The sequence below is a fragment of a genome, unplaced genomic scaffold, assembly GCF_019419815.1.
Source record: "Pyrus x bretschneideri cultivar Hongxiangsu unplaced genomic scaffold, Pyrus_bretschneideri_v1 Contig49, whole genome shotgun sequence".
NCBI lineage: Eukaryota > Viridiplantae > Streptophyta > Magnoliopsida > Rosales > Rosaceae > Pyrus > Pyrus x bretschneideri.
The window spans coordinates 1,798,043-1,869,778 of record NW_025999786.1 but is presented as its reverse complement, the minus strand read 5'-3'; the positions used below and the strand labels follow the sequence as shown (position 1 = coordinate 1,869,778).

At 37.8% G+C, this 71,736-nt stretch overlaps 5 protein-coding genes across 5 annotated transcripts; 2 read left to right on the top strand and 3 right to left on the bottom strand.

Annotated features, from left to right (window-relative positions):
- Positions 1 to 1,919: 1,919 nt before the first annotated feature.
- On the bottom strand, positions 1,920 to 2,867 carry LOC125470166. The gene is made up of 2 exons (XM_048568765.1): positions 2,473 to 2,867; positions 1,920 to 2,374 (listed from the first exon to the last, which is right to left on the bottom strand). The coding sequence occupies exons 1-2, from the start codon at positions 2,839 to 2,841 to the stop codon at positions 2,297 to 2,299; spliced, it is 447 nt and encodes a 148-aa protein (XP_048424722.1). The 5' UTR covers positions 2,842 to 2,867; the 3' UTR covers positions 1,920 to 2,296.
- Positions 2,868 to 36,336: 33,469 nt separating this feature from the next.
- LOC103931946 (somatic embryogenesis receptor kinase 2) lies at positions 36,337 to 42,126 on the top strand. Its single transcript, XM_048568792.1, has 8 exons — positions 36,337 to 36,483; positions 37,306 to 37,438; positions 37,537 to 37,608; positions 39,731 to 39,874; positions 40,603 to 40,674; positions 40,776 to 40,847; positions 40,933 to 41,045; positions 41,574 to 42,126. The coding sequence occupies exons 1-8, from the start codon at positions 36,393 to 36,395 to the stop codon at positions 41,705 to 41,707; spliced, it is 831 nt and encodes a 276-aa protein (XP_048424749.1). The 5' UTR covers positions 36,337 to 36,392; the 3' UTR covers positions 41,708 to 42,126.
- A 928-nt stretch (positions 42,127 to 43,054) lies between these two features.
- On the top strand, positions 43,055 to 50,917 carry LOC103931945 (somatic embryogenesis receptor kinase 2). Its single transcript, XM_048568790.1, has 11 exons — positions 43,055 to 43,561; positions 44,365 to 44,497; positions 44,596 to 44,667; positions 46,797 to 46,940; positions 47,667 to 47,738; positions 47,840 to 47,911; positions 47,997 to 48,109; positions 48,642 to 48,773; positions 48,850 to 49,191; positions 49,409 to 49,803; positions 50,346 to 50,917. The coding sequence occupies exons 1-11, from the start codon at positions 43,471 to 43,473 to the stop codon at positions 50,658 to 50,660; spliced, it is 1,881 nt and encodes a 626-aa protein (XP_048424747.1). The 5' UTR covers positions 43,055 to 43,470; the 3' UTR covers positions 50,661 to 50,917.
- A 661-nt stretch (positions 50,918 to 51,578) lies between these two features.
- Positions 51,579 to 52,610, bottom strand: LOC103931335 (ATP synthase delta chain, chloroplastic-like). The gene has a single exon (XM_009340785.3). It carries the CDS (start codon positions 52,579 to 52,581, stop codon positions 51,820 to 51,822), a length of 762 nt encoding a protein of 253 aa, XP_009339060.3. The 5' UTR covers positions 52,582 to 52,610; the 3' UTR covers positions 51,579 to 51,819.
- Positions 52,611 to 59,142: 6,532 nt separating this feature from the next.
- On the bottom strand, positions 59,143 to 64,675 carry LOC103931943 (IST1-like protein). Its single transcript, XM_009341474.3, has 7 exons — positions 64,522 to 64,675; positions 64,346 to 64,416; positions 63,919 to 64,051; positions 63,656 to 63,759; positions 60,850 to 61,021; positions 60,577 to 60,717; positions 59,143 to 60,476 (listed from the first exon to the last, which is right to left on the bottom strand). Exons 2-7 carry the CDS (start codon positions 64,393 to 64,395, stop codon positions 59,460 to 59,462), a joined length of 1,617 nt encoding a protein of 538 aa, XP_009339749.2. The 5' UTR covers positions 64,396 to 64,416; positions 64,522 to 64,675; the 3' UTR covers positions 59,143 to 59,459.
- Between the last annotated feature and the right edge of the window lie 7,061 nt (positions 64,676 to 71,736).

The window sequence follows — 71,736 nt, the reverse complement described above, 5'->3', positions numbered from 1 at the left end:
TGAAGAGTGGAGGATGGTCTACGAATTCGCATTTGGGGGGATAGTTGGCTGCCACAGGAGCATTTCTATCAAGTCCTTAGCCCCCTACCGATGGAGGTGCACCCACTTCTTACGGTGAGATCCTTGATGGCGGAGGATGATGGAGTCCGGTGGAACTCGAATTTAGTGCGTAGACGGTTTTTGAAGGAGGAAGTGGATTTGATTTTGAGCATCCCTTTGACCTTATTCCATCCAGCTGATTCTTTGATTTGGGCAAAAGAACCAAAGGGGTTGTTCACAACTAAGAGTGCGTATTTTGTGGCAAGATCATGCCAGGAAATGGGTGATGATGATCCCACGGGATCAATGGTTAACGAGAACACAAAGTTCATTATGGCGAGCCAAAGTTCCGGGAAAAGTGAAAATTTGTGTATGGCATGGGTATATGAATGTGTTGCCTTCCAAAGTAAATATGAAGAATAGACGAGTACTTATAGAGGTTACTTGCGGATTTTGAGATCAAGAAGAGGAGAATGTAGAACATGCATTATTAAAGTGTCCTAGAGCAGCAGCTGTGTGGTTTGGAAGTCCGTTGGGAATTCGGTCGTTTATTGGAAGTGAGGACGGGTTTGGCGGGTGGCTGGAGCATATGGTGCAAAAAGTATCTAAGGAAAGTTTTGAGCTGCTCCTTATTCTAGTTTGGAGTATTTGGAAGGTACATAATGACTTTATTTGGAATGGTATTGATGTTTCTCCGTTGGATACCCAAATCAAAGCACAAGCGTGGTTGGCCGAATTTAAAAAATGGAATGATGCTGTACCGCAACACTCCTCGGTACGAATACTTCATTGGCAGACTCCAGCTTCTGGGTGGATAAAGTGCAATTTTGATGTAGCATGGGATGAAAAGGGGTCAATTGGAGGCTTTGGATTGGTAGTTAGAGACTCAGATGGAGGTTTTATGGTGGCTCAAGTGAGTAGGGAGGAAGGTGTGCACTCTGCACTACACGCTGAGGCTGCTGCTGCACGGGCAGCAACGTTGTTCTTGCATAGATGGATCACGTAACAGGTCCAGGTGGAAGGGGATGCGTTGTTGGTGACTTCAGCAATTCAAAATGCAGGTACATCGTAGTGTGGTCATTACGGGGCACTTGCTTGAGGATACAAATGGTCGAAGAGAGACGAATAAGGTGGCTAATTGCCTTGCAAGGATTAGTCTAACTATTGATCATCCGGTCTCTTGGTTCGAAGAGCCTCCGTATGTAATTTCTGAATTATTATTGCAGGATAGTACTAGTAGTTAATTTGGTGTGGGACACTCTTTTTCCTTTCGATTGGATTGAAAGCCCTGACAAGGTTTTTATTGAGGCCCAATGTAAGCACCCTATTATCGATTTGTACGTATTTCAATTTTCAATGATATCGTACTTCCTCTCAAAAAAAAAAGAAAAGAAAAGAAAAAAGGGATGAAGAGCCTAGTCTGTTTCTCCCTCTTCCTCCCCTCCTTCATCTGTCTTCCTACCCCAACCTTAATTCTCTCCTTCCCCTTCTTTCTCGTTCTCTCCCATTTATCTCTCCTCCGTCCCCCTCTGTCTTCCCCATACTCTCTCCATCCTTTTTCTCTTTCTAATTTTCAATTGCTACAAGAAGCGTGGTAAGAAAATTCAGTTTTGATGTTTATTGTGTTAAATATAGATTTAGTGCGGGGAGATAGATAGAGAGATAGGAAGACAGAGGGGAAATAAAAGAGAAGAAGAAAACAAGGGCACCATATAAAAGAAAAGGAGATGCCTCCAGCAGGGATTGTGCCTGATTTATTGTCGCCGGCTGGGGTAGGTGGTGTTGTGGCTGTTGGTTTGTATTTTTAGTTTTTCAGTCTTTTTGTTTTTACATTTTACAACTTAAGCTAGTAGGGATAATGGTGGAAAGATAGTTTCAGATTTTTCGTAATTTTATGGTGGGTGAAATTATAACGTAAATAGAAAAATAAGACAATAAGATGAGTCTAGAGTTCTAGTAGCACTCTAAGTTAATCTCAAACCTCCCTTAATTTCTGTTATTCTGTAACTAAACAAATCAACACGTTACATTACATATGCACTACATCGCATGATGATGCCTTGTACAAACTTATTATTGTACTCCTTATTGGAGTACAGGAAAAGAAGCACTACATAATCCAGAAAACCAAATGCAGAAAAAAAAAAAAATTATACTCGGTAAATATAAGATAAATAATGTCTAATGTCGACATAATTTCTCCAGTATTCCCATACTTGCGCAGACGATTAATTTGTACGTGGCAGGCTGCAGCTCATCAATTCTGGGAAGTCGAGTTAATCTTACCACCAGACCCGTCACTTAGGCCTCGACTACTTGTAAGGATAGGAGCTTTCTGTGTAATACATAATTAATTAATTAATTAATTGGAATATTATTTCAACAGCACAGAGAGAGAGAGAGAGAGAGAGAGAGAGAAAGATAAAAACGTACCGAGCTCTCCGGATTTGTTTCAACAGGAGGAGAAGGAGCAGCTTCAGGATTTGCTGGTGGATCATCGGAGACTGGCGTATCTGCTACTGGGGTTTCTGTAGTTGTGGCTGGGCACTCTGCAACTTGTTCTATCTTCTCAGCGCCGAAACAGTTGAAAAGTGCTCTTATTGCTGCTTCAAGGAATGAGCTACAAGGCTTGGGCTTGTAAGCATCGAATACAAGTACTTTCACATCATCAGTAGTGGTGCTCATCATCCCCTCCTGTGTTGACACTATCGTTGATGATTTTTCCATTTTTGTGTTTATGATCTTTTCCTTGATTTCCTTTAGTTTCTTCTTCCCTCTCCTCCCATTAAATAGATCGTTCATCCATGGTCTTTGTCTCTTCCTTCACAATAAATTAATCTGTTATTCTAATTGGCCCAAAATAAAGAATAAATAATTAGGTTTTATATTATACAATGTGATAAATAATTAGTTAGCAATAATTAAATACCAAACTTGCAATTCATAAGAGTTGAATCTGACGTATTTGTATTTGGTAGTCCAACCTACCTAGTAGTTTTTTACCGTTCAATTTTATAAAGTAATTCTTAAAGTTAATCTTCACCGTTCATTTCTCGGACGACTCAATCAATAATCTTAAACTTTAAAGAAACATTAAAGTCCGTCACTAATGTAGAACAAATGGCTAAGAAGATTGAAGAACATGTCAAAAGGTGCAAAACTAGAAGCAAGATCCAAGGGATGCAAGCACGATCGTTGACATCAAAATCAAGCGTAAAATATGTCGTTTTGAATGAGAATGAACGAGGAACAGTACTCAACATTAAAAGTTCTCGGATACTTTTAGTACTTTGTTAACTGTTCATTTAATTTCTTGTTTGAACGTTAAGTCCTTTTGCAGTTTGGATTTATGTTTTGGAGGTATAATATTTCAACCTCTTATCTTTCATCTATTATTCAATAAACGAGAGTTTTCTCCTCTTCTTCTTCTTCTTCTTCTTCTTTTTTTTATTTTTTTTATTTTTTTTATTTTTGTTGAACTCTTGGGTTTGCTAGTGGATTGTAGCGCTAGAATTTCTTTCGATTTTCCTTGTCATATATCCCACTATGTCAACACCTTCTCCTTATAAGTGGAGAGAAAACCACAAAATCTCAATATTATGGGAAAGAATCAGCATGCATGGCACTCATGTTCGAATCCTCTCCCTATGAAATATATTTTAAAATTTTGTTTTTTTAAGAAAATAAATAAAAGAAATTTCATCTTTAAAATATGTAATTCAGTTTATTTAAAATATTCACGTTTGAACTCGAGGTCTTTAGTTCAGTTCCTTATCAATTAGTTTAAATATATAAAGAGCCCTCATTGATATATAAAAGATTAGAAAAAAACTGAAGTGTGTGTTTGCTGTTTGGTCTTTCTGTGGGAACGGTCTTGTTCACAATTCACAAACAATGTGGGGGAAGGAGGGTTCATGTTGTTATTCTAATTAGACACGGGAGTCGGGAATTGACCAGTCCACATGTGGTTCAATTTTTTATCTAAACACCAGTCCACATGTGGTTCAATTTTTTATCTAAACAAAGCAATAGTATGACCAGTGGGAACTCAAATCGGGCCAACATGTAACAGATTTTATTTAATAGCTATATGTCAACCTACCCTATGGAAGTAAGAATATGAATGTCGGATGAATAGTATTCAACTCATTGACCCCAGCTCAGGTCATACTACTGTCACCACCTAACCCATATTATTTTTTCTCTAATCCATCATCTAACCTCATATTATATTTTCTCTAATCTTTCATCTGAGCTAATTAAATCACCATAACTCTATTAATTAATGTTTTAACTACTATATGGGATTCCTTGCTGTTAATAATATAATACTCCCACACATCCAAAGATAGGGAGAGTGAGAGACTCAATCGCCAAATTAGAAGCGTAAATTAAGAGACCATTGTTAGGCCAAATTGAATGCTTTGAGAGGATATAGGAACAAGGCATTTGTTATAGAGTAATGTTAAGGAAATTGTAATTTTAAATCACATTAATTGGTGTACTATCTCATATGCCAAGTGATGCATACAATCTGATAACATAACAATGGAGATGAACAAATGAACTAAGGAAGAAGAATATGAAATGTGAGAAGAAGAGAGAGAATCTGAGAAATGTAAAGCTTGTACATTTCACGCCATGTAAAAGAGTATTACACACAAGGTTTTATAGAGACTCTTCTTACATCAACAAGTGCTACACTACTCTCTAACTAACTTGTGTTCTTCTAACAGACTTAACTAACTAGTGACAAGTGTCACCACAATTTTAAATCACATTAATTAGTGTATTATGTCATGTGCCAAGTGATGCATACAATCTGATAATAGTACAATGGAGATGAACAAATGAACTAATGAAAAAGAAGATGAAATGCGAGAGGAAGGGAGAGAATCTGAGAAACGTAAAGATTGTACATTTCACACTATGTAAAAGAGTATTGCACACAAGGTTATATAGAAACTCTTCTTACATCAACAATTACTACAATACCCTCTAACTAACTTTTGTTCTTCTAACAAACTTAACTAACTAGTGACAAGTGTCACCACAATTTTAAATCACATTAATTAGTGTACTATGTCATGTGTCAAGTGATGCATACAATCTGATAACAATACAATGGAGATGAACAAATGAACTAAGGAAAAAAAAGATGAAATGCGAGAGGAAGAGAGAGAATCTGAGAAACGTAAAGCTTGTATATTTCACACTATGTAAAAGAGTATTACACACAAGGTTTTATAGAAACTCTTCTTACATCAACAATTATTATAACACCCTCTAACTAACTTTTGTTCTTCTAACAAACTTAACTAACTAGTGACAAGTGTCACCATCTTCAGACACTATACTCTCCCCCCATTCTCAACAAACCCCCTCACGTGTGACGAATTTTCAAGCCTAACACGTGGACAACACAATAAGGTGACGTGGAGCCCATGTGACCATTTGGCTTCACACATGAGACAACCTGCTCCACTACCATGATAACAGTACAATGGAGATGAACAAATGAACTAAGGAAGAAGAAGATGAAATGCGAGCGGAAGAGAGAGAATTTGATAAATGTAAAGCTTGTATATTTCACACCATGTAAAAGAGTATTACACACAATGTTTTATATAGACTCTTCTTACATCAACAATTACTCCAGTACCCTCTAACTAACTTTTGTTCTTCTAACAGACTTAACTAATGACAAGTGTCACCATCTTATGACACTATAGCTATTACAATCAACATCCAATCAAATAAGTTCATTAATCAAAAGCTTCGTTCCTCGTGAAATCATGATTTTCCAATCATATGTATTTAAGAAGTTTGATCTTACTTAAGTCGAACTTCGATTAATGGCTCTAATATGGATCATTCCATGAGCCGCCATGATCTATTCTCCAAAACTATATATAGCCGCATAGTTTTCTCTTTCTTTTTCTCAACGGCCCCAACAACTACATATAACCAACTCCTCCTCCTGCTACCCCCATAGTGTAGGAGACAAATGTATGTATTTTGATTACGGTCGTATTGTATAGTTACAATTCTCCATATATGTTCTCTCTCTCTCTCTCTCTCTCTCTATATATATATATATATATATATCTTTGTCTCTCTCTCTCTCTCTCTCTCTCTCTCTCTCTAGATCTCTCTCCACGTTGAAAACATGTTAAGTTCTTGACTACATATTCCGGCTAACCCGAACAAAAACCAACGAATCTCCAACGAAGACAAACCCCTATTTCCATCATCTCGTCCTCATATACAACCCAACACCTGAAAGCCCTGGCACGAGGTGAATCGAGCCTCCACAGTTTTTTCAAGTCGAATGGTTTTTTTTTTCTTTTTCAAAACTTCGGACACCCTTGGATGCAAGGTTAAGTGTATTATCTCTCTCTCCAAGATCTTCAACACCCCCTTCTTAAATGAGCTTAATAGCTTTTTCAAAATGAAAGTGCCATTAGAATTAAGAGAACGGAGGTAGTAGTTTCCGGTGTAAAAAGATTGGTTGCAGCGTAAAAAGCATTTACTCTTATGCCTTCATAGGTTGGTGAAATGTTAATTGACATAGGATTATAGGTTCTAACGTGTCGGTTTTGACTGGCCAACAACTTGATTGCTTCTTGAAGGAAAGGGAATAGAAGATACCCTGTTGGAGTCTTCTAGCTTTTGGCAACTTTAAAGCTAGTAGCGTGAAGTTATATTATGAGAAATGTTTCTTCTAGCCTGAAAAAGGTTTCTTTTTTTGTCTATACACTCTATAATACACGTTAGAGCAACTTCACCGTTGCTAAGGCCCCCCCCCCCCGCATAGCTATTCACTATTTAATCCACCCATTGAACAGTAATTGCCCTTAATAAATATGTAGACATCAAAATTTCGGTGAAATAAATGTTGACCAATAATTAAAATTTCAACGTTCACGTGTCACATAAATTTTACATGTAGCGTGTGATTCAACGAAAAATCGAAATAAATTGGAAAAGTCATCAAATATGACACGTGTCAATACCTGGCAGAAATGATTTATTTCATCTGATTATTTAAATCCAAAAATCAAGTTTTGGAATTCTATAAATAGGAGGCCAAGGCATTCATTTTAGGGGGAAAAAAAAAAGAAGGAAGAAAGAAGGGAAGGAGAAGGAGAAAGGAAAAGAAGAAAAGAAGGAAGGAAGAAAGAAAGAAGCCTTGAAACTCTAAAGCTCTCAAGCAAATCCCGAAGGATCAAGAAAGCAATCTTCGTTCTTCGTCAAAATCCACCTTCAAGATCAAGCCCCGACGGCCCTTGAAGAACTTCCACCAACTCAAGATCAAGCCCCGACGGCCCTTGAGGAAAGTGTTCATCATCCACACATCCGTTCATCCTTCAAGATTAAGCCCAGAAGCCCTTGAAGATCCGTTCATCCTAAGATCAAGCCCCAACGGCCCCTTTGGATCAACAAATCCACACATCCGTTCATCGTTCATCATCCATCAACCTTCAAGATCAAGCCCCAACGGCCCTTGAAGATTCATTCATCATCCGTTCATCCTTCAAGATCAAGCCCCAACGCCCTTGAAGAACTCCCACCAACTCAAGATCAAGCCCCGACGGCCCTTGAGGAAAGTGTTCATCATCCACACATCCGTTCATCCTTCAAGATTAAGCCCAGAAGCCCTTGAAGATCCGTTCATCCTAAGATCAAGCCCCAACGGCCCCTTTGGATCAACAAATCCACACATCCGTTCATCGTTCATCATCCATCAACCTTCAAGATCAAGCCCCAACGGCCCTTGAAGATTCATTCATCATCCGTTCATCCTTCAAGATCAAGCCCCAACGGCCTTTGAAGAACTTCCACCAACTCAAGATCAAGCCCCGACGGCCCCTTGAAGAAAGTGTTCATCGTTCATCATCCATCCTCCTTCAAGATTAAGCCCCAACGGCCCTTGAAGAACTCCCACCAACTCAAGATCAAGCCCCGACGGCCCCTTGAAGAAAGTGTTCATCATTCATCAACTGTTCATCCTAAGATCAAGCCTCGACGGCCCTTTGGATCAACAATTCATCCACAAACGTACACCCTTCGAAGATAGAATCAGATGACCAAATTACAAAGAGATTGTAACCCCAAAATCATTAATACAAAATATATATTTTGTACACGTATTCTTGTCTCTCTGGTTTCAGGAATTTCTCGTGTTTACAAATTTGGCACGCCCAGTGGGACCATCTCTACCTCTCATCTCTATCCTCAAATCATCAAAAAACGCAAATGGCATCAAGAAAGGATCAAGTTGTTCCTGCAATCAAAGCAAAGAACAAGAACATTATCGCCGCAACTGGTGATATTTCGGGCATCACAACCCGAAGTGAAGCAAGAGCTCTTTTCGCCGCGGCTTCCGCCCCTGCATTAACTCTGTCAAAGGAACAAGAGCACCTGAGGCACGAGCCTGTGATCACCCTAGCCTCGCTAAGGGCATCAAGAGGGGAAAGCTTGAGGAAATACTCAGAGTCCCTACCCTCCGACGCTGATTCGAGCGGCAGTACAACCATGCAAGTCATGACCACTGGAGCAACTTCAATCGAGGAGCAACTAGCTCAGATGAATGAAGCAATCACAAAGCTCACACGGACTGCAGAGGAGAAAAACTTGCAAACCGCCGGACTCATCAACCGTCTGGAGGCACAGCATGGCGTCAAAATGAAACCAAGCTCTCTTCCAACTAAGAAGACCGAAGAAGGCTTTAACCCAAATGCCTACGAACCCATGTCAAAGGCTAGGCATGACTTTGCTTCCTCTTCAAATCTTGGAAAGAAGGTTTCAAACACCGTCGATGACAAAGAACTTAACCTCACCAAAACTCAAAAGAAGTTGAAGGAGCATGGTTACGGAGTTGACAACAACAAAGCCGGACTTGGCTTCACACCAAATGCACCCGTGAAGATTTCAAGCAAAGTGAAGAAAGCTAGCGCTCAACACATCAGCGTGAGCATTGAACAAGACCAAAAGGAGCCTAAACCCGCCCTTCGGCCGTCGGTCTTCGATAGGATGAGCCATTCAAGCTCCAGAATTTCAGCGCTTAATCGCATTGGTAGTCAAGGCCGAACCTCTGTCTTCAAGAGGCTTAGCGTGCCAACATCCCAAAGCTCTGTTTTTGAAAGGTTGTTAAAGCCTAAGAAACAAAGCAACACAGCTATCTCTCCTCTGCGACCATCAGCTTCGGAAAGATTTGAAGATAATGAGAAGCCTTTTGGAAAGAGGAAGACAACACCAAAGGAAGAAAAGTTCGATGGGTTAGCAGAAAAAGGCGACGTTCAAAGCTTGATTCCTTCAAGGATGAAGCGCCAAGCAATCCTAGAGGTCGACACAAAAGGACCACTGAAGGTAAGGAGGCGCATCGTCGTCCACACTGGCAAATCTTCATGCCAACAAACCCAAGAGGACGGCACTGAAGATGAAATCCCTAAGAAAGATGTCACTTCTGGCTCTTTCGACTCAAAGTCTTCACCTCGACTGTTGGGGGCATGCTCCAAGTCAAGTGAAATTGAAGGATGGACTCATGTCGCTTCGAAGAAACTGCACGAGAAACATATGTCTTCTCCACAAGTGCACCAATCAGAAAGGGGGGAAAGCAGCTTTCACCAACCTCCAAAGCAATGTGAAAATGTTGAAGATAAGAAAATTTCAACACAAAGATCGTTCATGCGGGATCTTTTCTTCCTCGAAGACTTATTCAATTTCTCGATCAAGACTCCTTGCTATGAAGATTGTGAGGAATGCCTTTCGAAGATCGCTGCGAAGAAATTGGACAAGCAGCAACCATCTTGTCCACAAGTTTATCAGTCGAAAAGGGGGCAAAACAGCTCTTGTCAACCTCCAGAACAATGTGAAAGTGTTGGAGATAATGAAATTTCGACACAAAGATCGTCCATCCCCATCACAATGTGCGACCTCTTCCCAGAAGACTTCTTCAATTACTCGGTCAAGGCTCCTTCCTATGAAGATTGCGAGGAACGCCTCTCCCAGATCGCTTGACAAATCCACAACAACAACCAAAGCTCCTCGTTCGCACGAGCCTAAAAGGCGACAACCAAAGCTCCTCGTTCGCACGAGCCTAAAAGGCGACGACCAAAGCTCCTTGTCCGCACGAGCATAAAAGGCGACAACAAAACGCTCCTGGCCCGCAAGAGCATAAACTGTGTACGGCAAAATCATCATCAAAACCATCACTCGTTTGAACTACGTTATGACTTGATCTCTTCTTTGGAAGAGTACGTAGGCAACTTGAAACTTCAAAACTTGAAGTACAGTCACATCAAAATAAATAAATATATGTTTCATTAAAGAAAGTCAATTTTATTACAAAAGAAAAGAAAAAAAAAAAATACATATGTTACTATGTATTAAAAAAAGAAATATATATATATATATATATATATTCTCTATTCAAAAAAAAAAAAAAAAAAAAAAAGTACATACGTTGTTATGTGTTAAAAAAAAAAAAAAAAATATGTGTATATGTGTTATGTGTGTGTCCCTCGCGTGAAGCCCATCCGCACACAAGCCCCAGCTAAGGAACACAACCCAATAGCTAGGCCCACATGTTGCACACCAAATTCCAAATCCCTCCTCAATAGCAATGGGGCGTCATTGAGCATCTTTCATGGTGGGTTGCAGATGAATAGGCGTGTGGCAGCCATTGAAGTGATTACATAAGAACAGAGCCAAGAAATCCTTCTTGCGAGTTGAGACAGAGGAATCCGGATCTGGGTCAGATTCCAACCCGGCGAACCCAACTCCGTGCACCACTGCAAACCCATCGACTTCTCCCACCTCGCCTCCGACGCCGTCCTCTACAAACCCCTCCGACCTCGCCATCTGGGGCGACTCGCCCGACCCGCCCGAGTCAACCAAGTCCCTCGTCGTCTGCAACCCTCTGACTCGTCAGTTCCGGGTCCTCCCTCAGCTCGGCTCGGCCTGGTCGCGCCACGGCTCGGTCCTCGTTGACTCCCAAACTCGAGTCATGGTCCTCACCGAGCTCGCCGCGCTCTACTTCTCCGTTTCTAACCAGTGGTTCAAGTTCTCATCGAACCTCCCATCAAAACCCAGAAGCCCAATCTTGGTGTTCGACTCGGTTTATGCCCTCTGCGATGTGGGTTCGCCGTGGAGGAGTGAATGGAAGCTGTTCCACTGCACAATTTCGAAGCTCAAGACCTCGCAGACTTGGACTCGGCTCGAAAAGCACGAGTGGGGGGACGTCTTCGACATCCTGAAAAGACCCCGTTTGGTTCGCGGAAATGGGAACAAGGTGCTGATGGTTGGTGGGTTGAAGTCGTCTTTCTCACTGAACGCTTCGTGTTCAACGATTCTGATTCTGAAGCTGGACTTAGATAGCTTGGAGTGGGACGAGGCAGGCACACCAGATCCGGATGCAGAAGTGGTGTCTCGGTCTCCCAAGACCCTACTCGAATCGGACCGGTACGTGTGCGAGATCTGCAACCAGGGATTTCAGAGAGACCAGAATCTGCAGATGCACAGGCGTCGTCATAAGGTGCCGTGGAAACTACTGAGGCGAGAGATGGAGGACGCCGTCGCTGTGATTCCGAATTTCATGTCTCGCACGTGCGATCACGTGGGCGGTTGTACGGCGCCTGGTTCCAGATCCTCCGCCGAGATCTCACCCGTTCATTTCTTCGGCGTTTACGACGGCCATGGCGGCAATCAGGTGGCTAAATTTTGCGCTGAGAGGACGCATGAAGTGATTGCACAGGAGTGGGATCGAGAAACGATTGACGGCTACGAATGGCGAAGGAAGTGGGAAGCGGCATTCTCGATTGGTTTTGAGATAGCTGACAATGAGCTCATGGCAGAGTCAGTTGCGCCGGAGATGGTTGGATCAACTGCAGTTGTTGCGGTTCTATCTGGTTGCCAGATTATCATATCTAATTGTGGTGACTCTAGGGCTCTTCTTTGCCGAGGGACCGAAACAATCCCCTTAACTGTTGATCAGAGACCGGATTATACTTCGCCAAGCTCGGGATCGGCTCGCCGTCGAAGGACTATTTTGTCCAGGTGGATACAGGGAGTGACATCATGTGGGTCAATTGCATCGACTGCACTAACTGTCCAACGAAAAGTGATATTGGCGTGAAGCTCACTTTGTATGATCCGAAAGGCTCTTCGAGTTCGAATGCTGTTACTTGTAATCAGGAGTTTTGCACGTCGAAATACAACGGTCAGCTTTCGGGCTGCCGGCCGGACTTGCTCTGCCAATACGACGTGACTTATGGCGACGGAAGTGCGACGGCGGGATACTTTGTGAAGGACACTATTCAATTTGACAAGGGGACTAATGGCAGTGTTGTGTTTGGTTGCGGAGCTAAGCAATCAGGGCAGCTGGGCAAGTCATCCGAGGCGCTTGATGGGATTCTAGGATTCGGGCAGGCGAATTCGTCTGTGTTTTCCCAGCTGGCTGCTTTCCGTTCCAAAAGAGCTATCAGCCTTCCGTGAAGGTGGAGGAGCACAACTTCTTTAGCAGTGAGGAGGCTTGTAGCTTCTTCTCCGATGAGCAAGCACCTTCACTTCAGTGGTACTGTCCTGATCAATGGTCTAAACCACCCTGTGAATTTCCAATCAAATCCAAGAGCTCTGCTCCCCTTTTTCTGCAACAAAAGTACATGAAGTCAGTAAGAGAGGTTAAAGAGAAAGTAACAGAACACGACAAGGCACTTCTTCCTCTCCATCCATGCAGCTCCTCGCCTGCAAGACCCTCAGCTTCACTCTGGCCACCTTGATCAAAATCAACGAAGAGCTTCAGTGACCGCCGTCAAACGACTAGCCGGTCGTGAAGCTCGACGCTTTGCACTACCCTCAAGCTCTGGCTGTTTCTGCACCTCCACCATGGCTGCTGCCTTTGAATGTGATCAACAAAATCAAAGTTTGTTAACTCACATTCAAAGATCTCGTCCGTCTGCTTGCCTCTGCTGCTGCCTTTGAATGTGATTGACAAAATCAAAGTTTGTCAACTCACACCCAAAGATCTCCTCCGTCTTCTCTCGGACTCGCCTGGGTTTTCACCCACGAACTCAACCTTGCAGATGGCCTTATAAAGAAAAAAAAAAAAAAAAAAAAAAAAAAAAAAAAGTAGCAATGATTATGCCGGGAAGCATATTTCAAAAGAATAATAAATAAAAAAAAGCAGCAATGATGATGCTGGAAGCATCTTTCAAAAGAATAAAAAAAAAAATAAAAAAATAAAAAATAAAAAATAAAAAAAAAATTTAAAAAAAGAAAAAAATATATATATATGTATAATAAAAACAACGGTGGTGCTTCTGGCACCATCTGAAATATATATATAAATGAATGGTGGATCAGCGCCACCGAAAGCAAAGAAAAGAATAAAAAAATGGTGATGGACGGTGATGTACATGTTTTATCTGTATTTAACATAATACACTAAATAAAACGAAGCATGTTCATTGATTCTCGAGAAATTACAAGTGCGAAAAAAAAAAAAAAAAAAAAAAAAAAAAAAAAAATGTATCTAACAAAGAAAGAGGAAGATGGAGCCTTCACAAAGGTTGTTCACGAGAAGCCCCACTACTTGGCCAAACTCCAGGAGCGGGAAGCACCGAAGATAGATCATTCGAGGCCCCAATACTCGGTGGAACGCTTGATGACGCCGGAAAAATGTGTCTCTGGAAGAAAGACGCAAGCCTTTGACGGTCACTTTGAATGCGACCTTGAGATTCTTGCATCTCATCAAGCTTCCTCTTCATGCCCGACGAATAGTTATTTGCAAGCACATGCAAACTTCTATTCTCGTACTTAAGCTGTTTAATCTCCTGCTTAAGATCTTCCTCCTCTGCCATCAATGATTCCACTTGACGGGACCGAGCAAGCAGGCGTTGGCCCATGTTGGACACAGAGCCCGCACACTGAACACTAAGAGCGAGGGACTCTTGAACGGCCAACTCATCGGACCGTCCTGACAGCAGCCTATTATCTTTTGGAGTAAGGAGGTTCCTAGCTACTATTGTAGCTGTTGTGGCGTCCTGCATCACGGAGTCTTCACCTGTAAGAAGACCGTTAGAAGATAAGAAAGAAGGACACCATACATTACCTTGAAGCGGCGCAACCGGATCACTGCTGAGACTCAATTCTAAGCTAAGGTTCGATGGGTTAGCCATTTTTCAAAGGTGTTAAAAGAGATGGGTGGATGAAGTTAAAACTCAAAAGGCCGGAGATGATTTTCAGGAATGAGCAACCTTCGAAGTGTGCATGTTAGAGGTGATCAATACCTCTATAAAAAGGAAGAGGCGCTTGCTCAGAAATCAAAGAGGCGTTGATTCAGAAATCGAAGGGCCGCTTATTCAAAAGTGAAGAGACATCGCTCTGGAAATCTCAAAAGTTGGATTTTCCGGCGTAAGTTAGGCGACGCTTTCTCGGCTTTCCAAAAAACGCGTTCAACTTTGTCAAAAGATCTCCGACAAAGTTGAAAACACGTGGAGGCTGGCGACGCTTTCGCGGCTTTTCAGAGCACGGGTGCCAATTTGTCAAAAGATCACGTGGAGGTCATCATCGCAGCTACACATCTTTAGCTGACAAGCGCAAAAGTTCGACGACGCTTTCTCTGCTTTTCAGAAAACGCGTGCCACTTTGTCAAAAGAGACGCTCGTTCAGAAATCGAAGAGGCGTCGTTCAGAAATCAAAGAGGCGTATTCAAAGATCGAAGAGTCGTCACTATTCCAAAAAGCCGGATTTGCGGGATCAAAACGTTTGTCGACAAGGGTAAAAGAACAGTACCACCACTTGCTATTGGGAAATCCCTATATATGTCGACCTTCATCTTTTATGGCAAGGCAAACCTGCAAACAAGAAAAAAAAAATGCCCAACTCTTCCTCACCTCCGAGAGTACACTCCCAGCAAAGCATCTCAAAATGCTCAGTTTTCTTCCTCTCCGAGAATACCCTTGCAAACAAATGACACCAAGGCAAAAGTATCTCATATCATCAAGGGCGAAAGCAAAGGTATCTCATATCATGCTTTTCCCCTATCTTTTCCTTTGCCCTTGTTCTCACCTGCCAGGACAAGGACAGAGAAAGCAATATGTCGGAACCTCCACTCAAACTTGCGCTGCCACCAAGAAGTGATGGTCCATTCAAATGCAAGGTTTGCATTCAACTCCTGCATCAGGAACAAATAGTACAAGAGAAGATGCTAAACCTGCATAAGGAAATACCACTTCTGCAAAGGGGAGCAAGTAAGGCAAGTGAAAATGATGCATTGAAGCATGTGGAGACAAGCTACGACTGCATATGCTGAGCTATCCTCTAACCCTCTTCAATACGAATTGGAGAGATTGAACAAAGAAACAGAAAAAAAGGAGTAAGCTCAGACCTTCGGGGAAGACCAAAAGAATCCTGTTGCCCAGTTCAAGAGTAGCACAAAGGAAAATCAACGATAGGGGGAGACCAAAAGAATCCTCCAGCCCAGTTCAAGATCAAGCCTCGATGGCCCTTGAAGAAATCACAAGTCCGATTCAAAATCAAGTGTTCACCACCCTTGAATCAAATTCAACTCCAGATCAAAGGAGTAAGTTCAAACCTTCGGAGGAGACCAAAAGAATCCTCCAGCCCAGTTCAAGATTAAGCCTGCGGAAAATCAACGATTGGAGGAAACCAGAAAATCTTCCAGTCGAACTCAAGATCAAGCCTCGATGGCCCTTGAAGAAATTTCCAGCCCAATTCAAGATCAAGCCTCGACGGCCCTTGGGTTGACATCTACATTAAGGGACTTCAAAACACATCTTCTACACGTGACAAGCACATGTCTACGACGCGCCTTGAAGTGGGGGCATTTGTAGACATCAAAATTTCGGTGAAATAAATGTTGACCAATAATTAAAATTTCAACGTTCACGTGTCACATAAATTTTACATGTAGCGTGTGATTCAACGAAAAATCGAAATAAATTGGAAAAGTCATCAAATATGACACGTGTCAATACCTGGCAGAAATGATTTATTTCATCTGATTATTTAAATCCAAAAATCAAGTTTTGGAATTCTATAAATAGGAGGCCAAGGCATTCATTTTAGGGGGAAAAAAAAAAGAAGGAAGAAAGAAGGGAAGGAGAAGGAGAAAGGAAAAGAAGAAAAGAAGGAAGGAAGAAAGAAAGAAGCCTTGAAACTCTAAAGCTCTCAAGCAAATCCTGAAGGATCAAGAAAGCAATCTTCGTTCTTCGTCAAAATCCACCTTCAAGATCAAGCCCCGACGGCCCTTGAAGAACTTCCACCAACTCAAGATCAAGCCCCGACGGCCCTTGAGGAAAGTGTTCATCATCCACACATCCGTTCATCCTTCAAGATTAAGCCCAGAAGCCCTTGAAGATCCGTTCATCCTAAGATCAAGCCCCAACGGCCCCTTTGGATCAACAAATCCACACATCCGTTCATCGTTCATCATCCATCAACCTTCAAGATCAAGCCCCAACGGCCCTTGAAGATTCATTCATCATCCGTTCATCCTTCAAGATCAAGCCCCAACGCCCTTGAAGAACTCCCACCAACTCAAGATCAAGCCCCGACGGCCCTTGAGGAAAGTGTTCATCATCCACACATCCGTTCATCCTTCAAGATTAAGCCCAGAAGCCCTTGAAGATCCGTTCATCCTAAGATCAAGCCCCAACGGCCCCTTTGGATCAACAAATCCACACATCCGTTCATCGTTCATCATCCATCAACCTTCAAGATCAAGCCCCAACGGCCCTTGAAGATTCATTCATCATCCGTTCATCCTTCAAGATCAAGCCCCAACGGCCTTTGAAGAACTTTCACCAACTCAAGATCAAGCCCCGACGGCCCCTTGAAGAAAGTGTTCATCGTTCATCATCCATCCTCCTTCAAGATTAAGCCCCAACGGCCCTTGAAGAACTCCCACCAACTCAAGATCAAGCCCCGACGGCCCCTTGAAGAAAGTGTTCATCATTCATCAACTGTTCATCCTAAGATCAAGCCTCGACGGCCCTTTGGATCAACAATTCATCCACAAACGTACACCCTTCGAAGATAGAATCAGAGGACCAAATTACAAAGAGATTGTAACCCCAAAATCATTAATACAAAATATATATTTTGTACACGTATTCTTGTCTCTCTGGTTTCAGGAATTTCTCGTGTTTACAAAATAATAACTGCCTTTTGAGAAACTTATACGCAAGCTTGAGGAACTTAAACCGCCGTAGAAGCAGGAGAACGAAGTCGCAGTCTTGGTGGTCACGTGATTCACTCTCCAAGGCAGCGGTGGTCACGAGGTGGAGATCTAGGAGCTCGGCCTGCAGCGCCTTATGGAAGCAGACGAGCAGGAGGATCAGCGTGTTGGCGAGCGGGACGCGTGTTGTGGATGCGGAAGACTCCGGCTGGGCATCGTTTTGCGAAGGGAGGAGGAGGCATTGGGAAGAGGAGTCGTCGTTGCTGGCGTTAGACCTAGCAATTTCTTACACGATCAGTTAACACGACATGTAAACGACACAAAAATAACGGGTTTCGGGTCAACATGATAATAACCCATTAATAATGGGTCCTTAGCAGGTTTACACGAGAGTAACACGTGGGTAACCTGTTTCAACACGATAAGAAAAAAGTTATTTTGATGATTTTAATTTTTTAAACTACTAAAAAAAAATTACTATAAAATACAATAGATATAATGAATATGTATATATTGTTTATTAATTATTATTCTATATAATTTTAAATTTTAAGTTTTATTTTTTCATTTTTTTATAGTATATTATAGGCAAAAATTGAGATTAAAAATCATAAAACACATTAAAAATAAAAATATCAAGTAATTTAAAAATACCAAACATATTAAAAAAATTATAATAATTAATTTACATGTGCGAAAAATATGAAAAAAAATATGCAAACGCTCATAGTCGTAGTCGCATCCTCTGCGCTTTAAGGATGGATATATGATTCTTTGAATTTTAAAACCATACAAATTCTCATGAATAGTATTTGTAAGGGTGTTCAAAATAAACAAAATTCATAATCATTAATGTATAAGTTTGAAAGATGTGCAAGCATAATAAACGTTCATAATTGCATCCTCAACGCTTAGACGATGGTTACATAGTCGTTTAGATTTTTAAAACCCTCCAAATCTCATGAATAGTGTTTTTTATTTGAGTGCAAAATTAATAATAATTATTGTAGAAGTGTGAAAAATGTAATCACTCATAATGAAAAGTTTTACAACTTTCATGAAGGGGGTCAACTCCGAAATTTAGTATGTATATACTAATTTAGTATTATTTTTACATTTTTTTGGGTCAAATTATGTTTTTCATTTTCATTTTTATTGATTTAAAATATATTTTTCTTAACAGATAACGGGTCGGGTCATATTACCTAATAATATTAAAACGTTGATTTCAAGTCTGGTCATATTACCCGTTTACTTTAACGGATATTACACGACACTACCCGTTAAGCTATCGGGTATGACATGAAAATGACACGAGCATGAGAAACACGACACGAATGCCAGGTCTAACCAGCGTCGAGATCTACCTCTGCGTAGAGCTGTCCAAGCTCATCCACCACCACATCAGGGTGTTGCTGCTTTTCGACTCTGTCCAGGCTCGTCCACCACGTGGTTGACGTCACGCAGACGTCAGCCTTGCGTCACATGCCCTTTGGGCTCTTTGGCTGGCAACTCCTGCTAGGCCTTTCCCTCAAGCCTGCTCGGGCTCCATCGCTAGCACACACTGGACCAAGTTGCTTGGGCTTTCTGGCCCTATTTGAGAGCCAGTCCACCAAGCTATTGCCCACGGTGGAACTGCTCTTAAGGAGAGCGTTTTCTATGATTAGTGATGTGTAATAGCTTGAGATTAATGTTTAAGAGATTTGGCTTTGGTGGTTCAAAAAAAGAGATCTGCAGAGGATTGCTTGAGGTAATGTAAGACTTGTTTTTGGGAGCTTGATGATGGCTTGCTCTCTGGTTCCAAAATAGTTATGCTAGAGCGACAATGATCTTTTGCTCTTCAAGCTCCACAAGGTGTTTCTTCTTGGATTGTTCTTATTTAGCAAATCATTCTTTTTGCTTTTCACCTTACTTTTTCCCATTAAACCTATATTGGTGATAGGTGCTAACAAAATGACAGCACTCTGCCCTAAAATTTCATGCAACTGGCATTTGGATAGGCTTATTTCTTTGGCAACGTTCATCCTTTCCTTCTCCCATTTTTCTCCTTATAAGCATGCGTGGGTAATATTTTTATGCAGGAAACATTAAATGCTTAGTGGCTTTCTTTTGAATTTATCGCATGGCTTGTTTGTTGGGTTTGGGGAATATCATTGGGATAAATTAATTTGAATAATTAAATACGCAATGGAAAATAATAAATAACATACAATATGTTATCTTAATTATATATAAGTTGATTATAATTGATAAAGCAATAAAAAAGGGGAATTATTATTAGCACTCTAAAAATCTCATTATACACTCCTCACAAGTGTATTTTTCTTTCTAATTATAGAAAGTGTGGAGTGCACAATGAGATTTTTAGAGTGCCAATAACAATTCCCTAAAAAAAGATGATAAAGAGAATTACTTATAAGATTCCTTAGCCATGCGTGTGCCGTTTTTGTAGGATCATCTATGTGCTTTGGTTCTTCTTTTACATGGTCGATCGCATAAAGATCACATGAAGTTGCTTAAGTGTTATGACTCTAGGATTATCCACACTACTACACCAACGACGAATGATGGAGTAAAAGATTCGATTGTGCTAGCAATATCACTCTCTTGGAAAAATTTTGTGTGGCACACTAGGGTGCTTTCAGCTAGGGTTTTTCTCATTTGCCTTGTTGGAAGAGATCATCTCATTAGCCTCTCGATGAGTTGAGGTGTTATCAAGTTCCGTTGTTTGGCACGTTGAAAGCCAAACCCATTTTATGATTGAATATTCACAGGTGCATTTTAAAGTTCAGCAGTTCGACGGTTGAACCACATTTATAGTCAAGACGCTCATCTTCTTTGAGTATTTGTGTCCATACAATTTGATACCTTTTCGGCAAACTTATATTTTCACAAATATAATTGAAGCAGCCGAGCCCGGTGCAGACAATCCTTGAACATCGCAGTCACTAGCAGTCTTGTCTTCAGGCTCTAGAACCATATGCCGAGACGAGTTCCTTCCTCGGTCATAATTGTTCGAATACGAGAAGTCAACAACGCCTTCGACACCACCACTATGTTCATTCACTCACCGACCAAGCTTGGTTGATGAGTTGGCACATCCCACATTCAACTTAAGGATGTAGTTAGCTCACTAGCTATTCGGCATGCGCGCTGTGTAGACTTGGTAGTTTTTAGAGCCAACACATATATAACACAAATTTAAAAACACAGGTTCTCACATACAATCGATTAAGACTTTGATCAATTCCTGTTTACCGAACAGTGGGCGGTCATATGAGGAACGGGATACTTTCTGTCTATACTCAAGGAGCTTCCTCGTCAGTATAGTTAGACGCTTACTGAAGCATCGTAACAAAAAGCAACGCTAATGTCATCCTTGTATACCTAAACAACCCTAACATCATTAGGCACCCAAATTGGAAGCAAGTAATGAAGTTAATATAATCCAAAAATTGATTTGAAAACTTAACATTTTATGCATCAGAATTTAGCTAAAATTGTTTATAGGCCATTGAAAAGAAGTGGGCTGTACTTGTCTTCGATGCATCATATAATGGGACTGATTCCGAGCAAGGAGCCGGAATATACATAAGATTTCTCTGTTTTGGCACCTGTTGAGCTGCTCTTCAGTCAGCATAGTGATTTGTTCTACATATGTACTTGGAAGTCTTTCGTTGTAGAGGGACCTCTTGTATGAATCATCTTACATGAAGATGAACTCTGTTTTTGGTATGGAATGTCCAGTTTATGTGACATCCCACATCGCCCAGGGGACTGATCCTTAAATGTATATTCCCATCCTACCTAGCACGAGGCCTTTTGGGAGCTCACTGGCTTCGGGTTCCGTAGGAACTCCGAAGTTAAGCGAGTAGCGCACGAGAGCACTCCCAGGATGGGTGACCCATCGGGAAGTTCTCGTGTGAGTTCCCAGAAACAAAACCGTGAGGGCGTGGTCGGGGCCCAAAGCGGACAATATCGTGCTACGGTGGTGGATCGGGCCCGGGTTGTGGTGGGGGCCCGGGCCGGGATGTGACAGTTTAGTCTTACCATCATATATCTGGCTCAAGCATATATGTTAACAGACGGCCTAGTCCTTCATGTATCGTTTGGGTTGTTGGACCTCGGTCAATTTTGATGTGGTTAAATTTAGAGGTTTTTGATCTTTAATCCTTGAAGAAGATTAAAATTCAATAAAAATCTGGTGTTAGATTATATATTGATTTTAGTCCTATAATGTTTACTTAATTCAAATTTATATTATATTTTTGTTTTAATATTTAATAGATATCTTATTTAATGTCATTACATTAAAATTAAAGTTATTTATTATCACATTTTAATTCATTATATTTATTTTACTTCCTATAAACGTTCGTATTATAATATATTTTACTAAATTAGTGTACCAAAATGTCCGTACATAAATATATTTTAGTGAATTAGTAGCACATAAGAAAATATGTAAAAACATAAGTGTACCAAAAAATTCCATACCTAAATATATGATACCAAACTAGTGTACTGAAATGTCGGTACCTAACTATATTATAATAAACTAGTGTACTGAAATGTTCGTATCTAAACATATTATACTAACTTAGTGAACCGAAATGTTCGTACCTAAATATATTGTAATGAATTAGTGGCACATAAGAAAATATGCAAAAACATGTGTACCGAATCTCTATGAAAATATTTTCTTATATAAGATACTAACCGACTGAGAATTAAAAATTATAATATTTTCATAAAATCTAATTTATGAACATCATAAAATTATAAATAAAAAAAGAGAGACATTTAATATGCTGGCATTAAATAGAGTCTAGTGTCACATCCGGCCCGGGTGGGACGACTTCCTGAGCCCGCTTCACTACCGTAGCACGATATTATCCGCTTTGGGCTTACCATTCCCTCACGGTTTTGTTTTTGGGAACTTACGAGCAACTTCCCAGTGGGTCACCCATCATGGGATTGCTCTAGCCCTCTTCTCGCTTAACTTCGGAGTTCCTACGGAACCCGAAGCCAGTGAGCTCCCAAAAGGCCTTGTGCTAGGTAGAGATGGGAATATACATTTAAGGATCACTTCCCTGGGCGATGTGTGATGTCCCAATCCACCCCCCTTAGGGGCCCGACGTCCTCGTCGGCATATTTCCGGCCAGGGATAGGCTCTGATACCAATGTCACATCCCGGCCCGGGTGGGACGACTTCCCGGGCCCGCTTCACTACCGTAGCACGATATTATCCACTTTGGGCTTACCATTCCCTCACGGTTTTGTTTTTGGGAACTCACGAGCAACTTCCCAGTGGGTCACCCATCATGGGATTGCTCTAGCCCTCTTCTCGCTTAACTTCAGAGTTCCTACGGAACCCGAAGCCAGTGAGCTCCCAAAAGGCCTCATGCTAGGTAGAGATGGGAATATACATTTAAGGATCACTTCCCTGGGCGATGTGGGATGTCACATCTAGGGACTAAAATCAATTTTTAATCTTGTATATGACATTTTTCTAAACTTCATCTTATTTAAGAATTAAAATCTAGTTTTCTATTAAATTTATTCATTAAGAGGAAAGACTAGCCTCCTCAAGGATTGTGGAGGAACTCCTGCTTAAAATATTTTGTTGTCTATTCATAGAATTTTTTGTATATGATTGAACTAGTTTATATTATAATCATCTCTACAAAGAATCAGTCAAAACTAAGATTGTTTAATTAGTCATCGAACTGTATAAAAACATATAGATAGATTTGGTAAAATTTTTATGAACCATCTATCTATTTGCAACAATTAATTGATAAAACGATCTTAGTTTTAAATGATTTATTGCAAAAATGTTCTTTACATATAGTAAATTATAATATGAACCGTTTCAATCATAAGCACGAAGTTCTGTAGATGACCGATTAATAAATATTTTGAAGAGGAACTCCTCAAAATTAAGGAGCCAAGCTCTTCTATTCTTTAATCAAAGTACGTAGTAACTGGCCAACTGTTCACATGCAAGTGCATGGAGAAGGGAATTTTTGAATTTCTTTAGTTTGTATTATTTTGTATTTTGATATAAATATTTCTCACAAATAGAATTTTAATTTATTTAAATAATAGAAAGATTAAATTGGTGACATGACTGACATTATTTTATATGAAAAGAAAATGTTTGAGACATGATACAGTGTGGGTTCTCTAACATTGCTTTAAAAGGGGTTTAATACTCCTCACTAATGTAAAAAGATAAAACTTTGACAAACTGATTGAAAACTCTGGCTTAATTAAGTATTCCACTATAGATATAGTAGATTGTCCGTAGCATATGCATGCAGGCTCAGTTAATATGACCACCACTCCCTGTGCTTAAAGGCGGGTTGTCCGCACATACGATTACGCGCTGCATGCAAGTATACAACAGCATGAGAAAATTGCCCACAGAGAGAGAGAGAGAGAGAGAGAGAGAGAGAGAGAGAGAGAGAGAGAGAGAAATTAATCACCGAGGTTTCTGCAGGTGAAGAAGAAGCCTCAACACCCAAATTTGAAAAGTTCCCTCACTGCTTCAAAGAAATTGCAGCATGGTTTCTTATTGTAAACATCCAGTATCTTCTCTCTTGATTTTTTTGTTGATGATGAGTACTCTTCCATATTCTTCTTCCCTGCTCCCCAATATCTCGTTAAACATATACTTGTGATTCGTCTCTCTTTCTCTTTTTTACTTTCTTATACAACGATAAAAGGGTAGCATGACTTCAGTTTTTGCAAGTGTCAAATACTATGAACCAACCAGCACATAGAGCAAAAGGCCAAATACATACATACAAACCTTGCAGAAGTAGTTGGGTACAATATCCTATTAAATGTTGTATACCATTGGCACCAGATGATTGGTTTTATGATTTTCCTATAAAATTGTGGTTTCTGGTCATACATATTGGTAAGTGTATGCATGCATGATGCATGTGGGGTAATGTTGATTGGAATTCATTCCTCTGGAAGAACAAGGTATACGACCAATGGCAGTGCGAATCCAAATTAATCAGCGTATTCTTTTTCGGATATAAAAATGCATGTGGGTACATAGTTTATACATAATAAATTATTTTTTTCCGGAATAAGTCGACCGGAGAAGAATGACATTAACTGGCGACTTTCTCGTTTTGTCTTCTGCGCAAAGGATTATTGAGGATCAAACTTCAACGAAGGTTTGAATATATAAACATGAGAAAAGAGGGGACCGGTTCTCGAGCATGCATTGACTGGAATTGAGATATATAAAACCAATACTGGAGAACGAGGCCGTTAGCACCGACTACAGTTCATTAAGTAGAGAAGCGTTGTGCAGCACTATTTTTGGATATTGATCTCCAATCACAGAAAATCTTCAATTCAAACTTGAAAACTTTGAGTTTTAACGTTAAGGACAAAATAAAGAATAAAATGAATAGTACCAAGTTTGATTTTTTAGTGTAAAAATATGATTTTTTGTTAAAGTGAATAGTACCGCGGACATTTCGTTAAAACTTCCTTTTTATTTTCAATTCCACAATAAGGGGTAGTATACATACATGTTTTTTTTTTTTTTGTGGGTGGTTTTTTTTGTGGGTGGTATACATACAAGTTAATTTTCAACATGATATGTATATGTTTTCCTCACATGTAATAAAAACAAATATTTTTTAAAATTGAACATTATGCTGTGCACGTACGAAAATTTTACAACTTTTCGAGTTTGGAGGTTTATTAAATATTTATGACTTTGCATTGGAGTTATACATTCGAATATATAAATTATAGGATGACATTGAAACGGAATGCTGGATGTTAACTACCTAACGCCCTCCATTTCTGCTCTTATCCAAATTCTTGAATATATAAATATGAATGAAAATTGGCAACATACAAATTTGAGGATGCGCAAACTAAAAACTAGATGATGATATTTTTGTCATTGTATAGGTGACAAGATAACGAAATAACTAACATTGGGATTTAGTTGCGTTAATATTAGTTTCTTGTGCGACATGTCATTAAATGGATATCTAATCCAAAATACTAATTGATTGATACCCTTAATTAGTATTTAAAATGAAAAAAATGATAATTTAATCTCAAACCTCCCTTGAATTCTTTTATTCTGTAACTAAACAAATCAACACATTACATTACATATGCACTGCATCGCATGATCATGCCTTGTACGTACAAACTTATTAATGCACTTCTTGTCGGAGTACAGGAAAAGGACTACATAATCCAACAAACCAAATGCAGAAAGAAAATTTATAATTGATAGAAATACAGATAAACAGTGTCTGCTGTCTAGATAATTTCTCCAGTATTACAATACGTGCGCGGACAATTAATTTGCATGTAGCACGCTGCAGCTCGTCAATCCATTTGAGTTAGGCCCTGGGGACTCTAGTTAATCTTACCACCAGACCCGTCAGATAGGCCTGGCCTACTTTTAAGGATAGGAACTTCCTGTGTAATACATAATTAATTAATTAGAACATTATTTCAACAGGCACAGAGAGAGAGAGAGAGAGAGAGAGAGAGAGAGAGAACCGTACCGAACTCACCGGGTCTGTTTCAACAGGAGGAGTAGGAGCAGCTTCTGGATTTACGGGTGGATCGTTGGAAACTGGCGTATCTGCAACGGGAGTTTCTGTAGTTTTACCTGGGCACTCTGCAACTTGTTCTATCTTCTCCGCACCGAAACACTTGAAAGGAGCTCTTATTGTTGCTTCAAGGAATGAACTACGAGGCTTGGGCTTGTAATAAGCATCGAATACAACTACTTCCACATCATCAGTAGTAGTGCTCATCATCTCCTCCTGTGTTGACACCATCGTCGATGATTTTTCCAGTTTTGTGTTTATGATCTCTTCCATGATTTACTATAGTTTCTTCTTCCCTCCCTTCCCCTCCCATTAAATAGATCGTTCATGCATGGACTTTGTCAGTTCCTTCACAATCAATTAATCTGTGGTTCTCATTGACCCTAAACAATTTATCCAATAAATAATTAGGTTTCATACGATACAATGTGATAAATAATTCGTTAGCAATAATTAAGTATTAAACTTGCAATTCGTAAGAGTTGAATCCGATTCAGCCCTATTGATTTAAACTTACAAGAGGCAGTCCTACTAATTTAAGTTATTGTTTTCTAACATCATTACATTGTCCTACTTTTTTTGAAAAATTATCTTAAGAAGGGACCATTTTGATAAATTTCGCATAGGACCTCTGAAATCTCAGAGACCGTCATGGGCGTAAAATGTGTCGTTTTGAATGAGAATGACACGAGAAACAATACTAAACAACTTTGCTTGTGATATAGGGGCAATTTTGGCCAAATCTTTCGTTTACCATCTCATACAACACATAGGGTGTGTTTGTTGTAACGGACTATATCGAACTGGACTAGCTTTAGGGACTAAATTGGAATGGCTTGGCTTGGACTAAGCAAGATAGTGAAGTGTTTAGTGCAGTGCCGAACTAAATTGACAGATTAAATATTTTGCTATTTTTTATTCACTTTTATAATTTTTTATTTCATTTTTTTTTTTTATCTCTTTGCATTCACAAAAGCTATTCTCTGCTCTTCTTCACTGATATTAACCTTTTCTTTTCTCTGCTTCCAAAAATCCCAACCACCGTTTCCAATCTCTTCAATGGAATCCAATCATCTAGTGCGATTCAGCTGCAAAAGCCCCAATCTCTTCAAGATGTGTTAGTAATTTGTTTGTAGATGTTCTGCAGGATAACTATGGTCAATTTCGAGACAAGGTTCAGATAAGGATATAAAGAAGACAAGGAATAGATGTTGACAGAGCACAGCTAAACATCATTTTGAAGTGATCAATTCAATTACAAATGCCCCAATCTCTTCAAGCTGAACATCTTCTTGACGTGTTGGACTGCAATTTCTGTTTGTTCATATTTTAGATTTCGATTTGGGGATCTAGGGTTTTTGGGTTTTTTTCTCAATATATTGGAAATCGACGGCAAGAAAATTTCCAGCACGAGGTGTTGGAGTTGGTGACGAGGTTGATTTGGGAGACGGGGCGCGCAGTAGCTGATGATGCAGAAGACAGGATTATAGGGGGTCTTAGCAATCCCACGCTGGACCACGGGATTCGTAGTGATGCGTTAGTGAAGGCCGTAGTCTGAGTGAGTCCCGGCTAGTCTCATTTACTTTAATCCCAACCTGCGCCAAACATGGGACTGTAGTCCCGCTCAAGCCAGTCGCACTTAATAACATCAAACAAACGCACCAAAGTTTTAGGAATACTTTCAGTGCTTTGTTAACTGTTCATGTTATTTCCGATTTGAACGTTGTGTCCTTCTACAGTTTGAATTCATGTGACGCATAATATTTAAACCTCTTAGGTGTTGGAATTGTTATCTTTCAACAATTATTCAATAAACGTGAGTTTTTTTTTCTTTATTTTCCTAGTGGACTCTAGGGCTTGCTAGTGGATTCTAGATGGAATTTCTTTTTATTTTCTCATATATCCCGTTGTGTCAGTCATTTTCTCCTTATAAATGAAGAGAATACTACTAAATCTTAATATTATTGGCAAATAATCAACATGCCTATCATGTCACGTGGCACTCTATGTTCGATTTCCTCTCCATATGAATTAAAGTAATTTAAAATTTTGTCTTTTTAAAATAAAACAAATACCTTAAAAAAATAACAAATCTATAATTTAGTTGATTAAGAACATTCATTTTTAAACTCAAAGTCTTGAGTTAAGTTCCATGTCCCACTATAACTTAGAATAAATGGATAAAGAGCCCTCATAGATAAATAAAAGATTAAAAAACAAATTGTGTGTTTGGTCTTTCTGTGGGAACGGCCTTCACAAACAATGAGGGGGTAGGAGGGTTCATGTTTTATTCTAGTTAGACTCTGGAATTTACTAGTGCAGATGCTTCATTTTTTTTAATCCATTCAAAGCAAAAGTATGACCAGTGGGAAGTGGGAACTCAAATCGGGCTAACATATGTATGTAACGACTCCTACTTAACAGCTATGTCAACATACTCTATCAAAGAATATATATATATGAATGTCGGATGAATTGTATTCAACTCATTGTCACCACCTAATCTCATATTATATTTTCTCTAATCTATCATCGCAGCTAATTAGATCACGATAACTCTATTAATTAATGTGTTTTTAACAAATTGACATATTCTACGCGGAACAAATTGCTGCTAATAATAAAATACGCGCATACATGCAAAGATAGAGAGACTCGATTGCAAAATTAGAGGGGTAAATTTAGAGACTATAGTTAGGCCAAATTGAGTGCTTTGAGAGGATGTACGTAGGAACATCAAAGCATTTGTTAAAGAGTAATGTTAAGAAAATTATAAGAACTTTGATCTTAATTAAGTCGATCTTCTATTATAAGCTCTAATATGGATCGTTCCATGAGCCGTGATCTATTTTCCAAAACTATATGTATATATATAAGTTAACTATATAAAGCTGCACAGCTTTCTCTTTCTTTTTCTCAATGGCTCGAACTAGACTTATAAACAGGTTGGATTTATTGGATTTGGGTCGGATTTCACTTGATCTGTTAAGTTAACGGGTCATCCACACTCATCCCTTAAACTAATGGGTCATCCAAACCCAACCCGTTAAACTAGTGAGTCACCTGTTAACACCCAATAACAATTTCTTTTTGTAATGTGTAATCAAGATTTCAAGTATGGAGGTCCAACACATTTAAAAGTACCCAAATGCAAAGTTGATATGTCTTACAAGCATGGACGGATCCATATAGGGACCCAGGAGGTCTCGGGATCCTCTGGAAGCCCGAAGAAACACTTGTAATCGACCTTCAGGACCCTCCAACAATTTGGGCACGTGCAGCGAAGAGGCTTGTTGCCTCCATAGATGTGCATGCAGCAGTGCTTACAAAGAAGAAGAAGAGGTTTCTAATTTTTGTTAGTCTTAACTCCCAATTGTAATATATATGTTACATTAACAAATTTCATCTTTGTAAAGCGGGACAATTAGTGGTAAGTCACGATTATCCACCCCTTCTAGGGGCCTAGAAGACTCACTGAGGCATTTCAGCTTTCTCATGGTCACAGTCAAGCAGACTCACTAGCTTGGAGCCTTGAACCCGGGACCTCCCTGTTTTTTGTATTTTAAGAGCCGAAATCTGCGCCCTTACCACTTGGCCAATTGATGTGGTTGATTCATTTTGATTATTCAATGAACCAAATTCAATAAAAAATAGTGCTATGGAACCAAACTAGTCTAATATTTTTTTTTTTTTTGAACTTTTATCTTGAAATCCCCCGATCTTGAAATTCTGGATCCGCCACTGCTTACAAGTTACAATTGGCAATAGTTGTACGATAAAACCTTGTAATCAAGTTACAACCCAACACTAATCAAAACCATAGTAACTATCTGTCTACCATCTATAGTAGTACAGATCGAAGGATCTCAACTACAATTTTTGAGTTCAGGTACAAAATATTCATCTCGTCTGGAAAATTTACCCAGATGGGCAAGTTAAAAAACTACTCAATTAATTGAAAAACTTACCAATTTCATTTGAATTCAAATGAAGCAACGAACAAGCCAATACAAGACAAAAGAAAACAAGCCAAGCTACGAAGAAAACAAACTAAGCTGCAAAGAAACCGAAACACAGACTCCGAAGGTTTTAAACTTTCAATTGATACTGATAGCAGGCAAAACAGAGAACAGGACAGCCAGTTGCCTCTCAAAAGCACCAGAAACAGGAAGATATTGAGTAACAAAGCTTCACAAGAGAGAGAGGTTGAAAAGGTGAGTAACTTTTGCCAAATAACGAAGTGGAGGAAGAGTTGATAGAGACTAGAGAGCAAAACAAGAGTGTGAGACGAAGAGTCAGCGAGGTTGGTTTTTTTTTTTTTTTTTTTTTGGTGAAGTCTTCATTGAAATTACGCAAGACGCCCTCAATAATGGGTGCTGATGTGTTTTGTGGTTTGATCCAAAGTGACTCATTATTTGACAAGTTTACTAGGTAACAACCCGACCAGTTAAGCATTCATCTAAATACTAATTTTAACGGGTGAGTCAAGTCGGATTAACGGGTTGAGTATAAAATGATATGTCTAGCCCCAACAACTATATATAGCCAACAACTATTTCCGCCACCACTTTCTCTCTCCACGTTGAAAACGTTAAGTTCTTGAATGCATACTCCCGCTAATCCAGCCAAAATCCAACGAAGCTCCAATGAAGACAACCTTATTCACTTCATCTCGCCCTCATATACAACATGACATTGAGTATATAATTAACCTTGAAAGCCCCGGTACGAGGTGAATTGAGCCTCTACAATTTTTTCAACTCTAATGGTATTTTTACCTTTTTCAACCAACTTCGGACACCCTTGGATGGAAGCTTGGATTCATTATCTTTCTCTCTCCAAGATCTTCAACACCCCCCCCTTCTTAGATGAGTTTAATATATAGTTTTCAAAATGAAAGTGCTATATGAGTTAAGAAAGAGAAAGTATTCCGATGTAAAAAGATTGGTTGCAGAGTAAAAAGCATGCATTTTTATTGAAGAAAGTTGAGTTTCCATCATAAAAGCAATTGTCAATATGGGGAGTAACTCAATTTACTTATAAGCTCATTCACGGTCTTTCTTTCCATCAATGTGAGATATCAAGGAAAGCGTTTTCTAATTGATTAGTGATGTGTAATAGCTTGAGATTGATGTTTTAAGAGATTTGGCTTTGGTGGTTCAAAAATAGAATATGGAGGAGGATTGCTTGAGGTGATGTAAAGGCTTATTTTTGGCAACTTGAGAATGGCATGCTCGCTGGTTCCAGAATAGTTATGCTAGAGCTATGGATTCAAGGGTCTTTTGCTCTTCAAGCTCCACAAAGTGTTTCTTTTTGAATTGCCATTACGCCTATATTGGTGATAGGTGCTAACAAAAAAATAGCACTCTGCCCTGAAATTTCATGCAACGGGCTTTCGGAGGGGCTTATATTTTTTGGCAATGTTCATCCTTCTTTCTCCCATTTTTCTCCTTATGAGCATGCATGAGTAATATTCTATGCTGAAAACATTAAATGCTCTATAGCTTTCTTTCAAATTTAAGTTTGCATGGTTTGTTTGTTGGGATTCGAACATATCATTAAGATAAATTTAATTTGAATACTTAAATACACAACAGAAAATAATAAATAACATACAATATGTTATCTCAATTATATATCGGTTGGTTATAATCAATACAACAACAAAGAAAGATGAAGAGAATTATTTATAAAATTCCTTTGTCATACATAAGATTTTAAAAGATGCAAGGAGCGGGCGGCTGGGGCCTAGCGCCTAGGCAAATTTAAGTAAAATTATTGTATATATTGCTTTGCAAGTGCCTATTGATATTTCAAAAAAAAAAAAAAAAAAAAAAAAAAAAAGCTACACTAGTATGGATAAGATAATAAAAGAATGATGAAATGAAAAAATAGAAGTAGAAGAATACAATAAAGTACATGTATCCAACAAGTCCAAAATTTAAAAACATACATGTAGCCAACAAGTCACAATTTGAAAACACAAAATGCAAAATAGGAGGAATAAGAAAATATAATAATATAAGATACTTACAAAGTTGCAAAGCTAGGCATCACTGTCTTCTTGTCCATATCCCTCCAATTGGACTCAAATTCAACTTCTTCATCATCTTTTTCTTCTTCTTTCGTGTCCTCATTTGATACAAAATTTTCTTCATGAAGTTCGCTTACTTCAACATTTCTAGAACTTCTCCTAGGCTCTAGGGAACTACCCACCTCTGATGTCTCTCCATCCATTCCCAAACCAAACTCAAATTCTTCATCACCACCATCCACAATCCATCCTTGCACCATACTAGTTATCATGGAAGTAGTATGTCCACTTTCGTCTCCTTCTCTCTTTTCTTCTTGTTCATGATCCTTGCATTGAATTAGACATAGACTAAATTATCTAACCTTATCATATCTAGTCTATTCATTTTCTTTGTATGTATCCCTTAAAGTGTGCTCAAATTTCTCACAACTTGATGAGCTTGTAATCAATGAGAGAATCTTTATAGTCATCTTTTGCAAATTAGGTACACCATTTTTCATAATTATATCACCATGCAACTAAGGAAGAAAAAAAGCACACAATTGGTAAAGAAAAATAAGTAGTAAAGCTAAATTTAATAATGAATATTCATATCCGGATTATAGTTGTCATCATTCTCAGCGCATCCAATCTTAGGCAAATGTCTTCCAAATCCACTTTCTTTTCCTCTATACTTATGCATCTCAACATTTATCACTTGGTTTTGGACCTCATAGTTATCGGGGAAGAACTTCTCAACACAAGCAAAAATCCCATCCATTACATTAGATCACATTGTATGCTTTGATCTTTAAAGAAGTAATAAGGGCTCAAGAGGTAGCCACCCAAATCTAATGGACTATCAAGCCGCTCACTAATTTTTTCCATCAATAAGAATTGGTTGATAATTGGCCTCATTGTTCTTGAATGCCTCTTTAATCTCCTTCTTTACTTTTTGTAGCTCTCCATACAATAACCTCATTGTTGACTTTTTATCCCCTTCCAAAATTCGAAGTACCTTAAATAAAGGTTCACACACTTTGAAGCAAAATGAGGCCCCATTCCAAAAATGTGCACTCGCAGCATATGTCGTTTTCCCCTTTGTACTCTTAGAATGTTTGCATTGTTCCCATTCATCACCAGCAACCATAATCTTCAAGTCTTTTTTCTTATCACTTAAGCTTTGCATTGTGAGGAAAAAAGTTGCAAATCTAATGACTTCAGGCCTCACTATGTCTCTTTTCTTCGTATGCTTCCTCATCAATGTCAAAGTTTTATGATGTGCATAAATGAAGATAGGGAAAGTCTTTACTTTGTCAGTAACTCCTTTGAACTTAGGGAGATTACCAATCCTTTGAAGCATGAGATTCAAAATGTGAGTGGCACATGATGTCCAAAATATGTTTGGCTCTTTTTCTTCATCACGTTGCCCATCGCCATAATGTTAGAGCATTATCGGTCACTGCTTGACCTACATTTTTAGGCCCAATTTTCAACACACTTGTCAACATATTCAAATATGCATTCCCTGATGTGTGCTTCACTAGAGCATTCCTTAGAACAAACAAATATGGTGTGCCTTCCTTGCAATTGACATACAAATTTATTATGCTTTTTTTTTTTGGGTCACTCCAAGCATTGGTTATGATTGAGCAACCATTCAAAGCGCACTCTTCTTCATGGTTCTTGAAAATGTAAGTACATAAAGGAAATTACGTTAATACTTATAAAATATCCAACAATAAAGTAATAACCTGAAGAAATACTAAGCACAAGAGATAAGGAAAGTTTACACCTATTTTGCTAGTTGCTGAAGTGCTTTGGAATGAAGTTTTCTTAAAAGAAATCAATACTACAAGCAATGCATTAGAGCTTAAAACATAAATACAATTGCAAATGTGCTGAACTATAAAAGGAACTTAGAAAAGGTAGCCTACAAAACTTTAAGTCTTTTTGTGTTGTGAGTTGAGCGTCATTCTGTTTTCTTTCTGCTACCTTATATAGAACAAACTTATCCTTCATGGCTCGTTTACATAACCGTAATCAAAATAAGAGGAATTGGATTGAGAAGGAATTAGAATGAAAAGGAGTCAGAATCGGGTTTCTGTTGAAGTTGTTTACTTAAATGTTCAGGAATCGGAATAAGAATTCAACTGACTTCATATAAGTTGTCTACTAGTTCAACTGAATCGGAATAAAAATCAATATGATTACTAAAATGGTCTTATTTTTTTTTGTTTTATTTTATTCTATATTTATTTTTAAAAACATTTTAGTTTGTTATTTTTATTTATTTAGTTAAAGTAGAGTTAAATGTCAATTACTATGTATAAATTAAATTATAATATATATATATATAAGCTTAAAGCCCAGCCACGTTCATCTTCCCACCAGCAAGAATAAAACCAGAAAACAATCAGAGCCGTCAAGACCAGACAAGCATCGACATCGCTAAGGTCACGATCGCAATCGTCAAAGCAACGTCGTACGAGGATGAGCCAGCGAGCGAGAAGCACGTTTGCGAAATACTGACGTTAACGTTATCGTCCTAGGGCTACATCCACGGTTTCTGTCAGCGGTGTCGAAGCATTTGCCGTCTGGTCCATTGCCTCCTGAACGATGGTGATCCAGTGTTCGTGAACGAGATCTTGTATGCGACCCACAAGGTCTCTTTACCTATCGGATTTCATGGAGGTGTGGTCGAGATCGTTGAAGGGAAGATTGATAGGAGGGCATGATAGGAAGAGCAAATGTATTCTTGATTCCCTCACCTTTCGGGAATTCAATTACCTCATACATGAAGGGAGACCAATTCCTCCAATATCAGGAATTGAATTCCATTTTTCTTGTGGGTCCAACAAACTCTTGATTCCTCCCAATGTCAGTAAACACAAGAATGAGCCATAATCGGAATTGGATTCCTTGTTATCATTCCAATTACGGATTGATAAACACGTCCTCCGTATAATCTTTTTACTCTCGAAGTAATTCTCTTTGCTCCAAGTTATTTATCCGACTACTGACAAACGCTACTTACTTTTCAAAGCCCATTTTCAGTTTTATCTTAGCATGTTTCCTTCCTTTCCATTTTTTACCTAGGTAGGTTAAATCAAGACCTGGTTGCCACAAAGAGGAAAACACTGTCAGGGATAGATACAGCCTAATAATTCCAATGTGCATAAATATTGTGACACAATACAAAAGTGTACAACAACTCAGAATCCAGAGAAAAATAAAAAAATAATAGTAATGTCGTAATCAAATAAAATTGTGTTGTAATACGACTGCTTGGCTTCACTTCCCTTCCTCGATGATCAAATAAAACTATGTGTTGGACCGAATCTGAAGTGGCTAATGATGTGGGCCCCCACGTACTCAAGCCCAGGATTTGAATGGGAAACGGGGTTGCCCTGCCCACGGTCACGTCCCTTTCCACGATACGAGCGCGAAGCCGTTTTGAGTCTGCCACCGGGCACCGGTCAGCACTGTTCGGGCAGCTCTCCCCCTCCCTGCTTTTTGCACTCTCACTCCACACACACACTCTCTCTCTCTCTCTCTCTCTCACTCATCGCTCTCTGCGTGTGCGCACGCCTCACTCAAAAAAGCGAAATTAGAAAAATAAAAATAAAAATAAAAAATAAAGAGAGCGAGAGAGAGATAACTATTAAGAAATAAGAATCCCACACAAATGCTGAGAGGAGAGGGAGAGGGAGAGCGAGCAAAAGGGGAAGTTCGGCGAAAAGGGTAGCAGAGAAAGCGAATGGAATGGTTGCAAATCTGTGATTTTTTTTTTTAATTGGTTGGTTTTTTTTTGTTGGTGAGATCTTAGGGTTTTGATCTTGGTAGAGTGGGTGATTTTTGTGATTTGGGGAAGTGGGTAATGGTGGGTTTGTTGTTAGGTTGAGATTTGTGAGCTGGGATTTGGTAATCTGAGTGAGTTGGGGTCGGTTTGGGGGGTTTCTGCAGGCAGTAGTGCTTATAACAAAGGAGAAGAAGAGGTTTTTAATTTTTGTTTTAAAAGACCTAGCCAAAACAACAACGTTTTTGAGCCAGGTCATTATAAAAAATTTTAAAATTAAAATATCTCTGTTTTCTCTACAGAGCCCGAGAACCCCAGTCTTTTCCAGTATCCCCAAATTATATTTAGGAACTCCCAGCCCCAATCGTCGCAACCTTCCAACTTTAAACCCAAGTTCCCCTATTCCCCACCACCATTTGCCGTTCCACCGCCTTTAGCTGCCTAATTTTATTTCTTCTAAATTCATATAAGTTTTTTAATCCTAGACTCTAGTCCCAACTCCCAATTAATAATATATATGTTACGTTAACAAATTTTATCTTTGTAGATTCACTAATTGCGTTATGTTGCTGAGTAGAATTTGTTGGTTTTATTACCTTTAAGGTTAATCTCGATTTATTTAATGAACCAAATTCAATAGAAAATAATGATATTAAACCAAATTGGATGGTGTTTGGGGGTGAGATACCATTTGGATCTGAGACTCGTAAAAAGCAAGTAAGAGAAATGGAGAGAAAGGTTGGGAATTCAGTTTGTCTCTGGTTGATCTTGGTAGCTCATCCACTATGGATGACAATGGTGCTTGCTAATATGGAAGGTCTGTACTTATTTGCTTTCTTCAGCTAGCTTTACTTTTGCCGATTTTCCTTTTTCTCATTCTTTTTCCTTTATAATTTGTTATCTTTTTAGTACAAAAAAATTTAATAAATTTATTTATTTTCTTGAGATTATGAATTTCTGGAAATAGGTTGCTGTAAAATTTTATGGGGTGGTAGAATTTGGTATGCTCATTTAAACTTAGTCGCATACCTTGTACTGGGACTTGAAAGCCATTTATGAATCTTGAATACTAGAGTGTTTTCTTAAGCTTTCAATTTGCTTTGAGAACTATTAAATGTAATGAAGTGGAAGTTGAACTTTAATGTGATAAAGCGTTGAAGAATCGTACTATTTTACGGCTTGTATTGGTGTTTCGGTTGCTACAATTGATATTAAGTGCCATTATTTGATTTCCCAGTTATGGCCTTTTGATGTGTGATTTCTGTGTAAAACCTCTATCTATTTTGTAAGTCTTATGAGTCAACAAGACTTTGAGGGTAGTAGTTGCCTTCCGTAGTTAATGAAGTGTTATACCCACAGAACTTTATGAATGTAAACCTGAATTCAATCATATGTTTCTGCTTGTGATCAATTGTGAGGCTTGAGTTTTGCTTTGTACATTAAGTCCCACAAATTCCACAAATTTGTATCTCTATGGATTATATGTTTTTTCTGCATGATGGTTTTATATTTCGTTCCAGATATTCTAGAATAGCGTGCTCTTCAAAATTCAAACTTTATGGTCTGATAGGTTACGACTTTCCAGTGTGTTTATGGCTTGTGGTGCGCAACTAATTGCTTTTCTTGTTTTTACAAACAGGTGATGCCTTGCATAATCTAAGGACCAACTTGGAGGACCCCAACAATGTCCTGCAAAGTTGGAATCCTACTCTTGTGAACCCTTGTACGTGGTTTCATGTTACATGCAACAATGAAAATAGCGTCATAAGAGTGTATGTTTTCTCACTCCTGACATCTTTGAAGAACATGCTTTTGCATCACTCCCTTTCGGAAGAATACTCTTCATGATTTGTTTTATGTGTAATCTCAGTGATCTTGGAAACGCAGCCTTATCTGGTCAACTTGTTCCGCAGCTTGGCCTTCTCAAGAATTTACAGTATTTGTAAGTTACTTTGTAGTTTAATTGTGCGCTGTTGCTTTCATTCTTTTCCTAAGTATTGTTTGTCCTATTGTAGTTATACTCATTCCATTTGCCTTAATACATAGTTATCTGATTGTTATGCATATGAAAGAATGTAGTTATCAGCTTAGCGCTATGGTGGAGCCTAGGCCATGGGCTATCAGGTTGTTGGGGGCATGATATTCTCTCCATTTGGAAGATCTTTCATTGAGCTACTTCACTGGCAATACTAATATATTGAATTAGGGTCATGGTTGTCAGATTGATTAGCAAACTTGATGTGCAAATACAGTTACGTCAAATAAACATAAACCAAGCGTTATGATGGTGAAGAACTTAGCCTGCTCTTTGAATTTTTTTCTAGTTCAGTTAGATATACTGGTATCTACTTAACGGAAGGACTTAAAGTTATGAGAGTTTGAGAAGTATTAACGGTAAGTAGGAGGCCCTTAAACCTTGACTACGAAGGTTTGTGATGGGTTGGTGCTTGCTTTAAAGAAAAAGGTGGCATTGTGTTGGGATAGGTATTCATTTAGATTTTGTTATAAAAGTAAAGGTAAACAAAATGAGGTTTCCCAAGTTGATGAGTACAGTTAAGTTATTGCAAATTATTCTACTCAATCTCGAAAGTATCTTTAAAATGACATGGACCTAGATATGCTTTCATTATATGGGCAAAATCAATCTACTTTAATAGATCGTATGGATGTAGAAAAGGCTTACGATTGAAAATTAAACATTTTCGCATGGAAGATGTCAAACATATATTGAAAATTCTAGAAATATAAAAGCATTTCGAATAAATTTTTACAAGTTATTTACTTCTCTAAACAGATAAAAATTTGTTTTGAATCTTGAATCTTTAGCACAATCCATATATTCTGATAGGTCCAAAATTTAATTTAATAGATGTATCTATAGGGAAAATTCACTTTGAAGCAACTATTCCCTAGATACACACATCATAATATACTTTTTATTTATTTCACAGTTGAATCAATTCAACCATATGATGCTTGATAGTTAGACATACTTATGGAGGACAGCTTGTTGATAATATAAAGCAAGCCTCATGATTGCATACTGCATAGGATAATGTAAATAGCTAATCATTTCAGAGTATAGACATGGGTGGGGGAAGCAAGTGCAAGCGTTTTGATCAGCCAACCTGTTCTTGCCCAGTTAGCAGGATAACATCTGTGGTTGCATTCATCATTTGCAGAATCACAGTTATTGTCGTTATGAGCACTTGTGTAGTCTATTTTAAAGGAGGTTTTTCTATGACTACTGGAACTTGTACATTTTATACCTGGATGAAAACTAAACCAAACCAGATATTGACATGAACTGCAAAATATACAACCTTTTGTAATCAAGTTGAGACCAGTTTAGATCAACCCAAAATTGTAATCTATTTATTGATTTAGACTTTTGTAGCAAGCTTCTATCAGAAACTTTGAAAGTTCTTTGTCACAGTTCTGGTAGCTCGTCATTTCTGAACAATGAGATGTGGCTCCATGTAGAGATCTTTCCCTTATTGGTAGTCAAATTTTATTTAGTTCACAGTATTTAAGGCCCGTGTGTATTTGTGGGAATGTTCTCAAATTTGTCATCTAACATGCGTTCAGTGTTTGCGAAATTGTTTAACTGGTTTTTTGTTTTTGGTTGCTTCTCATCCAGATCAAAAATATTGTTTATCAGGAGCTGTGTTCTATGATATTAGACTAGTTTCAGTGATAACTTACTTGTTACAGTGGATAAAATTTGCATGCTATTATTTATGTACAACCTTATATTTGATTTTGGGATTATCTTCTGCCCTTCTTTGGAATGTTCATTGCAGCTGATCCTTGGGGAAAGCCATATTGTAATAACATCTTTGTATTCCCAGACCCAGACCTGAAGGAAATGTTGGGTTCTTTTGGCAGATTATCTGGAAATAACTTATTAATACTATCTAACATTGTTATTTTTTCTTGGCATACACGCTTTAAGATCACAATCTAGATTTTTCATATCATTTGTTTGCCTGAACCATCTGATGGTATTGCACGGTTTTCCTGAACTGTCTTTTAAACTTATCTTTTTCTTTCCTTTATGATAGGGAACTCTACAGTAATAACATAAGTGGACCAATTCCTAGGGAACTGGGGAACCTAACCACCTTGGTGAGCTTGGATCTTTATTTGAATAGTTTTTCAGGTCCAATCCCAGACACCTTGGGCAAGCTGTCAAAACTACGATTCCTGTGGGTATACTTATCTTTTACCTTATTTCTTTAATGCCCATATTGTAGACATAAGTACCATGTCATGCATGTTTGGCTTGTATTCTGAAGCCTCATGACCTAACAAAGATTGAAAGAAATATTTATTTGCATGGAAAAATACAATTATATTTTGTAAATATTTATTGCCATATTATTTCATCTTGGTAAATGGAAGAAAGGAAAATAATATATGCCATGATACTTTGAAATGAGCTGCTTCACATTTAAGATTCTAAATTTGGATTTGAAAAGGTACATTCAGTGATAAAATAACAAATCCATGCGCTTCATTTGTAGAAGAGGCAAAATAAAGGTTTAGGGTTCCGTGAGCATAGAAAATCCCTGGGATGTTGATTGTATAAATGAGCCTAAGTTCAATCTTTGTGGGCCTTCACGAAAACAAACATATAGTGTTATAAAATCATCATAATTATATTATACAAACAAGTGTACAAACATTTCAGTCCAAACATATACAAACATGGTGAATTTCTTATCCACTATTTTGTAATTCTTGTTTTATTTAATAAAGTGTTATCGTTTCTTCTAAAAAAAAAAACATATATAAAACGTTGTGCTTGTGCTGTTCTGTTAGACTAGCATAAATTATTTATGTTGTTGTCTATTATTGATTCAAATGTGGAATATTCGTTGATTGATTGTAGATCTTACCATGTATTTTCTTGAAATCCTTTGTGCAAGGATAGGCGGCTTAACAACAACAGCTTGGCGGGTCCGATTCCCATGTCATTGACTAATATCTATTCACTTCAAGTACTGTGAGTGCCAATCTGATCCCAGTCTCTCGCACACGTCACATCTCATGTTTAGTATTGTTCGTTGCAAGACTCTATGGTCTGATATTGATTTCAAAATGCAGGGATCTATCAAATAATCGTCTCTCAGGAGTAGTTCCAGACAATGGCTCCTTTTCTTTATTCACTCCCATAAGGTTTCTTGTTAATGTACAAACTTTTCTTGCATTTACTGACTCTATTGTTAACGATTTCTGAATGACTGTTCTCTCCCATTTGCAGTTTTGCTAACAACATGAATCTATGTGGCCCAGTAACTGGTCGCCTCTGCCCAGGATCTCCTCCATTTTCACCTCCCCCACCATTTGTCCCCCCACCGCCAATTTCAATACCAGGTAATTTTTCCTTTTGTTGACTATTAGATTTCAGGGGTTTAGGTGATCTGTGTAACATGTTTCTTCCTGAAGCGACATCGCATATCTTCGCCCAAGGTGCTACCTAGTCTTAGACTAGAATGTTTTAAGTTTTAACATCTATATGTAGCATGGTTATTATTGTTAAGTTCTCTTGCAAGGAGTTACTAGTTTTGTTTATAGTGGTTGCAGTTTTATACATTACTTGGACAGTATTTTTCGTTTCCTTTTAAAGAGTAATGTTAAGAAGATTATAAGAAGATGTACGTAGGAACATCAAAGCATTTGTTAAAGAGTAATGTTAAGAAGATTATAAGAAGTTTGATCTTAATTAAGTCGATCTTCTATTATTGGCTCTAATATGGATCGTTCCATGAGCCGTGATCTATTTTCCAAAACTATATATATAAGTTAACTATATAAAGCTGCACAGCTTTCTCTTTCTTTTTCTCAATGGCTCGAACTAGACTTATAAACAGTAACAATTTCTTTTTGTAATGTGTAATCAAGATTTCAAGTATGGAGGTCCAACACATTTAAAAGTACCCAAATGCAAAGTTGATATGTCTTACAAGCATGGACGGATCCATATAGGGACCCGGGAGGTCCCGGGATCCTCTGGAAGCCCGAAGAAACACTTGTAATCGACCTTCGGGACCCTCCAACAATTTGGGCACGTGCAGCGAAGAGGCTTGTTGCCTCCATGGATGTGCATGCAGCAGTGCTTACAAAGAAGAAGAAGAGGTTTCTAATTTTTGTTAGTCTTAACTCCATATATATGTTACATTAATAAATTTCATCTTTGTAAAGCGGGACAACTAGTGGTAAGTCACGATTATCCACCCTTTTTAGGGGCCTAGAAGACTCACAAAGGCATTTCAGCTTTCTCATGGCCACAGTCAAGCAGACTCACTAGCTTGGAGCCTTGAACCCGGGACCTCCCTGTTTTTTGTATTTTAAGAGCCGAAATCCGCGCCCTTACCACTTGGTCACTTGATGTGGTTGATTCATTTTGATTATTCAATGAACCAAATTCAATAAAAAATAGTGCTATGGAACCAAACTAGTCTAATATTTTTTTTTTTTTTTGAACTTTTATCTTGGAATCCCCCGATCTTGAAATCCTGGATCCGCCACTGCTTACAAGTTACAATTGGCAAATTATAATATATATAATTTATATTAAGCTTAAAGCCCAGCCACGTTCATCTTCCACCAGCAAGAATAAACCCAGAAAACAATCAGATATATATAATTTACAATTGCCAATGTCAGTAAACACAAGAATGAGCCATAATCGGAATTGGATTCCTTGTTATCATGCCGATTACGGATTGGTAAACACGTCCTCCGTATAATCTTTTTACTCTCGAAGTAATTCTCTTTGCTCCAAGTTATTTATCCGACTTCTGACAAACGCTACTTTATCATAAACTTTTCAAAGCCCATTTTCAGTTTTAACTTAGCATGTTTCCTTCCTTTTCATTTTTTACCTAGGTAGGTTAAATCAAGACCTGGTTGCCACAAAGACGAAAACACTGTCAGGGATAGATACAGCCTAATAATTCCAATGTGCATAAATATTGTGACACAATACAAAAGTGTACAACAACTCAGAATCCAGAGAAAAATAAAAAAATAATAGTAATGTCGTAATCAAATAAAATTGTGTTGTAATACGACTGCTTGGCTTCACTTCCCTTCCTTGATGATCAAATAAAACTATGTGTTGGACCGAATCTGAAGTGGCTAATGATGTGGGCCCCCACGTACTCAAGCCCAGGATTTGAATGGGAAACGGGGTTGCCCTGCCCACGGTCACGTCCCTTTCCACGATACGAGCGCGAAGCCGTTTTGAGTCTGCCACCGGGCACCGGTCAGCACTGTTCGGGCAGCTCTCCCTCTCCCTGTTTGCACTCTCACTCCACACTCTCTCTCTCTCTCTCTCTCACTCATCGCTCTCTGTGTGTGCGCACGCCTCACTCAAAAAAGCGAAATTAGAAAAATAAAAAATAAAGAGAGAGAGAGAGATAACTATTAAGAAATAAGAATCCCACACAAATGCTGAGAGGAGAGGGAGAGGGAGAGGGAGAGCGAGCAAAAGGGGAAGTTCGGCGAAAAGGGTAGCAGAGAAAGCGAATGGAATGGTTGCAAATCTGTGATTTTTTTTTTTGATTGGTTGGTTGTTTTTTTGTTGGTGAGATCTTAGGGTTTTGATCTTGGTAGAGTGGGTGATTTTTGTGATTTGGGGAAGTGGGTAATGGTGGGTTTGTTGTTAGGTTGAGATTTGTGAGCTGGGATTTGGTAATCTGAGTGAGTTGGGGTCGGTTTGGGGGGTTTCTGGGATGGTGTGTTTGGGGGTGAGATACCATTTGGATCTGAGACTCGTAAAAAGCAAGTGAGAGAAATGGAGAGAAAGGTTGGGAATTCAGTTTGTCTCTGGTTGATCTTGGTAGCTCATCCACTATGGATGACAATGGTGCTTGCTAATATGGAAGGTCTGTACTTGTTTGCTTTCTTCAGCTAGCTTTACTTTTGCCGATTTTCCTTTATAATTTGTTATCTTTTTAGTACAAAAAAATTTAATAAATTTATTTATTTTCTTGAGATTATGAATTTCTGGAAATAGGTTGCTGTAAAATTTTATGGGGTAGTAGAATTTGGTATGCTCATTTAAACTTAGTCGCATACCTTGTACTGGGACTTGAAAGCCATTTATGAATCTTGAATACTAGAGTGTTTTCTTAAGCTTTCAATTTGCTTTGAGAACTATTAAATGTAATGAAGTGGAAGTTGAACTTTAATGTGATAAAGCGTTGAAGAATCGTACTATTTTACGGCTTGTATTGGTGTTTCGGTTGCTACAATTGATATTAAGTGCCATTATTTGATTTCCCAGTTATGGCCTTTTGATGTGTGATTTCTGTGTAAAACCTCTATCTATTTTGTAAGTCTTATGAGTCAACAAGACTTTGAGGGTAGTAGTTGCCTTCCGTAGTTAATGAAGTGTTATACCCACAGAACTTTATGAATGTAAACCTGAATTCAATCATATGTTTCTGCTTGTGATCAATTGTGAGGCTTGAGTTTTGCTTTGTACATCAAGTCCCACAAATTCCACAAATTTGTATCTCTATGGATTATATGTTTTTTCTGCATGATGGTTTTATATTTCGTTCTGGATTTTCTAGAATAGCGTGCTCTTCAAAATTCAAACTTTATGGTCTGATAGGTTACGACTTTCCAGTGTGTTTATGGCTTGTGGTGCGCAACTAATTGCTTTTCTTGTTTTTACAAACAGGTGATGCCTTGCATAATCTAAGAACCAACTTGGAGGACCCCAACAATGTCCTGCAAAGTTGGGATCCTACTCTTGTGAACCCTTGTACGTGGTTTCATGTTACATGCAACAATGAAAATAGCGTCATAAGAGTGTATGTTTTCTCACTCCTGACATCTTTAAAGAAAATGCTTTTGTATCACTCCCTTTCGGAAGAATACTCTTCATGATTTGTTTTATGTGTAATCTCAGTGATCTTGGAAACGCAGCCTTGTCTGGTCAACTTGTTCCGCAGCTTGGCCTTCTCAAGAATTTACAGTATCTGTAAGTTACTTTGTAGTTTAATTCTGCGCTATTGCTTTCATTCTTTTCCTAAGTATTGTTTGTCCTATTGTAGTTATACTCATTCCATTTGCTTTAATACATAGTTATTTGATTGTTATGCATATGAAAGAATGTAGTTATCAGCTTAGCGCCATGGTGGAGCCTAGGCCATGGGCTATCAGGTTGTTGGGGGCACGATATTCTCTCCATTTGGAAGAACTTTCATTGAGCTACTTCACTGGCAATACTAATACATTGAATTAGGGTCATGGTTGTCAGATTGGTTAGCAAACTTGATGTGCAAATACAGTTACGTCAAATAAATGTAAATCAAGCACTATGATGGTGAAGAACTTAGCCTGCTCTTTGAATTTTTTTCTAGTTCAGTTAGATATACTGGTATCTACTTAACGGAAGGACTTAAAGTTATGAGGGTTTGAGAAGTATTAATGGTAAGTAGTAGGCCCTTAAACCTTGACTACGAAGGTTGGTGATGGGTTGGGGCTTACTTTAAAGAAAAAGGTGGCATTGTGTTGGGATAGGTATTCATTTAGATTTTGTTATAAAAGTAAAGGTAAACAAAATGAGGTTTCCCAAGTTGATGAGTACAGTTAAGTTATTGCAAATTATTCTACTCAATCTCGAAAGTATCTTTAAAATGACATGGACCTAGATCTACTTTCATTATATGGGCAAAATCAATCTACTTTAATAGATCGTATGGATGTAGAAAAGGCTTACGATTGAAAATTAAACATTTTCGCATAGAAGATGTCAAACATATATTGAAAATTCTAGAAAAATAAAAGCATTTCGAATAAATTTTTACGAGTTATTTACTTCTTTTTTTCTAAAGTTTTGCCTAAACAGATAAAAATTTGTTTTGAATCTTGAATCTTGAGCACAATCCATATATTCTGATAGGTCCAAAATTTAATTTAATAGATGTATCTATAGGGAAAATTCACTTTGAAGCAACTATTCCCTAGATACACACGTCATAATATACTTTTTATTTATTTCACAGTTGAATCAATTCAACCATATGATACTTGATAGTTAGACAAACTTATGGAGGACAGCTTGTTGATAATATAAAGCAAGCCTCATGATTGCATACTGCATAGGATAATGTAAATAGCTAATCATTTCAGAGTATAGACATGGGTGGGGGAAGCAAGTGCAAGCTTTTTGATCAGCCAACCTGTTCTTGCCCAGTTAGCAGGATAACATATGTGCTTGCATTCATCATTTGCAGAATCACACTTATTGTCCTTATGAGCACTTGTGTTGTCTATTTTAAAGGAGGTTTTTCTATGACTACTAGAACTTGTATATTTTATACCTGGATGAAAACTAAACCAAACCAGATATTGACATGAACTGCAAAATATACAACCTTTTGTAATCAAGTTGAGACCAGTTTAGATCAACCCAAAATTGTAATCTATTTATTGATTTAGACTTTTGTAGCAAGCTTCTATCAGAAACTTTGAAAGTTCTTTGTGACAGTTCTGGTAGCTCGTCATTTCTGACCAGTGAGATGTGGCTCCATGTGGAGATCTTTCCCTTATTGGTAGGTCAAATTTTATTTAGTTCACAGTATCTAAGTCCCGTAATGTTCTCAAATTTGTCATCTAACATGCATTCAGTGTTTGCAAAATTGTTAACTGGTGTTTTGTTTTTGGTTGCTTCTCATCCAGATCAAAAATATTGTTTATCAGGAGCTGTGTTCTATGATATTAGAATAGTTTCAGTGATAGCTTAGTTGTTACAGTGGATAAAATTTGCATGCTATTATTTATGTACAACTTTATATTTGATTTTGGGATTATCTTCTGCCCTTCTTTGGGATGTTCGTTGCAGCTGATCCTTGGGGGAAAGCCATATTGTAATAACATCTTTGTATGCCCAGACCCAGACCTGAAGGAAATGTTGGGTTCTTTTGGCAGATTATCTGGAAATAACTTATTAATACTATCTAACATTGTTATTTTTTCTTGGCATACACGCTTTAAGATCACAATCTAGATTTTTCATATCATTTGTTCGCCTGAACCATCTGATGGTATTGCACAGTTTTCCTGAACTATCTTTTAAACTTAATCTTTTTCTTTCCTTTATGATAGGGAACTCTACAGTAATAACATAAGTGGACCAATTCCTAGGGAACTGGGGAACCTAACCACCTTGGTGAGCTTGGATCTTTATTTGAATAGTTTTTCAGGTCCAATCCCAGACACCTTGGGCAAGCTGTCAAAACTACGATTCCTGTGGGTATACTTATCTTTTACCTTATTTCTTTAATGCCCATATTGTAGACATAAGTACCATGTCATGCATGTTTGGCTTGTATTCTGAAGCCTCATGACCTAACAAAGATTGAAAGAAATATTTATTTGCATGGAAAAATACAATTATATTTTGTAAATATTTATTCCCATATTATTTCATCTTGGTAAATGGAAGAAAGGAAAATAATATATGCATGATACTTTTGAAATGAGCTGCTTCACATTTAAGATTCTAAATTTGGATTTGAAAAGGTACATTCAGTGATAAAATAACAAATCCATGCGCTTCATTTGTAGAAGAGGCAAATTAAAGGTTTAAGGTTCCGTGCGCATAGAAAATCCCTGGGATGTTGATTGTATAAACGAGCCTAAGTTCAATCTTTGTGGGCCTTCACGAACACAAACATATATCAAATCAGGTGGTGTTATAAAATCATCATAATTATATTATACAAACATTAAATCCAAACATATACAAACATGGTGAATTTCTTATCCACTATTTTGTAATTCTTGTTTTTTTTAATAAAGTGTTATCGTTTCATCTAAAAAACAAACATATATGAAACGTTGTGCTTGTGCTGTTCTCTTAGACTAGCATAAATTATTTATTTTGTTGTCTATTATTGATTCAAATGTGGAATATTCGTTGATTGATTGTAGATCTTACCATGTATTTTCTTGAAATCCTTTGTGCAAGGATAGGCGGCTTAACAACAACAGCTTGGCGGGTCCGATTCCCATGTCATTGACTAATATCTCTTCACTTCAAGTACTGTGAGTGCCAATCTGATCCCAGTCTCTCGCACACATCACATCTCATGTTTAGTATTGTTCGTTGCAAGATTCTATGGTCTGATATTGATTTCAAAATGCAGGGATCTATCAAATAATCGTCTCTCAGGAGTAGTTCCAGACAATGGCTCCTTTTCTTTATTCACTCCCATAAGGTTTCTTGTTAATGTACAAACTTTTCTTGCATTTACTGACTCTATTGTTAATGATTTCTGAATGGCTGTTCTCTCCCATTTGCAGTTTTGCTAACAACATGAATCTATGTGGCCCAGTAACTGGTCGCCCCTGCCCAGGATCTCCTCCATTTTCACCTCCCCCACCATTTGTCCCACCACCGCCAATTTCAATACCAGGTAATTTTTCCTTTTGTCAACTATTAGATTTCAGGGGTTTAGGTGATCCGTGTAACATGTTTCTTCCTGAAGCGACATAGCATGTCTTTGCCCAAGGCGCTACCTAGTCTTAGACTAGAATGTTTTAAGTTTTAACATCTATATGTAGCTTGGTTATTATTGTTAAGTTCTTTTTGCAAGGAGTTACTAGTTTTGTTTATAGTGGTTGCAGTTTTATACATTACTTGGACAGTATTTTTCTTTTTGTTGTACTATTTTTTTTTTTCTCGATATTTTTCCCTGGTTAAGAATGCGATTGCTGACCTATGGGAGGCTTTATTGCGTTCATTCTCTGCAAAGGTGGTCAATGCATATTTAGTTGTTAGATTTTGTCATTTTACTTGTGTTCTTGTCATTCTAGGCTTCCAGAGATTGAATGAACTGCACTATCTTTCTAAATTATAAATATGGTGAAGTGTTTGTATGTAACCTTTTTATTGGCTTATAAAATTGTGCGTAGCTGCCATCTAATCTTTATTTCATCTTACATCAGGAGGTAATAGTGCCACTGGGGCTATAGCTGGTGGAGTTGCTGCTGGTGCTGCTTTACTATTTGCTGCCCCTGCAATTGCATTTGCATGGTGGCGCCGGAGGAAGCCACAAGAATTTTTCTTTGATGTACCTGGTTAGTAATTGAACTGAAATCTGAATCACTTTCAGTTCAATAGTTTGTTTAAAAACTTAAACTTCATCTCTTGCAGCTGAGGAGGATCCTGAAGTACATCTTGGGCAGCTCAAGAGGTTTTCTTTACGAGAATTACAAGTAGCGACGGATAGTTTTAGTAACAAAAACATTCTGGGGAGAGGTGGATTTGGTAAGGTCTACAAGGGGCGCCTAGCAGATGGTTCGCTAGTTGCTGTGAAAAGACTGAAAGAAGAGCGCACCCCTGGTGGGGAGTTGCAGTTTCAAACTGAAGTAGAGATGATCAGCATGGCTGTGCATCGAAATCTTCTTCGGTTACGTGGGTTCTGTATGACACCAACTGAGCGGTTACTTGTTTATCCTTACATGGCTAATGGGAGTGTTGCCTCATGTTTAAGAGGTATTGCTTCATTGCATTTTGGAAAACTTTTAGGATGATACTCTACTTTGGAAATTTTCTTTGACACATCAATGTGCTGTTTATTTAATTATAACCTGAAAAAAAAAAAAAAAAAAAATTCTTAACCCTGGTTTCCACTTTCTTATTATTTTCTTAATGCACATTGTCCCATTCTATGTCCTTGTCATATTCATGCTTTATTTGTGCATTATTCTAGAACGCCCTCCAAACCAACCACCTCTTGATTGGCCAAGTCGGAAGCGAATTGCACTGGGATCTGCAAGGGGTCTTTCTTATTTGCATGATCACTGTGATCCGAAGATTATTCATCGTGATGTGAAAGCTGCAAACATTCTGCTGGATGAGGAGTTTGAGGCTGTTGTTGGAGACTTTGGGTTGGCTAAACTGATGGACTACAAAGACACCCACGTCACTACTGCTGTACGTGGCACAATTGGACATATAGCTCCAGAGTACCTGTCTACCGGGAAGTCATCTGAGAAAACTGATGTTTTCGGATACGGTATCATGCTTCTGGAGCTTATTACTGGTCAGAGGGCTTTTGATCTTGCTCGCCTTGCAAATGATGATGATGTCATGTTGCTCGATTGGGTATGTATCTGTTCCATTATTACTCATTTTTCTGATATCAATTTGCTTCTGCCGCTGTTGGTGTGGTCTGCTGCCGCAGTTGAACATTCTCTTGGACTGTAGCTATGAAGTTGCATTGTAGCTTTTTATCCCTTGTGTAAACCTGTAGAAACCAACAAGCTGATTTCTTGATAATGATATCCAATCTTAGAATGGAAGTAAGAGCTATTGAGAGAGTATCAGCCTAAGGTAGGGTAGGAATGCTTAATGAACTTTAAAGAGAGTCTTGAGAATTGCAGTCTGACTAGTTTCCGTATATTTGTGTCGTCTAAGTTCAATCCAGTGTCATATTTGGTATATGTTGAGTCAGATGACAAAAAAAATTTATTTGCTTTCTCGTTTCATATATTTTCCCCATTCATGCGCATGCCTTGCGTAACTCCTCTGTTCTCTTTTGATTTAATTGAGGAATTATCAACAATCTTTAAGGGGCTTCTCCGCATTGCTAAGAGAGACAAATATGAAATTTCTACAACATCTAACAGAGATGATTGCTTTTCCAGGTGAAAGGATTACTGAAGGAGAAAAAGCTAGAAATGCTGGTTGATCCTGATCTCCAGAGTAATTACGTAGAGGCTGAGGTAGAGCAGCTAATTCAAGTTGCACTGCTCTGCACACAAGGCTCCCCAATGGACCGGCCTAAGATGTCGGAAGTTGTAAGGATGCTTGAAGGTGATGGGTTGGCAGAAAGATGGGATGAGTGGCAAAAGGTCGAAGTGCTCCGCCAAGAAGTGGAGTTAGCTCCTCACCCAAATTCTGACTGGATCGTTGACTCAACCGAAAATTTGCATGCAGTGGAGTTATCTGGTCCAAGGTGACCTTCGTGCTGTAGACGCTGGTAAAAGGAGGAAGGGAGGAATTATTTTCTACTTAATTTTTTAACATACATTTTTCTTTCTTTCCGAACGACGATAGCTGTCCCGATTAATGTATCTTATAAGTCCATTCTGCATTTTATTCATTACACTTGTGCATATGAGTTGCTTTAGTTAGGTGCAATTTGTATCATCTGCTGCAGTGTGACAAAGCCCTTCATTTATATATACATATAAGAAGCTGTGGCAGATTTAATCTTTATGCTCTCCATACTTACGTGCGGTCCAGTGTCCGTTTATACGCGGGCAATCTCATCTCGGAATGAGTTCAAGACCTGTAGTTGGAGCTGAAATTTGATTTGGATTAATTTAGAATGGTGTTGTTCACAAACTTCCTGTGAATTTTTGTCATTTGATTCTTTTCGGTTTATTCGATCTGACGATCAGAAGTTTAGGAGGGAAAGTAGTATGCTCATAGGATGTTGCTGTTACTGGCGATAGTGGCTTTCTATACAAGCAGCTTTGGGGCTTCGGAGTGGCCCACTGGCCGGAGCGTGTGGCTGGCCGTTCATTAATGGTGACCCGTGAACTTTTGAGAAAAAGTATGCATGAACCTTCACCCTAATTTACAATTAATTTATGAACTTAAAATTCGGTAACGAATTTTCGTCCAAAACATGTAGGTTTTTATAAATTCAAGGTCGTATACTGAAAATTTCTTTTTTGTGACTAAATGTTATAAGTTCGTGGAAATAATCTCTTTATAGAATAAGGATAAGATTGCATACGAGAAATATTCTCTTCTCAACTATTAAAGCAAAGAGTCTTGTTAGTTCAGAGTAACTTTTAAAAACTGAGCTAAGACGTAAAAGTTTGGGACCCACACACTCTTTATTTTTATCGGTAAATTGAATAATCAAATAGAAACAACAGGCTACGTTAAAGATAAAATCACCAAATACAATGAATTAATCCATTGAGTTCAAGGTTCAAACTAACTAAACCACCAAAAAAACCTTGATAATTTGCCTGAATCCATGTCAAACTCCCCAAGAAGAAAGCATACATACATATGACATATATATATATATATATGTGTACTCAAAACAAATGGTTTTACACATTAACCCAAAAAAATAAAATATTAAGAGCAAATGTGGAGTTATAAATTGAGCTTAATGTCACCCAAATCAAGCTCCGCCGCAATCTCCTCCAGCTGCTTCTTGACACTCAAGTCAATAAGCTTGGACCCCGACTGCCCATACCTCACTGTGAACCCCGCCACCAAACTCGGATCAATCTCCGTCTTAATCCTCACATTCTTCGCTCCCGTCAGCTTCTGCACCTGCTTCGCTATCTGCGCCAAGTGCTGCGACTCCAGCTTCACCACCGAGCTCACGATCGCCAACTCCGTGTCCGTAATCTTGTTGTACACCACCTCGAACTCCTTCACGATCTCCTTTATCAGGTCGATGCGCTTCGCGTCCACCAGGATGTTCAGGAAGTTGATCGCGTGCGGCTGCAGCGCCGACGACTTGGCGATGTCGTCCAGTACCTGCCGCTTCTTCTCCAGGCCGATGGTCGGGTTGATGAAGAAGTCGAACACCGACGGCTCGCCGAAGAACTTCTCGATCTTTTCCACGTCGCCGCAGGTGGCTTCGAGGGTGTTGTTCGACTTCGCCACGTCGGCTAGCGCCGAGGCGTAGCTGGCGGCGGCGGAGGCGTTCATGCGAGCGCCGAGGGACCCGGAGCCGGTGCGGCGGGCGGTGAGGGCGGAGGTGGAGAGTTTGAGGTGGATGGGGGAGAAGGTGGAGGAGAAGGAGAAAGAGAGAGTGGTGGTTCGCGGGGTGAGGGCGGAGGAGAGTGGTGGGGATGCGGTGGTTTTCGATTGGAGAGAGATTGGGGTCCGTTGGAGGGCGGCCATAGGTGGAATAGGGGTGGCTCTCTTCTCTTTTTTTTTTTCTGATGATTTGTTGGAAAGAAGTGGCTTGAAACTTTTGGGGATTTAAATGAGGATGGACGGACGGTTGGGATGGTGGAGAAGGAGAGGGATTGACGATCGAGATGCGATGAGCTTTTATCCGGAATTTGAAGTTCATGGCCACTTATATCTTGAGGAGGACATACCGAGATATGGATTTGACGCGTGGATAACTTTTATAGGATAGCCTTTATTTTCTATGTTTTATAGGAGAAACTCTTTCTTATTAGAGTTCACACCAGTTAAATTTAATTCTTGTTATTCGTGAGTGTTTTTAAAATAATATAATGCGTTTTTAGATGAAAAATTTTATTTGAATTCATGTAACTTTTCTTTACACTTAACTTAAATTTTAAATATGAATTGTCATTTTTATTATATTGCATAATTACCATCAAGTATATGATAAAATTAATAATAAAGCTAAAATTTATCAATAAACACACATGTCACATCCCAGTGCCAACTTAACCATAGCATGATATTGTCCGCTTTGAGCTCTGGCCAAGCCCTCACGATTTTGTTTTTGGGAACTCACACAAAAACTTCCAATGGATCACCCATCCTAGGACCGCTCTCGCCCGAACTCGCTTAACTTTGGAGTTCCGATAGAATCCGAAGCCAGTGAGTCCCTAAAAGGCCTCGTGCTATATAGAGGTGGGCATGTACATATAAGGCACATCACCCCCTTTCCGTTGCTCGATGTGGGATGTTACAATGCATATCACCCCCTCTCCGTTGGTTGATGTGGGATATTACAATCCACCCCCTTTGGGACCCGACGTCTTCGTCGGTACACTCGCACCAAACGGAAAACTGGCTCTGATACCATTCTGTCACATCCCAGTCCCGGCTCCGCCATAACACGATATTGTCTGCTTTGGGCTCCGGCCACGCCCTCACGGTTTGGTCATCCATCCTAGGACCGCTCTTGCCCTAACTCGCTTAACTTCGGAGTTCTGATGGAATTCGAAGCCAGTGAATCCCCAAAAGGTCTCGTGTTATATGGAGGTGGGCATGTACATATAAGACACATCACTCCCTCTCCATTGGTCGATGTGGGATGTTACACACACCTATCACCTGGGCACATGGGTTTAATTCACACTTTTATGTTCTGAGAAATATTTACCACCCAAAAAGAGGAAAAAAATAGAGTTTTGTCTAAAGAAGTTCCTTAAGAAGGGATGGATGTATAAAACTCTAAGACACTAAGGGTATTCATGATAGCTAAACCCTAAAACGCTCTCATAGATAAGGGTATTGTCTGCACCACTTTCCACCAACACACCCAACAAATCTGGAATTGCAGTGGTAGCCCATGTATCAAGACCAAAAGAACATCTAAAGAACTTAAGGGAGACTTTTTTTATGTCATTCGACGCAAGCTGGTTACCAGCAATATGCAGATAACTTTAGTTTGATGTCAACAGCCTAGTTGTTACGAACTCTACCCTCATTACCCATAACACTTTTTTTTTGGTGAAACGATAACAAATTCAATGCAGTTAAGAATTGACTTAAACCAATACATCTCTTCCTAAGCTTAGATTCATATGAGCGTTGGACAAACTCGTGATACATTTGGCCAGTCCAGTCAGTGTTAGTTTATTTGCGAGAGCCCTATTTTTTCAATCGGAGAGCCGCAACGCATGATGCAAGATTTAAAGCCCTCATGGCAGCTGTGGTGGCACCATGGCAATGATCTTCTCGATCAATCTTATGATTGCACAAAGTTCTTGATGTGTACTCAAGAATCATATTGGCCATTCCAGAGTGATGGACAAAGCATTATTCAAAGTTTGTGGCTGACAGAATCAAAATCTTTTTCTTTTTCTTTTTTTTTTCTCTCTAAGTTTTGTCTTTATTTTAATGAAATGGTTCACTCTTGACATGAAATCTAACATACTTTCTGGTTTTGTTCCTTTAACCTCTTGGGTACAAACATAAATGTAAACATATTGATCTAGGCTTGTGAGGGTGGTTTAGGTACTAAATTTGGGTTTAAAGAGATATTAAAAGTTTCTTTAAAAATAATATGGGTGTAAAAAGTAAGCTGGGTGTGGAAATATGTTGCATGGGTTCATATAAAATTATCCTTTTTAGATTACTAAAGTGTTTGCTCTTTTTTGTGTGCTTGAATGCGCTTTCGGGATAAAATTAGAAGTGCATTTAGGTTTTAAAATGTATTTGGACTGCTTTTTGTTATATACTTTTTGCACGAGTTATTTCTAGTGTTTGTCAAGGCATCACTTGTATTTTTATCAAAATATTGATGTGCTTTAATACAATTGCTAAAGCACAATTTGAGCATAAGTGTGTGTTAGACAAGCATTTTCGAATGGCCCTATCACAAATTATTAGTGTAGCATGCGTTGGATATTCTCATTTCTATTCAATGTTGTTTGAATTTTAATATCCGCTTGATCACTATATTCTTTTTATTTTTTAGTATTAACTTTTTGAAATTGAGAATTTGGAAAAAGAGAAATGAAAAAGGACGGTAGGAGTGAAGGGAAGAAACAAAAAAAGAATGAATGAAAATAAAATCATTTAAGTGAAGATAAGTTTAAAATAGTTTTTAGATTTTCGGTGTTTCGGTTTTATTTTGTGTGCATTTTGTTATACATTATTCTACACTAATTTTTAATGTTAGGTCGGGCTAGCTTTATGTGTCAAATAATCGAACAGTATGATAGTCACCCATTCTCCTTCCCTGTGTCAACCTCTATGTATTTCTTTTGTATTATTATTTTATATATATCACAATTTATATGCACCTTCAAATAAATAGCTATTTGATTTAATTTTGTTTCTCCTTAATGTGCTTTTCTGGTGTTCAATTTGTTCAAAAGAAAGAACGAAAAGGAAGAAAATTTGATTGCGTGACGGATTTCTTAAAGAGTATATTCTTGTTTATTATTCATGAAAATTAAAAAATGAAACTTAAACATCATACAATATGTTTATTTTTGCCATCAGGTTCTGCTGTTTCTCCTCCGCTACCCCCTACCACCCTTCCGGCACCCACCACTGCCGTTGCTTCTCCCCTACCCCCGACCATTACCGTCTGTCCACCAATCCCACTGTTGGTCTCTCTGGCACCGGTTGCTGTTGAGATCCAGTCGGATCGCAACGAGAAGGGGCAGAGGGGCTGGATCTCAACGAGAAAGGGCAAACGACTCCCCTCAAACTTCGTCGGGGAAATGCTCTAGGAGGCTATCCAGGATAGCTGGAGGAGCCACCGCTAGATTCCTCGTTATACTCTTTAAGGGTCAGTCTCACTTTACTACCTTTAAAGTTTCTTGGTTTTGAACATTTTCTACGTTAAGTATTTTTTGTCCCAATCTAGTACCTAAAGTCATAATTCTAGAATACTTTCATACATCTGTTAAGTTTTTCATCAGAATTTCCGTTAACTAATGACATAACGCCCACATAAACAATAACTAAGGCCCACATGAATATTAAAAAAATTAAAAACCCAAACTCCTTCCTCTGTTCCCCCTCAGCTCTTCAATTTCCCTCACTTCGAAGCTCCCAACCACTAAACCACCGGTCACCCAAATTCTAGATCAAAATTAACCACACCCAAACTCAGCCATGGCTTCTCCCTCTCCTCACAAGTCCAAGATCTGCAACTCCCTCTTAAAACCATCAGCCCTCATCAGAGGCAACCACATATCCGCCCCATTCTGCTCCTCTAAACCACCCCAATACGATTTCTTTAAGTTAAAACAATTCAATTTATTTATTTTTTATTTCTATTCCCAAAACAGATAGAAAAAAATTCGTTTGTAGAGAAAAAGGTATACATTTTGCATAGATAAGACCTGAGGTCAGTGGTGGGTCACGAGTACATGATGACCGAGACAACAGGGATCATGCTGTCATGCGCATGGAAGTTGGAATGGAACAAACTCCCAGTGATAGAGCAGGCGAGGCTGAAAGCAAGGCAGGGAGTGATGACGATCGGGATGGTGGAGGCGGATGTGGTGAATCCAGATACGGGTTTGCGTGTGAATCGGGACGGGTTGGAAATCAAGGAGATAGTTTTGAGAGGCGGGTGCATGATGCTCAGGTGAGGTAGGGTTGATTTTGATCTGAAGTTTAGGGTGGTTGGTGGTTCAGAAGTTGGGAGCTTTGAAGCGAGAGAGAAATGATCTGACGGGGAAAAAAGGAAGCGGAATGGAGGAAGGGGCTTTTAGATTTTTAGGTTTTTAATTTTTTAATTTTTTAAATGGGTCGAGTTGAACCAGGTTAACCTGTTTTACATTTTTAATCAAATGTTGTTTAGTTTTAATCATGTGCCTTTTCAAAAACAAAGCAAAAATATAATTATGTGCCAATTTTACAAATAGTAGTTCTACCAACTGTTGCTTTGGTAGCTACACTCTTGTTTTAAAGGGAGCTTTCATTAAAAGAGTTTGACCTAAGTTTATTTTAACCAAAAACCATGCTATAATTTTATTTAATGAAAAAGAATTAAATATTAATTAAAAAAACCCTTAAATTTTAATAAAAATAATAAAAGAACTTAAATTTTAATAAAAAGACACAATTTTAATATTAAAAAAATTAAAAAAAAAATAACCTGACGCGCGTCTATCACAGACGCTGTTATGAAACTGAACACTATTTATGAAACTGAACGGTACTACACTATTTATGGTCTAGTTTTATAAATAGTGTCTACTTCTTGTGCCTAATTCTTTGTCATGTTTCATAAATAGTGCCTAGTTATTGGGTCCAATTTCATAAATAATGTATAGTAATTGGTACAGTTTCATAAATGATCTCTTTCTTGTCTGGTTTCATAAATATTGTCTAGTTATTGGTCAACTTTCATAAATAGTGCCTAGTTCGTGGTCATATTTCATAAATAGTGTCTAGTTATTGGTCCAGTTTCATAAATAGTGTATAGTTTAGTATCATAAATAATTTCCACCTATTGGTTTAGTTTTAGAAATTGTGCCTAATTCTTGGTTTCGTTTCAAAAATAGTATCTACTTATTAGTCCAGTTTCTTAAATAATGTCTACTTATTGGTCAAGTTTTATAAATAGTATCTAATTCTTGGTTTAGTTTCATAAGGTTTGTAACTTAGACCCTTTTAGGCCCTATAAGAGCACGCATTGCGCCGAAAAAAAATGAACCCATAAATGATACTTTAGATCAAAACCTTGAGAAGATTATGTCATCAATAATTATATTTAAAAAGTTGTTTTCAATTACCAAATTAAAATTCCCTCACATTTTCTACATACACACAATAATTAAATGTAGCTCTCCATTCATTTTCTTTAGCTTGGGTGTCATCTTGAAGAAATTTTTCCTTATACTCGTAATACAAGTGGTACATCACGTGTTATTATGTAAGTGGTGGAAAACTTTATTTTTTAACACAAGAATCTCACCATTTGTATAGAGACACGTGGTGCACCACCCGGTGTCCCAAGCATCTTGAAAAATTTCTCGTCGTCTTGACTACTACTGGGAAACAATACCACAAAACAAAACTGAGAAATATAATTCAATTTGAAGTCTTTCTCTTATTCTAAGGAAAAAAATCTCTCTTACTGATAGCTGACAACATAGAGGAAAAAAAGTGGAAACGGGAAAGGGCTAGGAGTATGCGCACACAGCTCATGTGGTGTTTTTTTTTTTATGTTTTTGTTTTATTTTTTATTTTTTTTCTTATTATTAAATAAATTTAATAAATAAAATTTTGATTAAAATGCGAAGATTTGAATTACTTCCATTTGTTTATCTTATTTTGAATTCGTGGGGTTCAAAGTTTATTGAAATTGAACTTTTTCTTTTTAAATTCAGACTCTTTTATATTTGAAAATCCATTTTCATTATTCATTACGAAGGAATTTATGGCCCAATTAACAATTAATTAATATAAAAAATGTATGTATTTTTCAATTAGATGAAATAGGTAAACGAACTCATTCAGCCCAACACGATATTGTCCAAGCACAATTAATTTATTGTCATCTATTCATCTTCACTCTTTTGTGTCTCTCATTTCTCCGATGTCCTTTCTCTTTCTAAAACAAAAATAAAGGAAAAATAGTTATATAATGAGGACTTTAATAAAAAAATTGCACTTTTTTCTTGCTTGCATGTTTTTCTAAATAGTTAAAATCTTAATATTTCAATGTGTGTACAAATAAATCTAACGAAATTCGTAAATTTAAAAGCCGCTCACATATGCAAGTATGAGTTAAGTTAGTTGACTAAGCAATGTGTCCGCTCCCTTGATCTAAGTTAAAACCTCACTCTCCATAATTTTTTTTTTTTTTTTGAAAACACTATAAATTTGAGTAATTTAAAATATTGTCTTCAAGCACTGCTATATAGTTGGCATCATAAAGGGTATTATCAGAGAAAAAGGACCCGACTTCTCCCGTCATAAGTTCATATCATAATTATTTCTATGTACGTGGTTTGCCGCTCTTTTGCACTCAAGTTCAAATTTCCTTTTATACAAAGTAAATAACATATCAAGAAACATTTTTTATTGCATATATCTAATTATTTCGAGCAGCAATACAATTGGTACATTGCTATCCCAAATGTAACCAAGACAACATACCATGAATTCTCGACCATGAACACCTCAACAGAATCAAAGGCACAAACTCACAACCATTCAACTTACATAAACAAGTACATTGCACTACTATACAAAATCACAAAAAATTGAATACACCACATAACAAAAGTTGTTTGACAGTACAAACATATCCCCTGCTCAGCAAGATCTAAGAAAGCGAAATTGAGCCGTGGAAAAAAACGATAAATACTCAAACCTCAGTGTCCTTGGGATGGGAAAGGATTATCTGTGGAAGACTGAGCATCAGATCCGACATTTGAATTTTGCGATGTAAATAAGTTCGGGTACCAGAAGTAGGGGACATCCTCCATTGAAGCCAATCTCTGAGGCTGATGACGAACAGGTTCATGCTCAGAAGCATGATCATTGGAATGTGCGGAATCAAAATCAACATTAAGTGGTTCCATAGTGATAGACGAAGCATTTGATATCTCTGATCCCTGGCCATATAAATGGATTTGATGGGGTACCGGAGAATCTATTACACCATCAGAACCACCATCAGGGATAAGATGATTGGAGTTTGGTTTTTCTCTTGTATCTGACCGATTAGGAACGTCCACATGAAATGGGTTTTCACAGCTAGTTTCTGGGACTTCTTCACTGTTTTTCTTGGTAATCTCGTTGATTCTGACCTGTGCAAGACTAGCTGCCGAGCGAGCTGCTGTGGCTGCACGTTCTGCAGAGTCCGCAGCAGCCTGAGCAGCAGCTAACACATCCTGCAAATCAACATTGACCTCACTTCTTGTTCTTGAAAGATTTGGTGGTGGATTTCTTTGTCTTGTCGAAAATGATGCAGAAGAAAGTGAGGGGGAAGAAATAAATGGCAAAAACTGCTTATCTTCCACAGCACCAACCGAGACATGAGACTGTTCCTGATTGTTAGCTACTGATCTTTCTTCCATCACTTCTCCAGACTCAAAGGATGGCTCTTTAGATTGACTGTCAATGGACCCAAGTTTCTTTGACAAGTCATGATCAATTTCAGGGTGTGGCTGGGTTGGTAAAGAAGGAGACATTGCAGGTGCTGAGGCTGGATTTGCACTTGGTCGTAGTGACTGCTTGGGTACTTCAGGAAAGTTTAATGAGTCCAAACCGTCATCAGAATCAGACAATTCTTTCTGGTCTTGATCCGGGCTGTATTGCAATGTTTCATCATGTTTTTCTTTGGGAAGGGGCAATTTAGACCCACTAACAAACTGTGTCGGACCACTCTGACAATGAGAGGACAGATTTAAGCAGACATAGGTGAAAAATAAAAAGGGAAAAAAGGACAAGCAAAAAATGAGACCAAGCAGGGGCATATATGCTTACCAACAAATCTTCATGCGGTTTATAAATTTCAGCTTCAGATGCAGCAGGATCCCAATCCAGGTCATGCTCTTCAGCAATTTCTTTCAGAAGCTTCAGTTTTTTCTCAGGCGAGGGCGCACGAACAGAAAGCAGTTCTATCAACTGTACCAAAACTGAATGTCACAAACACATAGTAGGAAACTAAATATCATGAACAACACCCATGCAAGTTTAGTTGACTAAAAGATCATGGGAGAAAAAGGGAGTACACTACAAAAAGAAGGTTCATAAAACCTGGCGATTGACACCACAATCTGGTACGAGCTCTGTTGCAGCTGCTACAAATTCCTTGCCATATTTTGAAGCAAATAGCATTTGAACTTGCAGCAACTCCGGCAGATCAGCACATCTTGGCGCAGCAAAACACACACTGGATATTGCTTCTTTCAAGTCTATTGGGCATTCCCTGTACCAAACGAAAAGTTATAAATAAAGTATGTGAATTTTAAAATGTAAGTAATTACAAAACTTAACTAACTCTTTTGTGTCGACTTCAACAAACTTTAATGCCAAAAAAGTAAGTCAAGTATCACAGACAACACTTAATGCGACAAATGGTTGAGAATAATCAACCATATGAACCTAGTAAAGGACCAAGGTACACAGACTAACCGAGATAGTAAGCTATGTGATGCTAGAAGTGCATGTGGCACAAGCTACCTCAGTAAAATAACATGGAGGGTTATGTGGAAGTGCAATGTGAGTTAATGGAATTCCCCGGGATAAATGAGGGTTGGGGTTGTATAATGCGTGGTATACCATCTGGATTGCCACAACAGTTCGTAAAGTCTTAATACAGTCAGAAATTTCATAATAGGTTCATCTGATCCTCCATCAACGAACAAGGACAGAGTAAATATGAAACTCAAACAAACTTCCTATAACTGATACTATTGGACTCCGTATTCCAGAAGCACAACAATAAACCACCGGCTAGAGAGCAGACAGTGCTCCCTGCTAGCATTTGATGGGTTTAGTGACTGAATTGCAATCCTTGAATGACAGACTCTGTTTGGTTACTCGAATATATTGGTAAAAGATGGTATTGATATTTTATTTGTAACAATTTGGGAAGAAAAGTACAAACCTATACATCTGTCCAGCTTAGCTAAAGTGCTTGTATTCCACAAGAAGAAAAACCAATCACTAGTTCTCAAATTTTCTTTTTCCTCTCTCTTCTCTCCCCAATTATTTCTAGAGACAAATTAAGTATATATGAAACTAGAAACCCAAAACAAGCTTACAGAGAGAGCCTGTTAGCAGCATGTTTTCTATGGAACTGAAAACAAGTGAATATCTTTCATGTATATCTATTTTACAGGGCAACAAACAAGTGAATTAAAGGATTAAGTTTGGGTTTCCCAAAAACTCAGAAATGTTAAGACTTCGGACCTTTAACCAATCAAACATGTAATATTATTGATTAGACGCAATAGAAAATATGATCATTGCACTTTCAAATTATTTCAAAAAGCTTTTGTGATCTAACCAAAAATGCAGCAGCCAAATTTCTACCATGAGAAACATAGGCTAGTTTACAAGCTTAGTCAGACACTAAAAATTAAAAGTTTTACCCCACAAATTACAAGCTTTGCAGATGAGCCACAGCAACATCTGATTAGGTAATAAAATGATGTATTCTTGACTTAAAAAATGCTATGAGAAACCATATCATCATATCCAAAGTCCCATGCCTCGTATTTAAGAATTTATGTAGCTAGGCCATTGCAGACTCTTCTTCTCATCTATAATTTTCTCTTAACGAGTTTACCTCTGCACCCATGTACATCTCAAAATGATGCGCGTGTGTTTGTGAATGTGTGCTTTTGTCTTAGTCTAAAGAGGTTGCTTCTGTTAACACCCACTTGGAATGCAGGGGCTTTTTGCCCTTTTTGCTATAACATGTGGTTTATAAGGCTCTTCTCCAAGAAGATTTAAGTTTGTCTGGTGTGCTGTGAAGAAAAAATAGTCACATCAATCTAACGCAAAGTTACAACTAACAACTAACAGAGCTTTATTTGGTCTTGTAAGGAAACTTGAAACGAAGAATAGAAAAGAAGTTATTCAGAAAATATAGTTAGGTGTCAAAATCAAAGACATGAGCATTATTTTCTAATTTAGATTATCCTAAAGTAATAACATATAGTGACAAAACTCCAATAAAACTTTTTGATAAAAATGGGTGGGGAAACATGTATGGTGGGGGGAGCAAAGGGATTTTAGAGGTCCTGTGCTCAATCCCTCAAGTATTAAAAAAAATCCTTTGATTTGATTAATTGATTAAGAGAAATTTTGTTCTTTATTCTAGCAACAATGGTCTTTTTTCAAAGCCATCTCTCTCCCCACAAGGAAAAGAAACAATGAGTACACTATGGACTGAGGATTATTAACAATAAATTTCAATTTTTTTCTTTTTCTAAATCATACCGGTTCATAATTTCTATAATACATGCCTGTTACTAAATCCAAGAGATGCACCCTAGATCAGCCCAGATTTTTCACTAACACATTGCTGAATTGCTTGCAAGTTTATAAGGGATTACAACGTATCAATTGCTTTTTAAGAATGAGATTCTACACAAAGTGGAAGCAAACATAAATCTAAAACTAAATCTTCCTTCTTTATACAATCCACTGACAGTCATTCTTTCACCATACTAAAACATATGTATAGATATTTTCCAAATTTTCAAACATTGACTTAAATTTGATTTGGTGAAACCAAGTTAACCAACCTATGGTTAGCCATTCAAAAAGATAGCAGGCATAGCAGCATGCACTATAACCCATGCTCCCCAAATCATCTCAGTTTTTAGACTTACAATATATACAGTTATCAAAATGTTCCCTCCCTCGAGAGAAATATGAGATATTGACACAATTTCAGATTAGGGTTCTGACCGCAGAAAATATAAGCTTACAGAAATGCTAAACCAAAAGGTTGGGTTAAAGTATTTTTTTTTTTTTTTTATGAAAAACAATCAGAAATAGAAACTGAACAGGAACATGTTACAAGCAAATCATCAGTTTAGAGAATAACCTTTGTGATTCAATAATTGGAAGGCGGACAGCAATAAGCTCAGAAAATAGCTCAAGGATCTCCTGAGCTGCCATCATGTTCTCTTCTCTAATAATATGCTCTACCTGAAATGTAAATATCAATAACACCATTACGAAATGATCGTTAGAAATACCCAAACTAAACTTTCTCTTCATACTTTCTAATAAGGGTACCCAACTCATATACTCCAGAAGTAGCAGAATCTCTTAGTATAGATAATATAAGGAAAAGAGATGTATTACCCGAATCCTCGCAGTAGCCTCTTGGCCAGTCTCAAGAAGCTTGGCAATGTCGCGGCGCATCTGTTTAATCTGAATTTCTCTCCTGTTCCTCAACAATTTTATCCGCGGAATTGTCAATTTCAGCATGGTTTTGCTGCACATAGAAATACACACTTACATAAAATCACAAAATTCAAAGTTGCATTGCACATCCACAGAACGCAAATAATTCAAACCCCCGTCCTTAAAATCTTCAGTATATCATACTCAAATGGGTTTTCTAAGAAATTAAAAGTTTGTAAAATCTCACACTTCCTCAACAGACAAACAGAAGTACCAAATCGATCCAAGATTTCGATCTCAATAACAATTGAGACGGAAAAAAAAAAAAAAAAAAAAAAGAGAGACAAACTGAGAGAGAGAGAGAGAGAGATGAGTGACGGGGTACCATTTGGCTGCTTTGAAGCCCTTGTTGAAGAAGGAATCGAGCATCGACATGGCCGATGAAAATCCAGATCCCTAGTTCCCAAATAAAAGATCAAATCTTTTCTCTGCGTATTGGATTTTGATGTTGCAGTGAAGGAATTTGATGACGAGGATATGATTGAGAATTGTGACCAGTACCTGAGGAGACGACTACCTGCTAAGTACAAGTTTGCTTAATGGACAAGGACTCCCGTCCTTCCGGCGTGTACCGCTTACCTCTCTATGTTTGCGCGGGCCATCTGTGCGTTGTGTCCGAACATTCCCTAGCTAACAATTGTAAAAATATATTAGAGTTCCACACTTATATGTAACATCTCATATTGCAGAGATTCATATCAATAATACTTGTATGCTAATAAAGAGAGTGTATTATTAGGATTTTATAGCTAAAGTAATCCTGATACGATTAGCAAACCTAATCAGATATGAATAAGTTTAGGTGATAAAATCTTGTTTGAGTAGAATTACATGACAGGAAATTTCCTACTTAGATTTCACCTCTTCTATTATATAAAAAGGGTCCCTGCTCTCACACTCTACACACAGAAATAACTCTTCTAGCCTCATTGAATAGAGATGTGATAAGAACAGTGAAAGAGAGTAGAAGATCATTTGTTTACGCTATAGAGTTGTCATGATACAAGTAGAGATGCATATGTTCAAAAGATTGCTCAACAGAGTTTCTAATTCAAATAAGTGTTCTTAGTTGATTATGAATTTCCTTGTAACATATGGTATCAGAGCCACTCATAATCAATGTTCTAAAAATCGGCCTTAGTGGTGAAGGCCAGCCCAGATTTAGGGCAAATCGTTTTGAAAAATCGATCTGGAGTTAGGTGGTCCTAGGTGGCAGTGCCTAGGCGGTTTTGTTTTTTTTTGTTTTTTAATTAATTGTGTACTTTTTTTTCTTTTTTAGTTTCATGGTGGTATACTTATGGAAATGGTGTACCTAATTTGTAAATTATGGATTGACTATAAGTTCATCCAATTGTGAAATGAATAAGAGCACTATTGAGGGGATGCATACAAAGAAAAGAAATAAACTAGATACTATGTCTAATCCAATGCAAGGATCATAAACAAGAAGAATTTAGTCTATCATCTAAGAATACTCCTCATTATGATTTTATGATTACTGTTTTTTAAATATTGAACTTGTTGGATGGATGTACTTTGTGTATTATTCTACTTCTATTTTTGCATTTTATCATTCTTTTTATTATCCATACAAGTATAAATTCTTTTTTTTTTTAATGTAAATATGCACTTATTTACAAGATATATAATAAATTTACATAAATCCCTCTAAGCCTCACCTAGCCGCCACCCGACTAGCGCCTAACGTTTTTTAAAATCTTGCTCATAATACGACTAAAGACCTATTCGGTAAACCCTTAAATTTATAAACAGAGTCCATGGCATGTTTTAGATTTCAATCAAGAAATAAATTGTGTGATTTCAAACATATAATGGATACAACTTGCCATGATGAAATCGACACTTTAGCTATTATTTAAAAATTGTGTTCATATCTAGGTGGGATAGGAAAACTAACAAAAAACTATGGGTAAATTACACAAAACTACCTCAACTATTGAGCCAATCACAGTTTCATACCCCATCTTTAAAAAATGTCAATGTCATACATCATCTACTAATTTATTACAATTTCATACATTTCGTCAGTTGTCTGTCAATTTCTTCGTTAAATGCTGACGTAGCTTGATGAGGGACCCACTTTCTATCAAATTAATTAAATATTAAAAAAATTAAAAAAAAAACCCAAAAAAACTGAAAAACCAAAAAAAAAAACCAAACCCACACCCATATCTTCCCCATTGACTCGTTCCCCCCCCCCCACCCCCCAAAACTCACATCCCCACTTTCTTCCGACATCTCCTGGTTTAGATGTTCTCCTTCTTCACCAAATTCCTCTCCCTCAGAATCAAAATCCAAAACCCTCTTAGCTCCATTGCCATCTTCGCCACCACCCAAACCATCAAAACTCGAATTCATTTCACCTTCACCGTCCAAACCATCAAAACCAAAATAGATTTCCCCTCCAGCACCCAACCCGTCAGAACCAGAACTCATTTCACCTTCACCACCGCCCAAGCTGTCAAATCCGTAATTAGAATCCCTTTCGCCGCCCAAACCTTCTAATCCCAACCCCAACCTTGACGGCTCATTTGATTCCTCCAAGCTTAGAGATTCAAATTTAGAGGGATTCACTCGGCGGCTCTCCAATTCGTCGACGAGAGGTTCTTCGAAAACCCTAATTGCTTTCTTTAAGCGCTTCAGCTTCATTTGGTGGACTAGCAGAGCAGCCTCCGCCAATAGCAGCTTGAAATCGTCATCGTTGTCCATCTCCGCAACGGATTTCTCGGCATAACGGATGAAGAAAAATCAAATTAGGGTTTGATGAAACGCAGTGGAGAGAAGGTAGAAGGGTGATGGGAAGCTTTAGGAAGGGGGAGGGGAAGGGGATTTAGGTGTGGGTTTGGTTTTTTTTGGTTTTTTTTTTATTTTTTAATATTTAGTTAATATTTAATTAATTTTTTTAATATTTAATATAAAGTGGGTCCCGCCTCAAACCGCGTCAGCATTTAATAGAGGAATTAATAGACAACTAATGGAAAGTATGAAATTGTAATAAATTCGTAGATGAGGTATGACATTGACACTTTTTAAAGATGGGGTATGAAACTATGACTGGCTCAATAGTTGAGGTAGTTTTGTGTAATTTACCCAAAAACTAATATGCATTGTTGAGATTCTGTTTTTTGTTATCCGACCTCATAAAGGTATTGAGGGATTTGTGCAGTTTTTCCACATCAAGTTCCCCAACAATAACAAAAGCCTAATACTTTTCAATTACTAGCAGAAAATTAAAAATATGTAAAATAAAATAAAAGATGAATGCTTCCATCGTAAAAGCCAAGAGAAAATAAAAAATGAGAATTTGATTTTTACAAGTAAGAGGACGATCTGTTTTCTTTATAGCATGGGATCTTTGAGTTTCTTAGTCTGTCTTGTGGTGATAACTAAAGGAGGAAGAAGCAGAATTGGGAGTTATCTTGATTGACATATATACAAAATTGAAAATTAAAGAATGGACCAGATTATTGGTATTTTGTGAGTGGTACATGTTTTGTGTAATCTTTGTTTTGCCTTCAGTCAATAAGGTAAGCCAATTGAATCATAAATGTATACCAATACATAAAAAATATGACAACAAGCATCTTACACCATAAAGATTATGAACAACTGCTTTTCAAATCCAATGAAAGTGACTAAATCGTCAGCGTGAGTTTATCTAATTAAGTTTGTTGGATTCTCGTGATTCTTTCATTTGGTAAAATGTCCACTAAATGTCGTAACAAATAGAATTGTTTAATCCCATGGATACTTGGAGATACTTTCATGAATCAAGTTGCAATGTGAAGTTCAGTGGTTATTTATGAAGTCTTCAAAAACCTATGATCATGAAGCCACAAAACATGAACAACCATCACTGGTTGTGTATTACTTTGTCCTCACTAAAGTCTTATTAAGGAAAATACTATTTTGTTTTTGTTCTCATTCTATTAAGATTTTCCAATGAAGAATGTGGTAAATTTGATCTTGATATTTTTCAACACTAATCATATTGAGTTGTAGAGAGACGGAAAATGCATTGGAAAGCTACAAAAATTCAGAAGATGCCTATCAGCTTCGTTATTAGCTTCATCACTCTGATCACGATCAACAAATTAAATGTTGCATATTCATGTATTGGTTAAAGCCTTTCTTGTTTATGTGTAATTTCTGAACTTGATCAAAGAACTAATTATTAGAATTGCACTAGAATTCATAACATGGAGAAAGAAACCCTTCCAAAGGAGGTTTGCTTTTATTTTTATTTTTCATGGTTTGGATTCTAGTCAAGGACGGATCCATATAGGGACCAGGGAGGTCCCAGGACCCGTCGGCAATCCTAAATCGTTACTATAAATTTTCCGAGGACCCCTCGTACTCGAGCATGAGGTCTGTGTAGGTTGCAGTGGCTGTCTTCTTCTCGGAGAAGATGACCGCGCACGGAGAAGAAAGAAATAGGGACCCTTCCTGCCTCTCTCCTCCTTGCTTCTGCCATGGTCTCATTCATCGGTGCCACCCACTTCTCCTCCAATCTTTCTGTGTCGTCTGGTGGGGGCAGTACATAAGCCCAAACTTTCCCAAATTATTTCAACCATCTTAGTAATTTTTCTTATGGGTGAAGTTTCCTTCATAAGGTTAGTAAGATGGATATGATCTGTCATGGGTTGGTGAAATTTGGTGGTGGAGCTACCATGGCTTCGGGAGAATGGGGAGGGAGGCGGTTAGTGGAGGTATGACAACTTTGTTCTTAGTGAGAGAGAATGTGGATGTTTGGAAACTAGTAAAAGAGAAAAATGGTGTGTTTGGGGAGAGTTTTATTTGACCGGTGTTTTAATTTGCTATCCACACACCCCTTTTTACTTCATACACACCCTCTTAATTTGCGACCGTCGGATCGACTGAATTAAAAAATATCAAATGACAGAAATAAACAAAGGGTGTGTGAGACGCAAAAAGGGGTGTGTGAATAGCACACCCCTTTAAATTTAGTGGTTCATATTAGATAATCAATAACTTAGGTACTCCCTAGTAACTTATGAAACCTTGTAATGGACGCTTGAATTATGATTTTATAATTTGTAATATTGTTTTGCATATGATTTTTAAATGAAATGTATTATATTTAAATTTTCAATGTTATTTTTGTCTATAAATTTTTTGACCTTTATAATTGGGACCCTCCGAATTTAAAATCCTGGATCCGCCACTGATTCTAGTGGTATAATATATCATATACATATGTTTAAATTAGGTTTTGCTTTCTCCTTTCACAAAGATATGAAAGCAAGGCTACATGAAATTCAAACATAGCTATGGTAGTATTATCAACAAAAGAAATTGTTATCAGTATTTCTTCATCCAAAGGTGTCGAAACTGTAAACTATATAGTTATGGGGTTAAAAATGTTAACACTTTTTATAACTACGGACTGAGACTGATTTAAGAAGAGAAAGCATGGTATGAATTCTTAACCAAGACAATATCTATATCATGCATTGACTAATATGTAGAAGTACTCTTAAGCATGATAAATTCTTTGGAATAATAAGGGGTTTGCACTTTGGTATTACCATATGGATTGTCAGATAGCATAAACATGGTACATGTCACACCATGTATGCCATGAGTTATATCACTAAAGCTATACATTATAATTTGATGTGGTGCGCAATCGTGTAGTTGTCTTGCTTTTAATTTAAAGATTTATTTGTTAGGACGGATGACCGTTTTCAATCCTTAGCCAATATGCTACAATTTGTTTGCTTTTTACTAGCTAACTAGTATTTTGAATCCCACCATGATTAATCTTACCTCATTTAAAGTTCTGTACGTCTCATTTTTGTTTTCTTCACTAAATTCTGTTGTGTTATGATTACATATTAAGCATAAGTATTGATACATCTCGGATCGGGAAGAATTGTCACATCCTGGCCCGGGGCGGATCACTTTCCGAGCCCGCTCTACCACCGTAGCACGATATTGTCCGTTTTGGGCTTACCATTCCCTCAGTGGATCACCCATCATGGGATTGCTCTAGCCCCCTTCTCGCTTAACTTCGGAGTTCCTACGGAACCCGAAACCAGGGAGCTCCCAAAAAGCTTCGTGCTAGGTAGGGATGGGAATATACATATAAGGATCACTCCCCAAGGCGATGTGGGATGTCACAAGATAGACTCATAGTGGTTTTATTTTCATATATAAAGACAAGTTTGTAATTTGTTAAATACTTGTTTGAGGTTAATTGAACTTGAAAGAGTAAACAAAATTAAAGTACATTGCATAAACCTTGTTCGACAATTTTGTATTAGTTATTTTGAAGTAACAAAATATAGTGACTAGTGAGTATTTGTCCAAGTGGGAGAATTAAAAAGGAATACATGATGTATAGAATACATTTGAATGAATATTTCCTTGTATTGATTCATTTCAATTACATGATATATAGAATACATTTGATGAAACTATTAATTACAATTGATTCATTTCCCTATATAATTTACGGAAACATAACTTAATCTAGAGAATTGTGAAGTAATTACAATTGATTCATTGAATCTTGCTAACAGAATGTGAGCTTCACACTCACTAATTGCCTCATCCAGTAGGACCAAGCTCATAAAGTTTTGAGGATTAGACTCACATCACATTTTTGTTACATTGAAGTTTTACTTAAAATTTTATAGTAAGTTTTCATCTAAAATGTGTTTTTTTTTTTTTTTTCCAAAGTAAATAGTTTACAAACTTTGAATTAACTTTGTCTAACTCGTCTAAAGTATAGACGTGGAACTTGATCAATACCAAGGTCTTACTAAGAGAACAGGAGGTCTGATATTCTAATTTTTTTTTTTTCTGTCTTCAGTTCTTTGTTTCTTTGTACAAACATTAGGAATGAGCTTAAGGTTATTGACACATGCTCATCTTCTTCTAATGATTCACTTGTAAACATAGATATTGAAGAAGTCTTTTACCAAATTTATTTCAGTTTGTTTTCTCAAATTTTAAGTTTTGGATGAAGAATGCTTTTGTATTGCCTAATCCCTTGTGATAAGATTCAATTTCATACTTGGGAAAAATTAAGCCATCCCAATAAAGGCTTCTTTAGAAGTATTACAGTTTGACTTTGGTTTCAGTCATTAAGGTGACCAAATGCTTAGTGATATACAGGTTGCACTTATAAGACCAAATACTATACATTGATTCATTCATATCTTGTTGTAGCTTTATGTGTTTGTTAATTTCATGACAGTAATCTTGGGGATAATGTTTAGTTTGTAAAATGTCATTCCCTCTTGTTCTTTATGGATATCAGCTCATAACAAATGTTTGTTTATCATGGATTTTATTGTTTTGATCTCATGGCCAATAAGGGCAATTTTTAATATTCGATTTTGAGTCTTTTGTATACAAGTGTTGACTTTAGTAGGAGAATGTAAGGCTATATTAGAGTTACACACTTGTGTGTAACATCTCATATAGATTAAGGATTGCAGAGATTGATTTCAATAATACTTGTATGCTAATAAAGGGAGTGTATTATTAGGATTTTATAGCTAAAGTAATCCTGATACAATTAGTAAACCAAATTAGATATGAATACTAAAGTTTAGGTGATAAAAGTCTTGTTCGAGTGGAATTACATGATGGGAAGTTTCCTACTTGGATTCCACCTCTTTTACTATATAACAAGGTCCCTGCTCTCACACTCTGCACACAGAA

Coding starts and splice junctions, on each gene's coding strand:
- LOC125470166 (XM_048568765.1), bottom strand. CDS start 2,841: ATGAACGATCTATTTAATGGGAGGAGAGGGAAGAAGAAACTAAAGGAA. Junction 2,375..2,472: donor AAACAAATCCGGAGAGCTCG/GTACGTTTTTAT, acceptor TGTATTACACAG/AAAGCTCCTATCCTTACAAG.
- LOC103931946 (XM_048568792.1), top strand. CDS start 36,393: ATGGAGAGAAAGGTTGGGAATTCAGTTTGTCTCTGGTTGATCTTGGTA. Junction 39,875..40,602: donor CTGTCAAAACTACGATTCCT/GTGGGTATACTT, acceptor GTGCAAGGATAG/GCGGCTTAACAACAACAGCT. Junction 40,848..40,932: donor TCTTTATTCACTCCCATAAG/GTTTCTTGTTAA, acceptor TCCCATTTGCAG/TTTTGCTAACAACATGAATC.
- LOC103931945 (XM_048568790.1), top strand. CDS start 43,471: ATGGAGAGAAAGGTTGGGAATTCAGTTTGTCTCTGGTTGATCTTGGTA. Junction 46,941..47,666: donor CTGTCAAAACTACGATTCCT/GTGGGTATACTT, acceptor GTGCAAGGATAG/GCGGCTTAACAACAACAGCT. Junction 48,110..48,641: donor ACCGCCAATTTCAATACCAG/GTAATTTTTCCT, acceptor ATCTTACATCAG/GAGGTAATAGTGCCACTGGG.
- LOC103931335 (XM_009340785.3), bottom strand. CDS start 52,581: ATGGCCGCCCTCCAACGGACCCCAATCTCTCTCCAATCGAAAACCACC.
- LOC103931943 (XM_009341474.3), bottom strand. CDS start 64,395: ATGTCGATGCTCGATTCCTTCTTCAACAAGGGCTTCAAAGCAGCCAAA. Junction 64,052..64,345: donor GGCTTCAAAGCAGCCAAATG/GTACCCCGTCAC, acceptor TTCTATGTGCAG/CAAAACCATGCTGAAATTGA. Junction 61,022..63,655: donor CCAATTATTGAATCACAAAG/GTTATTCTCTAA, acceptor CGTTTGGTACAG/GGAATGCCCAATAGACTTGA.